The sequence below is a fragment of the Pongo abelii genome, chromosome 17 (genome assembly GCF_028885655.2).
Source record: "Pongo abelii isolate AG06213 chromosome 17, NHGRI_mPonAbe1-v2.0_pri, whole genome shotgun sequence".
Classification (NCBI taxonomy): Eukaryota; Metazoa; Chordata; class Mammalia; order Primates; family Hominidae; genus Pongo; species Pongo abelii.
In genome coordinates this window covers 40,395,979-40,449,559 of record NC_072002.2, presented here as the reverse complement: position 1 = coordinate 40,449,559, position 53,581 = coordinate 40,395,979, and the positions used below count along the sequence as shown (strand labels likewise).

The window sequence follows — 53,581 nt, the reverse complement described above, 5'->3', positions numbered from 1 at the left end:
GCATGAGCCACCACGCCTGGCCTTCCCCTACTATTTTCATTCCTCTGCAAAAACTTAACCTCTCCCCTCGTTTTCAAAAAAGAACATTAAGACCAGGTGCAGTGGCTCAGCCTGTAATCCCAGCACTTCGGGTGGTGGAGGTGGGAGGCTTGCTTGAAGTCAGGAGTTTGAGACCAGCCTGGGCAACATAGTGAGACCTCATCTCTGAAATAAATAATTAATTAAAACAACAGAAAGAATATTTACTAGCTTTTATTTTCAAAAATATAAACTCACTGTAGGAATTAAGCACATTCCTCTTGTGGACCATTTGGATTAAATCCTTTCCATGGACAGAGATTACTTTTTATATTTTTCTTGTTCCCCCAATAAGCCTTCCATAATATCAATCATAAAATACACACTCAGATATTTCATGGAATATGTAACAAACCGAACACACTGGACATACTTGAGATAAAATAAAAATCTAAACTAAAAGTTATATGTATTAATTTCTTTCCTTATTTTCATGTAGCATCCTGTTAAGATGCCTTAGAAGCTCTTCCCATGCTTTAATTGCATGTTTGAATTCGGCCTATACTTGTTCCATGAACAAAACAATATATTGCAACTTGTAAAATGAAAAAGGTAAAATAAAAATAATGAAATATTGTAAAATGAAGAAGGCTCTGACAAAATTTTAAGAACTCATCAGTATAAGGATGCTTTTGTCATTCTTTGAGAAATGCAGCTCAATATTATATTTAGTTTATTTGGAATAACTATGTCCTTAACTGACAGTCAATACTCAAACATCACCAAATTATTAAATTTTTTTAATTAAAAATTTTTTTTAATTATATTTGCATATATGAAGATAAGTAAGACACTGGACAAATTATAGAGTCTCAGGCTTATGTGGAATTATGACTGCTCTCAACAATTATTAAAATCCCCTTTCAAAGAAAATCTTCACATAAACCTATGTTTGACTATGTAATAGAATGAAGACAGCCACAGATGTGGCATTCTCAAAACATCACACAAGTACTACATGTAATGCTGCAAAATAACTGTTTTCCTCTAAAATTTCACTAAACAACCTCAGGCAGTACAATAAAACAAAACATTAAGACCTCCCAGTGGTCATCCTAAGAATTAGACAGATTTCTTTGATTTTTTCTTCTCTGCTTCTTCCTTTTCCTTTTCTATTTCAGTTACATATAATTCAACTTCTTTTGCACTAAACATCTGAAAAGAGAAAAAAATTTAAAGATCAAATGTCAGTTATACAAATAATATCTAAATATTTACAATATGAAGAATTCCAATATTTAATAAATTTATACTTTCTATGTGTAACTTTATATTTTGTAACTTCAAATATACAATGAAGCATTTCAAGAGGTCTAAGAGCAATAACAATTATGGGCAAAACCAGATCTCTGACATTTCTACTATCACTGCGCTAAAAAAGAAAGCAGGGCAAAAGGTGATATTGCATTATATATCCTATATATGCATATAACTCCAAAAACATTTTAATGCGAGGCTTAATTTTATTCATGAACAAAGACTCATTATTTAACTCTCCCAACTGCACCCTACTGTGTGGTTCTCTGATAGGGTTTAATAATTTGATCAGTTTATAGAATAGCAAAATGAGATGGGAAAAGATAATTAGGCTACTTGATGTCTAAGTAGAAAGCAAAAAAGGTTTTATTTTTCTAAGAATTTGCAGTGTAGTTTGATTTTCTGTTGTACTGTTCACAAGTAGATCCAAGGTTACATGCTTGCGGCTATAAGACAGCAATTATTGGCCAAACCTGGTGACTCATGCCTGTAATCCCAGCACTTTGGGAGGCCAAGGTGGGTGGATCAGTTGAGGTCAGGGGTTCGAGACCAGGCTGCCATTTTCTTTTTCTTTTTTTTTCAGACAGGGTCTCACCCTGTCGCCCAGGCTGGACTGCAGTGATGCGATTGCAACCTCTGCCTGCCAGGTTCAAGCGATTCTCCCACCTCAGTCTCCTGAGTAGCTGGGACTACAGGCGTGTGCTACCATGCCTGACTGATTTTTGTATTTTTAGTAGAGAGATTTGCATTTTCAGTACAGACAGGGTTTTGCCATGTTGGCCAGGCTGGTCTTGAACTCCTGACCTCAAGTGATCTGCCCGCCTCAGCCTCCCAAAGTGCTGGGATTACAGGCCTGAGCCACCACGCCTGGCTAAGACAGCAATTATTAACTTCAGTGATGTTAATAAATTTATATACAAAAATCTAAATGTAATGATCTTAATACTGAAAAGAGGTATCTATTAAATTGATAAAAGAATGATCAACTTTATGGAAAGGCAAATTTTCAAAGATGTTAGAGATGTAAAGGATTTTAGCTATTAGTCCATCACTAGAATTTACATATAAGAAAACGTAGATTCACAAAGCTAAATTATATTTGGCCAAAGATTAAAGAAGGATTAAAGATTAGGTCTCTGATTCTTATTTCAACTCCAGAACTCTTTCCATTTCACCTATAAAGACGTGTGTCAGAAAATCTGTATTTGTCAATAATCTACATAAAATATATTATTTGAATGTTTTATGAAATGAATTTACCCATCAAGCAATTACTGGGAGTTCCATGGGCTCTGAAAGTAGAAGAATATAATTCTTACCTGCTATTAAGGAGTCCACAGTTTAGTGGAAAAAAACTGGCATATAAATAGATCATTACAATATAAACCTGAATAAAGTGATGTGGTTATTACTTGGGGAAGAAATAATTTCCTCCTTTGAAAAAGTGTCTTTCATTTTATTTTTCCTTTTTGAGACAGGGTCTTGCTCTGCTGCCTAGAGCTGAAATGATCACAGCTCACTGCAACCTCTGCCTCCTGGGCTCAAGCCATCCTACCACCTCAGCAACTGGAGTAGCTGGGGCTACAGGTGTGAACCACCATGCCCAGCTAACTTCTGTATTTTTTGTAGAGACAGGGTTTCGCCATGTTGCCCAGGCTGGTCTCAAACTCCTGGGCTCAATCGATCTGCCTGTCTCGGCCTCCCAAAGTGCTGGGATTACAGGCATGAGCCACTGCGCCCAGCCTCAAGAAGCCTTTTCAAAAAATTATTTTTAATTTTTGTGAGTACATAGTAGGCATATATATTATGGGGTACATGAGATATTTTGATACAGGCATGTGATGCATAATAACCACATCATGGAGAACGGGGTATCCATTCTCTCAAGCATTTATCCTTTGTGTTACAAACAATCCAATTATACTTTTAGTTATCTTAAAATGTACAATTAAATTGTTACCCTGTTGTGCTATCAAATACTAGGTCTTATAAATTCTAATTTTTTGTACCTATTAACCATCCCCACCTGCCCCTGCCCCCCTACCCTTCCCAGCCTCTAGTAACCATCCTTCTACTCTGTATCTCCATGAGTTCAATTGTTTTGATTTTTAGATTCCACAAATGAGTAAAAACATGCAATGTCTGTCTTTCCGTGCCTGCCTTATTTAACAATCTCCAGTTCCATCCATGTTATTGCAAATGACAGTATCTCATTATTTTTTTTTGTGGCAGAACAGTACTTCATTGTGTGTAAGTATCACATTGTCTTCATACATTCATCTGTTGATGGACCCTAAGGTTGCTTCCAAATCTTGGCTATTGTGAACAGTTCTGCAATTAACATGGGAGTGCAGCTATTTCTTCAATATACTGATTTCCTTTCTTTTGGGTATACACCCAGTAGTGGGATTGCTGGACCATATGTACTTTTATTTTATGTTTTTTGAGGAATCTCCAAACTATTCTTCATAGTGGTTGTACTAATTTACATTCCCACCAACAGTGTATGAGGGTTCCCTTTTCTCCATATCCTCGCCAGCATTTGCTGTAGCTTGTCTATTAGATATAAGCCATTTTAACTGGGGTGAGATGATGTTTTATTGTAGTTTTGATTTGCATTTCTCTGATGATCAATGATGTTGATCACCTTTTTTTTTTGGAGATGGGGTCTTGCTCTGTTGCCCAGGATGGAGTACAGTGGCACAATCATGGCTCACTGCTGCCTTGACCTCCCAGGTTCAAGGGATCCTCCTACCTCAGCTTCCCAAGTAGCTGGGACCACAGGAGCACACCACCACACCAGGCTAATTTTTAAATTATTATATTTGTAGAGACAAGGTCTCACTGTGTTGTCCAGGCTGGTCTGAAACTCCTAGGCTCAAGTGATCCTCCCGCCTTGGCCTCCCAAAGTGCTGGGATTACAAGCAAGAGCTCAGCCCAAGCACCTTTTTATATGCCTGTTTGCCATTTGTATGTCTTCCTTTGAGAAAAGTCTATTCAAATCCTTCACCCATTTTTTGATCAGATTATTGTTTTTTCTCTTATAGAGTTGTTTGAGCTCCTTATACATTCTGGTTATTAAACCCTTGTCAGAAGGGTAAATTTACAAATATTTTCTCCCATTCTGTGGGCTGTCACCTCACTTTGTTGATTGTTTCCTTTGCCGTGCAGAAGTTCTTTAACTTGATGTGATCCTATTCGTCTATTTTTGCTTTGGTTGCCTGTGTTTGTAGGGTACTACTCAAGAATTTTTTGTGCAGACCAATGTCCTGGGGATTTTCTCCCATGTTTTCTTGTAGTAGTTTTATAGATTGAGGTCACAGGCTTCAGTCTTTAATCCATTCTTTTTTGATGTTTTGTATATGGTGAGAGATAGGGGTCTAGTTTCATTCTTCTGCATATGGATATTCAGTTTTCCCAGCACCCTTTATTGAAGAAACTTTTTCCCAGTGTATCTTCTTAGCACCTCTGTCAAAAATGAGTTCACTATAGATATGTGGATTTGTTTCTGGGATCTCTATTTTGTTTAATTAATCTATGTGTCTGTCCTTATGCCAGAACCATGCTGCTTTGGTTACCATAGCTCTGTAGCATAATTTGAAGTCAGGCAATATGATTCCTTCAGTTTTGTCCTTTTTGCTTAGGGCAGCTTTGGCTCTTCTGGGTCTTTTGAGGTTTTATATAGATTTTATGATTTTTTTTTATATTTCTGTGAAGAATATCATTGGTATTTTGGCAGGGATTGCATTGAATCTGTAGATTACTTTGGGTAGTATGGACATTTTAAAAACATTGATTCTTCCAATCCATGAACATGGAACACCTTTCTATTTTTTATTTTTATTTTTGGTGTCCTTTCTTTTTTGATGTGGGCACTTACAGCTATAAACCTCCTTCTTAGTAATGCTTTCACTGTATTCCATATGTTTTGATATGTTACGTTTTCATTATCACTTGTTTCAAGAAAACTTTTAATTTTCTTCTTAATTTCTTCATTGACTCACTGGTCATTCAGGAGCATATTGTTTAATTTCCATGAATTCATATAGTTTCCAAAATTCCTCTAGTTACTGATTTCTAGTATTTTTTTCCACTGTGGTCAGAGAAGATGCTTGATATTATTTCAATTTTTTGAATATTTTAAGGCTTATTTTGTGACCTAAATACGGTCTATCCTTGAAAATGATCCATGTGCTGAGGAGAATAATGCATATTCTGCAGCTGTTGGATGAAATGTTCTGTAAATATCTATTAGATACATTTGGTCTACAGTGCAGTTTAAGTCTGATGTTTCTTTGCTGATTTTCTGTCTGGAAGATTTGTCCAATGCTGAAAATGGTGTGTTGAAGTTTCTAGCTATTATTGTATTGGAATCTATCTGTCTTTTTAGCTCTAATAATGTTTACTTTATATAGCTAGGTTCTACAGTGTTGGGTGCATATATATTTAAGACTGTTATATCTTCTTGCTGAACTGACCCCTTTATCATTATATAGTGACCTTTTTTGTCTCTTCTTATAGTTTTTGCCTTGAAATCTATTTTGTCTGATATAAGTATAGTGACTCTGGCTCTTTTTCGGTTTCCATTGGCATGAAATATCTTTTTCCATCTCTTTTTTTCAGTCTATGTTTGTCTTTATAGGTGAAGTATGTTTTTCGTAGTCAACAGATCATTGGGTCTTTTTTTTTTTAAATCCATTCAGTCATTCTATATCTTTTGATTGGAGAGTTTAGTCCACTTACATTCAATGATATTATTGATAAGTAAGGACTTATCCTCCTGCCTCAGTCTCCCCAAATGCTGGTATTACAGGTGTGCACCACTGCTCAGACCTCACTTTTTTTGAAGCAGACTCTTGCTCTGTCACCCAGGCTGGAGGGCTGTGGCATGATCTCAGCTCACTACGACCTCTGCCACCCTAGGCTCAAGCGATTCTCCTGCCTCAGCCCCCTGAGTAGCTGGGACTACAGGCGCACACCACCACATCCGGCTAATTTTTTGTATTTTTAGTAGAGATGGGTTTTCACCACATTGGCCAGGCTAATCTCAAACTGCTGACCTCAGGTGATCTGGCCGCCTTGGCCTCCCAAAGTGCTGGGATTACAGGCATGAACCACGGTGCCCAGCCTGGTCCATCCTTTCATGGAAGAATCCTGGCATTAAATGAGAAAATGTTTAAGTTCTACCTTTCTACTGATTCCTGGCCCCAAGTAGGTGTTTATATCTAACTTCCTAGGCTAGGGAGACAAGTATCCTTCTCCAGGGCAGTTTAATTCAAATGTTTACCTCTGGCTTTCAGGGTACTTTTCATTTTGGTCCCTGGGGATTTTCTTTTAGTTCTTGCAGAAGCTCAGCTATGTCTTTAAAAAACTAGTTATATTTCATCTAGAATTGTCCTCATGTTTTACAGCAGAAGAGTTTATATTATCTAATCCAGCATAATGCCAGAAACTGAAGTTGTAGAAGTCTACTTATATACCTTAAGTCAAGCTATTTCCTGTCAAAGTGTTAAAATTTCAGCGCATAGTCAGTGATTTAAGAAGTACATTTGTAAAATTGAGAGATTTTATGTTTTTCATATTTAGTAAATACTATTTACTTCTTAGTAACTTAGATACAACTGGAATTGCCAAGGACAGGTCAGAGAATAACTAGAAAACCAGTCCACCTCTAAAATCAGCTTAAGAATATGGGGTAGAGGCATCAAATAATAAAGGTTTACACTACTCAGTAAATTTCTTATGTCTTATGTGTTTTTCTAATTTAATAATATAGTACTCATCATAACCATGTGTGGAAAGGGGATTTCTTTTAGTTCTTGCAGAAGCTCAGCTATGTCTTTAAAAAACTAGTTATATTTCATCTAGAATTGTCCTCATGTTTTACAGCAGAAGAGTTTATATTATCTAATCCAGCATAATGCCAGAAACTGAAGTTGTAGAAGTCTACTTATATACCTTAAGTCAAGCTATTTCCTGTCAAAGTGTTAAAATTTCAGCGCATAGTCAGTGATTTAAGAAGTACATTTGTAAAATTGAGAGATTTTATGTTTTTCATATTTAGTAAATACTATTTACTTCTTAGTAACTTAGATACAACTGGAATTGCCAAGGACAGGTCAGAGAATAACTAGAAAACCAGTCCACCTCTAAAATCAGCTTAAGAATACGGGGTAGAGGCATCAAATAATAAAGGTTTACACTACTCAGTAAATTTCTTATGTCTTATGTGTTTTTCTAATTTAATAATATAGTACTCATCATAACCATGTGTGGAAAGGCTATTAATCCACAGATAAGAAAACAGAAACAGAGAAGTTATTTGTTTACACTGGGAAATGGTAGAGCTAGAATTTGAACTAGGGTAGCTCTAGAGCCTCACTTTGCTTTTTTTTGTTTGTTTGTTTGTTTGAGACAGAGTCTCGCTGTGTTGCCCAGGCTAGAGTGCAGTGGCATGATCTCAGCTCACTGCAACCTCTGCCTCCCAGGTTCAAGCAATTCTCCTGCCTCAGCCTCCCAAGTAGCTGGGACTACAGGTGCCCTCCAACACACCCAGCTAATTTTGTGTGTGTGTGTGTATTTTTAGTAGAGACGGGGTTTCACTATGTTGGCCAGGCTGATCTCGAACTCCTGACCTCGTGATCCACCCACCTCAGTCTCCCAAAGTGCTGGGATTACAAGCGTGAGCCACCACGCCCGGGCTTTTTGTTTGCTTTTTTTGAGACAGAGTCTCGCTCTGTTGCCCCGGCTAGAGTGCGGCGGCATGATCTTGGCTCACTGCAACCTCCACCTCCTGGGTTCAAGCGATTCTCCTGCCTTAGCCTCCTGAGTAGCTGGGATTACAGATTCCCCCCACCACACCCAGCTAATTTTTGTATTTGTGGTAGAGACGGGGTTTCACCATGTTGGCCAGGCTGGTGTTGAACTCCTGATCTCAAGTGATCCGCCCGCCTCCGGCCTCCCAAAGTGCTGGGATTACAGGCATGAGCTACCGTGCCCAGCCAATGTTGGTAGAGACACAGTCTAACTATGTTGCCCAGGCTGATCTCAAACCTCTAGCCTCTAGCAATTCTTCTGCCTTGGCCTCCCAAAGTGTTGAGATTATAGGTGTGAGCCACTATGTCTGGCCATATTTCTTGAATAATAAGACTTGAAAGTCAAAATTACTCCTTGATGCACATGCTGCAGAAAGGATGTGTTAGCAGGCACGAAAACATTAATTTCCTCATACATGTCCATCAGAGCTACTGGGTGACTAGGTGGACTGTGAATAAGCAGTAACATTTTGAAAGGAATCTTCTTTTTTTGAGTGTTAGGTCTCAGTAGTGGGCTTAAAATATTCAGTATACTATGCTATAAATAGATGTGCTGTCATCCATTGATTGTAAATGAGCACTGGCTTCTACTTAAAGTTACCAGCTGCATTATCCCCTAACAAGACAGTCTGTCCCTTGAAGCCAGGCAGTGAGGTGATTTCTCCTATCTCTAGCTATGAAAATTTTAGACGGTGTCTTCTTCCAGCAGAAAGCTGTTTCATCTACATTGAAAATCTGTTGTTTAGTATAACCACCTTCACTGAAGATAAATGTCTTAGCTAGGTCTTCTGGATAACTTGCTGCAGCTTCTCCATCAGTACTTGCTGCTTCACCTTGCACCTTTATGTTATGAAGGTGGCTTCTTTCCTTAAACCTCATGAACCAACCTCTGTTAGCTCCAACCTTTTCTTCTGCAGCTTCCTCACCCCTCTCAGCCTTCACAGAATTGAAGAAAGTTAGGACTTTGCTCTGGATTAGGCTTTGGCTTAGAGGAACGTTGTGGCTGGTTTGATCTTCCAGCCAGGCCACTAAAACCTCCATATCAGTAACAAGAATGGTTTTTTTTTTTTAGATGGCATCTCACTCTGTTGCCCAGGCTGGAGTGCAGTGGCGCCATCTCAGCTCACTGCAACCTCCACCTCTCAGGTTCAAGCAACTCTCCTGCCTCAGCCTGCCGAGTAGCTGGGATTACAGGTGCGTGCCACCACACGTGGCTAAATTTTGTATTTTTAGTAGAGACAGGTTTTGCCATGTTGGCCAGGTGCGTGCCACCACACCTGGCCTGGCTGTTTCAGTTTCTTATCATTCATGTGTTCACTTGCAATAGCACTTTAAATTTCTTTCAGTACTTTTAATTTTCTTGAGTACTTTCCCTTTGCATTCACAATTTGAATAACTTGCACAAGAGGCCTAGCTTTCCACCTGTCTTGGCTTTCGACTGCCTTCCTCACTAAGCTTAACAATTCTAGTTTTTTTTTATTTAAAACTCATGTGACAGACATGAGACTCTTCCTTTCACTTGAACACTTAGAGGCCCTTATCAGGTTATTAACTGGCCTATTTTCAATATTGTTATGCCTCAGGCAATAGGAAGCCTGAGGAGAGGGAGAGACACAGGTAAATGGCTGGTCAGTGGAGCAGTCAGAACACACGCAACATTTATTGATTAAGTTCACTCAGTGTTTTATATGGATGCAGTTCATGGCACTCCAAAACAATTAGCACAGTAATATCAAAGATCATTGATCACAGATCACCATTATATAATAATTACCTTGTTACTACATTACATATATAATAATAATAATGAAAAAGTCTGAAATATTCTGAGAGTTATCAAAAATGTGACAGAGACACAAAGTAAGCACATGCTGTTGGACAAATGGAATTGACAGACTTGCTCAACACAGGGTTGCCACAAACCTGCAATCTGTAAAACACCATTTAATGAACACTTACTATAAAAGGATACTACCATCTCACACCATTTCATTTACTTATCACAACAGCCCTTTGATGAAGTTATCGTTAGACTCATTTTATAGGGAAGAAAACTGGAAGCTGAAGATGAGAGCAATTTGCTCAAGGTCATGTTGTTAAACAAATGTATCTGCTGGAACTTAATCCTAGTCTACCAACTCCAAAGCATGTGTTCTGTTCCCTACATAGCCTATCCTAAAGTATCATGTGGAAGACAGTATAACACTGCTGTCAGTAAGCATACCATTCTATCACTCAAAAGCAAAAATATGCATATAACTCTGTGTGTGTGTGTGTGTGTGTGTGTGTGTGTATGTCTTTGTGTATATGCATAGGTATGTCATGGAGCAGAAGAGGCAAACTCTGGCCTCAGTGGTTTCTGCGCCCCTATGGTGTTGCTGCATCTGTCCCTGGGCTCTTAGCAGCAGGGGTGACAAAAACCTGGATAATATCCATTTCCACACCCTGTGCTCAGCACTCTGTGATTTATGTGGGGCTCTGCAGGGGCATGCTCCACCGTCTTGTCTCCATTTCTCTTATTTATTGAAACTTTGCTGCTGTCTTATCCTCATATCCCATCTGTTAGTTGAATAATAAAGGGTAGGAAATTGATGTCAAAGCAACCATGATGACAAAAACAAAAACAGAAACAAACAAACAAAAAACCCCACTGCTCCAGATGGCACTAATTTTAACACTACTTGAAATATTTTCCTTAAAACCAAAGAAAAGATATACGTAAAACAATCTTCAAAATAATTTTTTTGAGATGGAGTCTCGATCTATTGCCCAGATCACTGGCATAATCTCAGCTCACTGCAACTTCCGCCTCCCGGTTTGAAGTGATTCTCCTGCCTCAGCCTCCCAAGCAGCTGGGATCACAGGTGTCTGCCACCATGCCCAACTTTTTTTTTTGTATTTTTAGTAGAGACGGGGTTTCACTATGTTGGCCAGGCTAGTCTTGAACTCCTGACCTCAAGTGATTCATCTGCCTCAGCCTCCCAAAGTGCTGGGATTACAGGTGTTAGCCACCGCGTCTGGCAACAATCCTTTTTTTTTTTAATTTAATTTTTAATTTTTTTTTTTTCATAGAGATGGGGGTCTTGTTACCTTGCCAAGGCTGGTCTTGAACTCCTGACCTCAAGTGATCCTCCCACCTCAGTCTCTCGAGTAGCTGGTATTACAGGCGTACACTGCCATATTTGAGTATAAAACAATCCTTTAAGTATATTTCTAATATAGTTTCCCAAATTTGAGTGCTTTTTTACAATCAGCTAAAGAGAGCTAGTTGGCAAACTATGCTGTACAGTTGGTTCTACCTAATGAACAATAGTGAACTACATTTCAAATGCTCTTTAGCCAGTGGGTCCTCTGTCACAATATCCTGAACATTTTATTTTGTAGTCCAGCAGTTTTAACCCATAATGGCTGACAGACGTTATACATATAATAACATGAGACTTGGCACAAAGAAATATGGAAAGGTTATCGTGCTAGGTATTAAAGTTTAAGTCTCACAGGACGCTCAAGGCACTTTCAAATGTAAAGTAATGGAAATACATAAAAATCAGTAGACAGGACGAGTGCGGTGGCTCACACTTGTAATCCCAGGGGGCCAAGGCAGGCTGATCGCTTGATTCTAGAAGTTAGAGACCAGCCTGGGCAACTTGGTGAAATCCTGTCTCTATTTAAAAAGAAAAAAAAAACACAAAAAACAAACAAAAAAACGGTAGACGGTCAGAAATGAGTGGAGGTTATTTGACATTAATGAAGGATAACGTTATATCGGAAGCCTAGAGGCCAACAACCTTTTAACTTTTGTCAAAATACTTTATACTACAGATACTTTTTCCTCTTTGGTTAATGACTTACCTTCAAAGGTTGATTTCTTCTTATTATAGCAAGTTCAATGTTTTTTCCACCAGACTGGACAACCTAATGTAGAACAAGTACACTATTAGAATTATTTCAGCAAATTTTGTGTTTAATAAACAAAAATGGATGAGGAAAAAAAACTCATGATTTCCTGAATATGCTTTATTAGATCACTTACTTCTAGCAAAGCTTTTATTGCTAACTTGATAGCTTCACTGTCACTTGCTATGGCATCTTCTGTGTAATTCTTTTCTAGAAATTCTCGAACAGTTTTAGCACTTCGGCCTATTGCATTTGCCTTGAAAAATAAAAGTTAATTTATTAATATCATTGCAGTAGGAATGAATTTATGGTTACTAAGTAAAGTTTAGAGGTTTGGAGTTTACTCCAGTATACCTTAATAAAATTACCAAATGAAAATTACAGATTTGAAAACATAGCAAACATTTCAGTAGCTCATTTGGTTACTATCAGAATAGTCTGTAATGGTGGCATGGTTTTTATTTTCCTTTTTTTGTTTGTTTTAGAGATGGGATCTCACTCTGTTGCCCAGGCTAGAGTGCAGTAGTGGCACAATTATAGCTCACTGCAACTTTGATCTTCTGGGCTTAAGTGATTTTCCCACCTGAACCTCCTGTGTAGCTGGGACTACAGGTATGCATCATCACACTCAGCTGATTATTTTTTTGGTAGTCTTGCTATTTTGCCCAGGTGCTCACTTGCCCTGGCCTCAAGTGCCTCCTATCTCAGCCTCTCAAAGTGTTGGGATTACAGGCGTGAGCCACAACATCTGGCCAACTTTTTCTTTTAAATATACCAATGCTTTGTCCTGGCTAACACTTTTTATTAATATAATGTTTCCCAAATCCTTGATAACCAGAAATTATTTTATTTATATATATTTTTGAAACAGGGTCTCACTTTGTGGCCCAGGCTGGAGTACAGTGGTATGATCACTGCTCACTGTAGCCTTGGCCTTCTGGGCTCAAGTTATCTTCCTACCTCAGACTCCCAAGTAGCCGGGACTATTGGTATGTGGCACCACACTTGGCTAATTTAAAAAAGAATTTTTTTTAGAGACAGGGTCTTGCTATGTTGCCCAGGCGGGTCTTGAACTCCTGGACTCATGTGATCCTCCCAGCTTGGCCTCCCAAAGTGCTGAGATTACAGGCATGAGCCACTGTAACTGGCTCAGAAAAGATTTTAAAAAGCTGAAACTTGAAAAGATGCGGAGAGGCAAGGAGCTATAACTTTACAATATGGCACAAAAAGAAGAAAGCAAAGAGAGGGGAAAAAATGACATCAACATGAAGAAAGCTATTTACCTAAGTTGGGCTGAGCACCATTTTTGTAGATTTTATAATAAGTATAGTGGTAACCTAATTGATTCGTTATCTTCTTTGACTCTTAAGCAAGAAGGGCTTCTATTCCTTTCCTCTTTTGTTTGTTCTTTACACATTTTCATCAGATGAAGGAAAAATGCAAATGGATTTTCCTGGCTGCATGGCTATAGGTAGAAGGCCACTTATTCTTTTAATTCAGCCTAAATATCCAGATTAGTACTCGTGATGATAATAAGACTTTAAATTTTATATTAACAGAACACTTATGTGTCAGGCACTAGGTTAGGCATTTTACATGGATTATCTCATTTAACCACCACAAAAATGATTAAATAGGTACTGTTACTAACCCCAATACTTGGATGTAGAAATGGAGGTTTGGAAAGGTTAAAATAGGGTTTCTCAATATCAGCACTGTTCACATTTTGGGCCAGCTAATTCTCTGTTGTGAGGGCTGTCCTGCGTATTGTGGGATTTTTAGCTGCCTCCACAAACTAAATTCCAGCAGCAACTCCCACCCCAGCTATGACAACCAAACATATCTCTTGTCAAAGACATTGTCAAATGTCTTTTAGGCGGGACAAAATCAGCTGTTTGTGAATTACTAACTCAAGTAATCTTGGCCAAGATCATACAGAGAGTAAGCAGAAGAGCTAAGCTTTGAAACCGTGGTCTGAATCACAAGCCAAGCTTTTACCTTGATACACTATGCTGCCACATGCCCCTTTCCTAGGATGATTACAGAGTAAAAAGAACAAACAGAAAGGCCTATCCTTTCACTACCATTAAATGGGGGAATGTCTCAGTTATAACTGTTTAGTATTATTATTATTATTTTCTTTTTTGAGACAGAGTCTCGCTCTGTCGCCCAGGCTGGAGTGCAATGGCGTGATCTCGGTTCACTGCAACCTCTGCCTCCTGGGCTCAGGCAATTCTCCTGCCTCAGCTTCCCGAGTAGCTGGGATTATAGGTGTCTGCCACCATGCCCGGCTAATTTTTTTATTTTTAGTAGAGATGGGGTTTCACCATGTTGGCCAGACTGGTCTCAAACTCCCGACTTCAGGTGATCTGCCTGCCTCGGCCTCCCAAAGTGCTGAGATTACAGGTGTGAGCCACTGTGCCTGGCCAACTGTTTAGTATTATGATTATGGGAAAGAGATCTCAAAGGAGATTTTAGGACATAAACATGAAAACACACCATTTATATTACATTATATAACAATATACTATTCTGGTTAGTAAAAGATTCTTTTTACTTCATATAACTTTTTCTATGCCATTATATTTCAGAGGATTAATATAAGTAGCTGTTGAAACTTCTAAATTAAATTTCGTGGCCTTGAAATTTCACCAAGATCAAAGGTAAAGCCTTCAGCCTGGCGTGACTTTGAAATCTATTTGCTACTAGGTTTGTTTGTTTTTTGGTAACTAGTTGCTACCCAGAGAGGAAGTACATAGTTAGTGGCTTCAGGTAGTGGTTTATCCAAAAACTTCATGGGCCTTTAAAGTCACCCTGCACATTTCTGGTGACTTTCCTATCCACTTCTTCCAATTCTTAATGTCAAAATCTTTAACTCTTACCCACCTGACTTGTTTTCTAAAATCTATCCTGTTCTTGCCACACTCAGATCCCCACCCTCCCTTGCCCCATCACCCACCCCAGTCCACTTCAATAATGACTGGTAGTTTTGCAATGCTTTTCCTACCTGCCTCCTCAGATTAATGATGATTTTCTATGGCAAAGACTATTAGCTGACAACCCTAATATCCATTCTTCCTTTGTGACAGAACTCTAGGCAATGTGACTGCTGAAAAATGTCACTTCCTAGCTTCTCTTATAAATAGGTATACACAAGTGGAAGTCACTGGGTGAAGCTCCTAGGAACCTTTGCTGCTTGGAATGCAGACATATTGACTAGAGGTCTAGCAGCTATCTTGAGAGCATGGAAAAAGACTAAGACTAAGAGACAAATACCAGCATCTGCCTACTTTCAGACTTTTCATTATGTGAGAAAAATTGATCTTATGTGTTAAGCATCATCAGGTCTTTGTTAGGAGACAAAAACAATCTCACTGACAGACTTCAGAAGTGCATCCTGTGACACACTGCCCCATACACCTCCAGAAACAAAAACCTTATTCCTGTGGCTACTGGAAGTGGTAATGGCAGACAGCCCTCAGCTCTTAACTCTCTTGGGAAGGTTCCCTGGTTAACAAGAGCTCCCTCAGGTAAGGTCATGTGCTTTTCCAGGTCCAGCCTACACTGACTGAGTGATGAAGACTACCTTCACCCCAACTTAGAACAGCTCTGATGAGCCACTACAGATCCAGAGCACTCCATGGTGTCAACTGAAGCCTTTATTGCGACTACAATGCAGCCCAATGTCTCCCTCTGCCCAATCCTGATCCCTTCCCTTCAACAAATGCTGATACCAATGGCACTTCCTAATATATATCTTATAAAATAATAATCTTCCCATGAAGCTATGTGGCCCTAAGGAAGGACAAGGTCTCTGCTGACAAGTGCAAAGCAGCTTTTCTCATCTGAAGGCTTGTTAACTTCCACAGTAAATCTTCGATGTGCTCTCCCACACTAAGAAAAAGAGATGTGGAAATGAGCAAAAAACTCTACTCACAATAAATAAATCACAATTTCCATTATTTTTGAAGTATAAACAACAGAAGGCAAAACTGGTCAAGTGTTGTCAGAAACAATAAATTGGAGGATTATATTAAACAGTCTTTAAAGTCTTTTCAGCCCTGAGGTTCTAAGTTTTTATGGCAGCATTTTCCAAAGTGAATCCCACAAAACATCAGAGCAGAGAAATGATCTATGATCAAAGGGCTCTACGTTCAAGTAATCTTGGGGACTACTATTTTACCTGCTTCTAGAAGATTTAAATGCTTTTTAGCAGATCCAGATGTACTTTGGTAACAAAACTTACTAAATTTCTTTAAATAGCTAAAAAAATTACTTAGCTAGAGAGCTTGTTTACCTAATACCTGTTAACATGAAAAGAAATGCACTTTGAGAAACATTGCTCAGAAGTATATGACATAGTTAATGTTCTCACCATTTTGAAACATTATGGCCCATACTGACAAGAGCAAAACATGCCCCTTAATCATTAACATCATTAATCAGGGTGGGACTTAAGTCTATGCAGGTAGATCTCCTTAAAATGGTATAGAATAGCTTTTAAATTAAGTAACCACTTCAATGCACAGCATATTAGATGCCAGTTTTCATCAATGTTCTTTATGAGCTAATTTTATTTAAAAGCTTAAAAAATGCAAGCTTTTCAAGAAATACATAGTAAACTGAAACAAAGTTTTAAATATAAAATTTGAGTGCTAATGGCCAGACTGGCATTCCTACAAATGTACAAGCTATATTGTAAGTGAAAGGAATAATATTTTTAAAAATGTGTACAACTTCTTAGATACACACTTAAATACCAATAGTTTAGAACTAATAAGCAAGAACATATTCAATTCCTGCCACTAAATGTCTATAAAATGTTATTTTGAAAAATCAGTAAAATAGGAATATAGTCAAAGTAGGCATTTAGAAGCATCATTTCATGATCTGAATGCTATAAATATTATGTTTTCACTCTAAAATATAGGATTAGTGTTTGCTGTAAAATGAAACTTGAATGCTTAAAACACAAACTTTCCTTACTAAATTGTCAACAGAAGAAATGAAACAATTTTAAAAAGCTGTAAGAATTACTAATGCTTCAAAAGTTCAAAGGGAGAGAACATTTCTAGCTGAGAATCAAGTAGACAGCATTATGTTATTATCTAGTATTCATTTATTTGTTAAATACGTATGACCACCTTGTATATAAGGTTCAATTCTAAGCACTAGTGTGTCAACAGTATAAAAAGTACACAAAAGGCTGGGCGTGGTGGCTCACACTTGTAATCCCAGCACTTTGGGAGGCTGAGGCGGCAGGATCACCTGAGGTCAGGAGTTTGAGACCAGCCTGACCAACATGAAGAAACCCCATCGCTACTAAAAATACAAAATTAGCCAGGTGTGGTGGCACATGCCTGTAATCCCAGCTATTCGGGAGGCTGAGGCAGGAGAATCGCTTGAACCCGGGGGGTGGAGGTTGCAGTCAGCCCAGATTGTGCCATTGCACTCCAGCCCGGGCAACAAGAGCGAAACTCTATCTCAAAAAAAAAAAAAAGTAGACAAAAATCCCTGCACTCATAGACCTTAAAGCTTAGTGGGGGAGAGACAGATAATAAACAAGGTAAACAAGGAAATATGTAAAATAAACAGTACAGTAGTTGTTATGAGAGAAGTAAAGCCAGGATTGGAAATAAAGAGCATTGAGAATGGGCTACAGTGCTAGAAAGGCCAGTTAGGAGGGGCTTCACTCAGAGGGTGAGGATGGTAGCCATGCAGATATCATGCAAGCTCTGGGCAGAGGAAACAATAAGGAAGAACAAAAGATAAAAGCCCTGAGGAAGGTACACATCTGGCCTCTGAATAACAGTAAAGAGGCCAGTATGGCTGAGTAGGAAAGCAATGGAGGAGTTAATAAGCTTCGGGTTGGAGAGTTAAAGTGGGGGCCAGATAAGGTTAGACCACCGTAAGGGCTTTGGTTTTTACTCTGACTTACTTGGGAGGTAAGAGGGGATTTTGAACAGAGGGGTGACCTGATCTGACTTAAATTTTAACAGAATCACACTGTTGACAATTAGAGTGCACATTCTTTCTGGGTGTGCCAAGAACGCATGGCCTTGACCACTCTTGACGGGGCTATTCCTCAGGACTGTATTAGTGGCCAACAACCCTGAGGAATAAGGTCACATCTTTCTGCAGAAAAAGAGGAGGCTTGTTCACTGCCTATTACAAAAGTGGTAGATTCCCCAAGTTCTGGGTTTCTTAGCTATTATTAAGAAGACCCATCGTATCTACCTGCTTCCTCTGTGCCACCAATGGCACTTGGCAGACATGAGGAACTGGCACCATCACGAAATGCATGCTGTTTGCTGCAAAATGAGGTGGTAGTTGGAAGCAACGTGTGACCAACAGAGGCTTTTCTTTTTTTTTTTTTAAGAGAATGTAACAGTACTTTTTAAATTGATTTATTATTAAATAATAATGGATTGGATATCCCAAGTGGCATATGGCTTCTCAACTGGTCTCTAAGACCAATTATTTCCATACACAGCTTAACCCTGTGCTCAGGAAACCTCCTCTATAAGGTTTGTATCACATTGCTACATGCATATAAACCAATGCTATATATAGTCTAGGGGTCAGAAAATTATAGCCTGCAAGTCAGTTCCCTGTTTTTGTAAACAAAGCATTATTGGTACATCACTATGCCCATTTATTTATGTAAATCTATTTCCAGTCTATTTGTAGTTTGTGCTACTATGGTAAAGTTTAGTAGTTGCAACAGAGATTGCAATGCCTACATGGCTAAAATATTTACCATCTGGCCCTATAAGAAGTTTTCTGATCCCTGCTACAGATCGGCAATTTATACTCTTAAAAATTATTGGGAACTCCAAAGTGCTTTTGTTTGTGTCATACTTTTTGGTATTTACTGTATTATTGTTGAGAGATATCATGTGCCTTGGGCTCTCAGACAAGGCTCTGTTTTTCAGGGTTGTCTATGCAGCTAGTAATCTTGAGACAAAGATGTAATTCCTTAGATAAAGGGCAGGCTACCTTATTGCTTGCTATAAAACAAGGAGACTCTCCATGCTTGGTGTTCCTTAGCTGTGAAGCAAACCAACTTTGTTCACAGCATTCAACCAGGTCATATTACATCAACTCTGTGGGTCTTGAGGATAAAGGGAATCTATGCAAATATGCTGATACTCATGCTGTTTGATGTGCCGTGAGTAATAGTCTTTTGTTTCTGACCCAGAGGGTCTTGTGTCTTCTGCCAGTATCCATGAAACAGCAGCAGGCTAATTTTACTAGTGTGTAAGTAGTGTAAAATCAAATTCCAGACCCAATAATTAGAAACTGAAACTAAGAAATTTTTTTTTTTTTTGAGACGGAGTCTCACTCTGTTGCCCAGGCTGGAGTGCGGTGGCACGATCTCAGCTCACTGCAACCACCACTTTCCAGGTTCCAGCAATTCTCCTGCCTCAGCCTCCCAAGTAGCTGGGATTATAAGCGTTTGCCACCACGCCTGGCTAATTCTGGTATTTTTAGTAGAGACGGGGTTTCGCTGTGTTGGCCAGGCTGGTCTCAAACTCCTGACTTCAAGTGATCCACCCGCTTCGGCCTCCCAAAGTGCTGGGATTATAGGCGTGAGCCACCGCACACGGCCGAAACTCAGAAAATTTTTTAAAAATTTAATTCATTTAAAAATAAGCCCATTACACGTTATATTAGTCTCCTTGGTATGTCATAACAAAATACCACAGACCAGGTGGCATAAACCACAGAAATTTATTTTCTCAAAGTTCTAGAGGCTAGAAGTCCAAGCTCAAGGTGCTAGCAATTTTGGTTTGTGGTGAGGGCTCTCTTCCTGGCTTGCAGATGGCTGCTTTCTCATTGTGTCCTCACAAGGCCTTTCTTCTTGTGTGCACACATACATGTTCATGCAAAAGAGAGAGCTCTCTGGTGTCTCTGTCTCTTTTTATAAGGACATCGATCCTATGGGATTAGGGTCCTATCCTTATGACCTCATTTAACTTTAATTATCTCCCTACAGGCCCTATTTTTGGGGGTTAGGGGTTCAATGTATGCATTTTGGGGGACCCAATTCCATCTATAACACATGTTAATATAAACATGTTTTTATGAAATAATTATATTTTCTAAAAGAAAACCTATTTTTTTGAGAAGAGTGGTACAAATATACTTCCTGTCTACAATATATTTGTCTTGCAAATATATTTACTCTCTGGCTTCACAAGAGAAAGCTGAATTCTTTTATCTGTTTTGCATTCAACATACTGCAATATGTTATTATGGCTGAAGTATAACCTTACACAAATATATAGTTAGAAAAGGAAGGAATATTTTAATGCCCTTCTCAGAAAAGTGTGGATATTCCACTCAACAGGTGGTAGTTAATTGCAAATTAAAATCTTCAACCACATAAACTTTTTTACTGTTATATTAAAGTCTCTTGGCTTTTTATAAATTAATATTTTAAAATTTCTCAGTTTTAATTTATAATAGTCAATAGGGATTGGTAAAACCTACATAATGTTTGCTTTGAATAGGTATTTTATTTTGCAAGATTTTGTAATGTCATGCTTGCTCATTTGGAAAACTGGTTTACTGAATTATGCAGATCTTCTAAATGTTGACCCATGTGATTTCTAAAACATTAAATAATCATGCTTATTAATTTTTCACAAAGAAACTGTCAGGCTCATTGTGGCAAATACATGTTTTCCAAAATTATAATTTTTGCTTGAAAACTTGAATTTTATCACTGGCAACAAATCATTGGAAACAACTGTCAGTTGTTTCCTTAAACAGGCTCAGTTTGCTCATCCTTGAGAATATGTCATGCCAAATCTCCAAGTCCTAATAACCATGGTTATTTATTGTTTTGTCAAGTAAAAATGAAGTTCCATAAAAGATGGGCTGTTTTAGCTTGTAATTCAAACAATCACAAAACTGCTTTTCCTCAAGACATTCACTGTACCTGCAGCAAACATGTTTATGAGTACTTCCATTTCATCACACAGAATGTTAAAAAGATGTATACCTGAGTCAAGATTTAATAAAACTAGCAATCTTTATGGTTTCATCAAAGAGAACTCATGTTAAAGTCAAATTTATTGAGTTTTTAATTGCAAATATATGGTAGTAAAGAAAAAAATGAGAGCTTATCCATGATCACTTCTATGCCATCAGTGTATGTGTCCATGCAGTGAAAATGGGAAATATTGTCTCAGTACTATTAGGAAAATAGTTTTTACCTAATAGGTCAGGGATTTGCAGATCACATTTTGAAATCTGCCACTTTTTACTGTATATCATATTTGGCCAAATCCTTTAAGCGTATAAAGCCAAGCAACCCATACACAATAAGGATTCCACACAGACCTACTTGAAAGTTCGTAATGTTGCAGTTTTTCTTTTCTTTTCTTTTTTTCTTTTTCTTTTTGAGACAGAGTCTCACTCTGTTGCCCAGGCTGGAATGCAATGGCAGGACCTTGGCTCACTGCAACCTCTGCCATCTGGGTTCAAGCAATTCTCCCGCCTCAGCCTCCCAAGTAGCTGGGATTACATGCATACACCACCAGGCCCAGCTAATTTTTTTGTATTTTTTTTTAGTAGAGATGGGGTTTCACCATGTTGGCCAGGCTGGTCTCGAACTCCTGACCTCAGATAATTCACCTGCCTCAGCCTCCCAAAGTGCTGGGATTATAGGTGTGAGCCACCACGCCTGGCCATAGTTTTTCAAATTTAAACAATGAGTACCAAATCTGGCAGATCAAATGAATCATCTGGGTAGATTCTAATTCCATCTAAAAACCATACGTTTTGCTTATCTTTCTCTAATCTCTAAAATGTAGAGTTTTTTTTTTTTATCACTGCTATCCCCAGTGTCCAGAAGAGTACCTAGTACATAGTAAGAGCTTAATACTGTTGTTGAATGATGGAATCCTATAGTGTTGCCAATCTTGGGGGGAAAAAACTTCCCTTGAACCTATATTCTCCTCTAGCTACTGTTCATTTGTCTGCTCCCGTTTATAGCCAAACTTCTTAAAAGCACTATCTTTACTTCCTATTTCCTTTTCTTCAATTTTTTATTTTGGAAAAATTTAAACTTATGAAAAGTGTAAAGTACAACGAACAACTAACACCACATTCTTTGCTTGGATTCATGAACTATTAACATTTTGAGGTATTTGTTTTAATTCTCTCAATTTAGATACTGGCATGGGTGCATGCATGCACACGCATACACACACATTTTAATGCTGAAGTTGCAGATGTCATTATATTTCATCCTTAAATATTTCAGCATCTATCTCATTAAAACAGAGTTGTTCTTGGCCAGGTGTGGTGGCTCACCCTTGTAATCCCAGCACTTTCGGAAGCTGAGGTGGGTGGATTGCTTGAGGTCTGGAGTTCCAGAGCAGCCTGGCCAACAGCATGAAACCCTGTCTCTCCTAAAAATTAACTTGGCATGGTGGCAGGCACCTGTAATCCCAGCTACTTGGGAGGCTGAGGCAGAAGAATTGCTTGAACCTGGGAGGTGGAGGCTGCAGTGAGCCGAGATGGTACCATTGCACTCCAGCCTGGGTGACAGAGAGAGATTCTGTCTCAAAAAACAAAACAAAACAAAACAAAACAAAAAAACCAAAAACCCCAACAACCCTCCCCCCTCAACAAAAACCCACAAAGTTGTTCTCTTATATAATTATATTATAATCATCACATCCCAAAAATTTAAAACAGACACAACATTATCTAACATACAATCCATATTTAAGTGTCTCTGGTTATCCTAAAAATGTCCTTTGCATCTGTTTTTCCCACATCCAGTATACAGTCAAAAATCTTGGATTGCATTAATTCTTTACTGTCCTTTAAACTAGAAAAGTTTCCATGCCTTTATTTTGTTTTTCATTAACACTAACATTTTTGAAATATCTTGTAGAATGCTTTACAACTGAGATTTAGCTGATTGTTCCCTCAATCAGATTTAGGTTAAATCCAATGGCAATAATACTGCTAAGGTCATGTTATTTCTTTTCCATTGCATCACAGCGGGAGGCATATCATGCCAGTTTATCCTATTATAGGAGATGCTAAGTTTGATGGTGATGGTGGTGTCCGCCACAACTTTGTGATTAACAAGTAATATGTGGCACCACATGAATATCCTTTTCCCAGCCATCTTTCACTTGATGGTTTTAGCACCCCTTAATGATTCTTGATCTTCCCTCTCCCCTTTTCTTTTATTATTTATCTATTTTTAATTTTGTAGAGACAAGGCCTCACTATGTTGCCCAGGCTGGTCTTGAGCTCCTGGCCTCAAGTGATCCTCCCACCTTGGCCTCCCAAAGTGCTGAGATTACAGGTATGAGCCTTTTTCTTATAAATCCACTCCAGTCATGCTTTCATCACCATCACTCCATCCAAGCTGTTCTTGTCAAGGTCACCAATGACCTGCAGATCACTAAATCCATTCATTTCACAGTCCTCTTTTTACTTGATGGAACTGAGTAAATTGATAACTCTTTCTTCAAACAGTTTTCACTTGGGATCCAGAACACTCGTCTCTGAGTTCTCCTCCTTTGTAGACTATGCTGGGTCCTTCCCAACCTTTCCCCAGCCCAATGCCTCTAATCTAAATCAGGTCTTGCCTGGATTATTGAACATAGCCTGTAACTTATCTCCCTGCTTCTACCCTAAGTTCTTTACCATCTATTCTCAATATAGCAGCTAGAGAGACACATTAAAAGTATAAATCAGATTGTGTTATTCCAATATGTAAAAACTTCAAATGGCTTTCTACATCACTTTATTTAATATAATAATTTAAGTCCTATCCAAGGCTTTCTAGCCCTGCAAGATCTAGCCCCACAAGATCTAGCCCCCTACCTCTGAATACTTCATTTCTTACCACTGTATTTCTTGTTGACTTGCTGTAGCGTAGTCACGTTGGTGCTCAAAGAGTTTGAGATTTTGAAGCATTTCAGATTTCTAATTTTTGGATTATAGATGCTCAGCCTGTATGCTCTAGCATAGAAATCTAGCTATAATAGCCAGTTGCTATTTTTTATAAATATGGAACATGCTACTGCCTTGGGATTTTGCCCTTTTGTTTCTGTGTTTGGAACACCAAAGCAAATAACTGGCTGGCTTGCTCCTTCACTTTCTTCAGGTCTCTGTTCAAATGTCTCCTTTTCAAAGGGACCTTCCCTGACCACCTTGTATATATCAGTCATTCTCTATCCTCCTAACCTTGTTGTCTCATTTTACTCACAGCATATATATATATATACATACACACACACACACCACCTTTTATATTGTCATATTTAGATTTTTATATTGTCTGTCCTCCCTTTTTCATATGGGCAGGAATTTTCATCTGTTGAGTTCACCTCTATATTCCCATAACCTAGAACAGTATTTAATATGTAATAAAAATTCAGTATTTATAGACTGAATACTTGTTAAATGATGGGCTGTTTATATATTTTATACTTTTGATGGTGAATAATCTTTAGGAATCCTGCACTATAACATCCCTAAGTACACAGTTATCAACTCACATGCTTATTACTCTGGTATTCAATTCCTTATTTCTGGACCTTTAGGATTTTATTTTATTTTATTTCATTTTTGAGACGGAGTCTCGCTCTGTTGCCCAAGCTGGAGTGCAGTGGCGTGATCTCGGCTCACTGCAAGCTCCGCCTCCCGGGTTCACGCCATTCTCCTGCCTCAGCCTCCCGAGTAGCTGGGACTACAGGTGCCTGCCTCTGTGCCCGGCTAATTTTTTTGTATTTTTAGTAGAGATGGAGTCTCACCATGTTAGCCAGGATGGTCTCAATCTCCTGACCTTGTGATCCGCCCACCTCGGCCTCCCAAAGTGCTGGGATTACAGGCATGAGCCACTTCGCCCAGCCAGGATTTTATTTTTGTATTTAGCTATGCATTAAAAATGTTAATAATCATTCTAGCCCTGCAGATGTTTATAGTAGGAGAGTTTTTAGTTAATTTAATGTAACTGGCCAAGTGCCAGAACCTGTTACTCCACTAAAAAATTTTCTTTTAAGCCAAGTACAGAAAGACAAATACTTTATGATCTCACTTATATGTGGAAACTAAAAAAAAAAAATTAACTCATAGAAGCAGAGAATAGAATGGTGGTTAACAGGAAAGGGCGGAGGAGGGAAAGGGGATGGGAAGTTGTTAGTTCAAGGGTACAAAGTTTCAGTTAGGAGAAATAAATTCTGGAGATCTACTGTACAGCATGGTGACTACAGTTATTAATAACGTACTGTATATTGAAAATTGCTTAAAGAGAGTAGATTTTAAATGTTTTCATCACAAAAATAAGTATGTGAGATGATGGGTATATTAATTAGCTTGATTTAAATCATGCCACAATGTACACACACATTGAAGAATCACATTTATGAACATAAATATATATAATTTTTTCATCTGTCAAAAATTTTCTAAATATCTTCTTCAGTACAAAAATGTACAAAGAAAAAATCTAAAAATGAGTGTTTCCTTACTGTACCCCTGTTTTTTTAATCTGGATACTGGCAGAGCTTCATGGCAACCTGCCAACATGGCTGACTGAGTTTGTTGGACTTTTCTGCCATGGAAAGGGCAGCAGCTTGCCCTCAATGGAAGAGAAACTTACTCAGGATATAAGGTACCCCTACCTGTGCCAACTGCTTCTGTCAGCTCTCCCACCTGTGGACTTAGCTGAATACCTCCTTGCATTTTTTTTAGAAACAGTTTATGTTGTCCAGGCTGCAGTGCAGTGGCTATTTGCAGGCATGATTATAGTGCGCTACAGCCTGGAACTCCTGGGCTCAAGCCATTCTCCTGCCTCAGCTTCTCAAGTAGCTAGGACTACTGCCATGCACCACTTTAGCTGACCCGAATAGCTTTCTTCACCATCACAGTGTCCTAGAAAACATAGCCTCTGAGCAAGGAACTGATTGTGAGAAAGTAGGGGAATTGGCTTATGTTCATGAGATTCATTGGTTTTACTTTGTTCTCTCATCACCTTGAATTAGCCAGCCTGATAGAATTCTAGAACAGACTATGAAGACTCAGTAATAGCAGTAGCTGTGTGACATCTTACAGGGCTAGGGTTCTGTTCTATAAGATCCTGTATGTACCCTGAGCCATAAACTAGTAATTCATTTTTTACATGCCTACAAATTTAGGAACTAAGGAAGAGATGTGTCTCATGAATATCCTTAATGGCCCACTTGTAAATCTTTCTCTCTTGTCCCCACTTGGTTCTGCTAGTTTAAAGGTTCTAGTTCCCAAGAAAAAGAAGAGGAGATAAGTGGGGAGGATGTTTCTATCAGGGGACATAATAATTTCACTGAACTACAAGCTGAGATTGCCACTTGGCCATTTTGGATTCCCCATGTTATTGAACCAACAGGCAAATAAGGGGTTACTGTAATGACAGTATGATTTATTTTCATCATCAATGGGAATAAAGTTACCATTATATAATAAGACCAGAGAGGAGGTATCTAAAATTCAGAGGATTTTCTGGAGGCTTCTCTTAGCATTCCCCTGTAAAGTGAAATAAGTTAATGGAAGGCACTATTACCCATTAGGGCAGGATCATTAAAGGCCCAGTCCTAATAAATAAAATCTGTGTTACATGCCAGGTAGAGAACCTCAAAAAACCAAAGTGCTGGTATTAGCTATTTCTGTTCTCATTTCTGCAACAGGCCATGTGGCGACAGTTTGTTCATAACTTCCTATTTCTCCTACCCATTCTATCTTTTCCTCTACCTATACCTCATAAGCCTACAAAATAGCATTGCAAAATACGGTCAGTACCATAGCTGTGTTCTCAATAGTCCATTGCAACATTTTATCAGGTTACTTGGTATAGTATGTCAGAGTAAAAAACAGACAGACATAAAAAATAAAACACAGATCCAAACAAAACAAAAAAAGAAAAACTTGATCTCATAGCTAAAATGTTATAGTTCCCAGAAGTAGAAATCAAGTCAGAAGATTTTATTCTACCTTCCAAGAATGGATTTTAGAATTTATATAACATACACAGAAAATAATTTGGCCTAAAGGAAGTAGCATGATGTAATGCAAACAACACAGAATGAAATAAATAGAACATCTTGAGTTCTAAATAAGTATTGCTATTAACTAGGAATGTGAACTTTTTTGTTTTGAGACAGGATCTCACTCTGTCACTCAGGTTGGAGTGCAGTGGTATGATCCTAGCTCACTGTAGCTTCAAACTCTTGGGCTGAAGTGATCCTTCCACGTTAGCTTCCAAAGTAGCTGGGACTACAAGTGTGCACCACCAATGCCTGGCTAATATTTAAATTGTTTTTGTAGAAGTGGGGTCTTATTACATTGCCCAGGGTGGTCTCAAACTCCTGCATTCAAGTAATCCTTTTGCCTTGGCTGCCCAAAGTGCTGGGATTACAGAAGTGAGCTACCACACCAGGTTGGGAAGGTAAACTTAAAAACAGCAACAAAAATCACTTAACCTCTAAATCTCAGCTGCCAAATACATAAAATAAAAAAGGTTTTCAAATGTTTTTTGTTAGAGATGATTTTTTTAAAAGCTGCGTAATATTTCCCTCAACCAAAATCCCACAAGAAAGTGCACTACATAAAATGTAATCAGTAGGGTATCCACGTGTATGCAAGTGAGTGCGCCGTGCTTATATCCTCCTGTCCCACCATAAGAACCGAAGACACCAGAGCACAGCAGAGTTTCAGACCAAGATGATCAACAAAATTCTCAACAACCAAAAAATTCCATAATTTTCCTGACTGAGATAAAATAAAATACTTCTCTGTACGTCCCCAAGAAGCAATCAAATTAAAACAGAAAAATTATGTAAACCTGGAAAATGTTGTGTTACGATATAGAAACAAAGGGTAATGATGTAATGATAAATGCAAACAGAAGACGGCAGCCTTCAAAATATTTAAAGATTGAGTGTGGTAACTTGGTTTGTTTAGGGCACAGATTTAGGAGGCAAGAAATCTAGTACAGGTAAGAGATCTCTAGTTGACAGGAAAAAATGGTCTGATATTTGCAGCATGTAAATCTATACCTTCTGATTACTAATTAGATTACTCAGGCAGATTAAAAGGATATGTGCCACTGACATAAGTATTCTGGTATTTGTTGTAAGAATAATCCACTGCTTTACTGCCTGGTTAATGGTTTACAAAATAGTATCTTATGAGTATGGTCAGTGCAAATCAAATTCTCTATTTAACACAAGCATAAAGACCATGGCAATATTTCTCCATTAATTTATTTGGCTCTTAATAATAGTAAAATCAACTTTGTAGAAAACTATTTAAAATCTGGGTATTTAACTTTTAATAAAGTCAAAATCACTTATATTGGATTCTGTAGTGTAGTCTTATTCTTATACACAGGAATATACAAAAATTCACTCCTGGAAGCTAGGTTTCTCTGGGCTCTAGCAGTGTTTTTTGTTGGGGGCAGGGGGGCGTTGTTTGGTTGGTGTTTTTCAGACAGGGTCTTGCTCTGTCACCTGGGCTGGAGTGCAGAGACACGATTATAGCTCACTGTAACCTCAAAATTCTGGACTCAAGCAATCCCCCTGTCTCAGCCTCCCAGGTATCTGGAACCATGGGTGTGTACTACGGTGCCTGGCTGAGCCCTATACTTTTGTGTTGGATTTGAGTGCACCATTAAACAAAGTTATTACTGCGGTTGGGTGTCAAAACAAGAATAACAGCTTATCCAGAAAACAAACTATATGCTAGGAATTATACAGAGATCATTGCTACATACTAGCACATGAGTATAGATTCATAGTTTAGGGTGCTCTGACTCTCCTAAAATGGAGAAGGTGAATTAAATATTTCAGTACGAATTTAAATGTCTATCTAGTTCTTTGTTAAAAGAAGGACTATTTCTGCTTGAAGCAAGCATCTATATAGTACAATATTAATTTGGAATAATAAACAATAAATAGGAACTGGATATTTCTCTTACTTGGCCATTTATAAACACTTACTTTGGTCACATCTTTTCAAAAGACTTGTGCTTACAAAATTAAGGTGATTCTTTATCCAACCAAAATCGTTGTAGTTTCTGACGAGCTGGATAGTTACATTTTACCAACATCAATATTTAATGCAACATAATTTTGTCATGTCTCTCAAAGCAATAAAGCATTTACACTAAATATTTACTAAACTTCTAAAAAAAGTATTAATAAATTCATGACTCACCTTCCAAGCGTGATAAGTACCAGAAGGATCTGTCTGATACAATCTTGGGATACCATCATCATCAAAACCTACAATTAAGGCAGAAATACCAAAAGGTCTTCGTCCATTGCTTTGGGTGTATTTCTAGAAAAATAAAATGTATTTTTAGAATAAAACTATTACTTACAAAATAAAAATTCTAATAATAAAGCATTGCTGCCCAAATGATCCACTTCCCTAATTCTTATTCTACATATATTAATGATCTTTTTCCTAACCCTTTCTGGAGCAACCTCAATTCATGATGAAATTTTAAAAAATTATGCTATACAGTCTATACAATAAAATCATAAGTTTATTTACATATAGTCTTAAAATCACTTTCTTGTTGCTTTGTATACATTTGGTAACATCACTAGACTGTAATTTCTAATATAGCAGAGACCTGTGCCATGCATTTTGGTTCTTAGTAAAGTTGATTTCAATAAGCTGTGCTTTGGAAACATGTCCTCGGCTTACCGTGAGGGACGCTATAAATGTAACTATTATTATCAAGTATTCTTACTTGACACTATTTTTATCAAGGACATTCTGTTCACTATATACTAGGTTATCGCTAATTAAAAACCCAAGTAAAACATTTCTTTCATTCCCAAAACAAGAAAACCTTTGTTTATCCTGAAGAAGAGCATGCTGTTTCCTCACAGACAATGGGTCACTGGAAACCAATTGTATGTCTTTCTACTTTAGTGGCAGGGAACTTCCTGGAATTTGTGCTCTAAGGAGTAGAATTCACACTGAGACTCGTGCCCCAAAAGTCATGCAAAGAAGCATTCCTGACAGAAAGCTAAGGACTAATTTTTTTTTTTTTTTTAAGAGACAGGGTTTCACCATGTTGGTTGGCCAGGCTGGTCTCGAACTCCTGACTTCAGGGGATCTGCCTGCCCTGGCCTCCCAAAGGGCTGGGATTACAGGTATAAGCCACCGCGCCCCGTCTAAGGACTAAATTTTTAGGCAACTTCATATACTATAAATAATTCTGTGGCTGTATATAACTGTATGTAACTCTATGGCTTGAAATAGCTTTACATCAGCCTTCTTCCTGGTCTTGCCTATGTATCCTATCTATTTTCTTATTTTCCAATTTTATTATATGTATTTTAAAATATATATATTTATTTTTAGGTTGGATGCAGTAGCTCACACCTGTAATCCCAGCACTTTGGGAGGCCAAGGTAGGCAGATCGCTTGAGCCCAGCAGTTCGTGACCAGCCTGGGCAACATAGGGAAACCCTGTCTCTACAAAAATAAAAAATTAGCCAGGCATGGTGGTGCGCATCTGTGGTACCAGCTACTGGCGAGGCTGAGGTGGGAGAATCACTTGAGCCTGGGAGGTTGAGGCTTCAGTGAGATGAGATCATGCCACTGCACTCCAGCCTGGGTGACAGAGGGAGATCCTGTCTCAAAAAAACAAAAACAAAATCTATATAGAGTAGCATACTCTGTATGTGTATATATTATATACAATATATACACACACAATGTGTATATATTGTATATATATTTTATATATAATATATATAAAATATACACACACTATTATATATATAAAATATGTATACACACACAGAGTATGCTATTCTCTATTTCTACAAACACAACTTTTTTAGTGTCCACATATGAATAAGGACATGCAGTATTTGTCTTCCTCTGCATGACTTATTTTACATAACACAATGTCCTCCAGGCTCATTCACATTATAACAAATGACAGAATTTCATTTTTTTATGGCTAAGTAGTATTCAATTGTGTATCTATACCACATTTTCTTTATCCATTTATCTGTTGATGAATGCTTAGGCTGGTTGTATATCTTCCCTATTGTGAATGCTGCTGTGATAAACACAGGGGTGCATACATCTCTTGGATATACTGATTTCTTTACCTTTGGATGATGCATAACCAGTAGTGGGATTGTGGGATTATAGGATAGTTCTACTTCTATAATAGTTTTCTGAGGAACCTCCACACTATTTTCCATAATGTCTGTATTAATTTACATTTCCACCAACAGTGTATAGGAGTTCCCCTTTCTCTGTATCCTTGCCAGCATTTGTTATTTTTTGTCTTTTTGATAATAGCCATTCTGAGGTGAGATGACATCACTGTGGTTTTGATTAGCATTTATCTGATGATTAGTGATGCTGAACATTTTTTCATATACATGTTGGCCATTTGTATTTCTTCTTTCGCGAAATGTCTATTCAGTTCATTTGCCCATTTTTTAGGAAGATTATTTGGGTTTGTTTGGTTTTCAGTTGTTTGAGTTCCTTGTACATTCTAGATATTAATCCCTTGTCAAATGAAAATTTTGCAAATATTTTCTCTCATTTTGCAGATGGACTCTTCACTCTGTTGACTGTTTCCTTGGCTGTGCAGAAGCTTTTTAGTTTGATATAATCTCATTTGTCTAATTTTGCTTTTGGTGCCTGTGCTTTTAAAGTCTTATCCATAAAAATCTTTGCCTAGCCCCAAGGTCCTAAAGCATTTCCTCTATATTCTCTTCTAGTAGATTTATAGTTTTGGATCATACATTAAAGTCTTTAGTCCATTTTAAGTAGATTTTTGTATATGGTGAGAGAGAGACAGAGGTTTCATTTCATTTCTTCTGCATATCCAGTTTTCCCAGCTACATTTATTGAAGTGGCTGTCCATTCTCCAATGTACATTTCTGACATTTCTGCTGAAAATCAGTTGAATGTATGTAGATTTATTTCTGGGTTCTCTATTCTGTTCCATTGGCCTATGTGTCTGCTTTTTACAAAAGCACCATGCTATTTTGGTTACTATATCTCTGAATATATTTTGATTTCAGGTAGTGTGATGCCACCAGCTTTGTTCTTTTTGTTCAAAATTGGTTTGACTATTTCCTAATGTCCTAGTTCACACCTAGGTATAAAGTAGCTGTTGTAAATATACCTTAGAGGGAAGACTCTTTTATTTTATTTCCTTAATGAACCCTTTTCTTTTTTTTGACAGAGTCTCACTCTGTTGCCCAGGCTGGAGTATGGTGGTATGATCTTGGCCTACTGCAACCTCCGTCTCCTGGGTTCAAGCGATTCTCCTGCCTCAGCCTCCCAAGTAGCTGGGGTTACAGGTGCGCACCACCACATCCAGCTATTTTTTTTTTTTTTTTTTTTTGTAGAGATGAGGTTTCACCATGTTGCCCAGGCTGGTCTTGAACTCCTGGGCTCTGGGATCAAGTGATCTGCCCACCTCGGCCTCCCGAAGTGCTGGGATTACAGGCATAAGCCATCATGCCTAGCCTAATGAATCATTTTCTTAAGATAAAAAAGTAGGCTGGGCGCTGTGGCTCACGCCTGTAATCCCAGTACTTCGGGAGGCTGAGGCGGGTGGATCACGAGGTCAGGAAATCGAGACCATCCTGGCCAACATGGTGAAACTCCGTCTCTACTGAAAATACAAAAATTAGCTGGGCATAGTGGCACGTGCCTGTAATCCCAGCTACTCAGAAGTCTGAGGCAGGAGAATCACTTGAACCAGGAAGTTGGAGGTTGCAGTGAGCCGAGAAGATTGCACCACTGCACTCCAGCCTGGTGACAGAGTGAGACTCCATCTCAAAACAAACAAAAAACAAATAAACAAACAAAAAAAACAAAACTACAAAAGGTGCATATGAGATATCGATCTTCTGCCGGAGAGCCCCAGGCCTTCTCGGTGGTAATTCCATTCTTATGACTATGTTTCCGTAAATACACTCTGCATAGCCTTGATATTTCTGGAAGAAAACCTAAAAACTACAACTGGGACTTTTGTGTATACAATGTTCTGTTCCTTGTATTTGGTGAATGTGTTTTTAATGATTAGGAAAATCGAAGCAAATAAAATAAGTAGAATAATGTAATGTTGGACTTCCTTGCAACCTGCATTAACAAATTTCAAGAAATCAAAATAGGACAATTTTGTTAGAAGCTAATCAGTTAAAACTTACATATATAGGATACATAATGAGTTTATTAAAAATCTCTATAAAAACAAATGGTAAAATTTGACTGGGCGCAGTGGCTCATGCCTGTAATCCCAGCACTTTGGGAGGCTGAGGCGGGCAGATCACTTGAGCTCAGGAGTTCAAGACCAGCCTAGCCAACATGGTGAAACACCATCTGTACAAAAAATAAAAAAGTTAGCCAGGCGTGGTGGCATGTGCCGGTAATCCCAGCCACTCAGGAGGCTGGGGTATAAGCATTGCTTGAACCTGGGAGGCAGAGGTCGCAGGGAGCTGAGATCAGGCCACTGCACTCCAGCCTGGGCAACAGAGCAAGAAAAAAATAAAAAAATAAAAATAAAAATAAAACAAATGGTAAAACTCATGCCAAAAAGTGTTCTAAATACCTAAATTGCCTTAAATCATTTACTCTATAATGCAAGTCAACAAAGTTCATATTATTGTAATGCTCCTTTTACAAATTAAAAAAAATTAAAGGTAAAGTAGGAAAATAGTTTGCCCAAGGCATTAACTAAGAAGTAGCAAAGCCAGGATTTAAACTCCAAAATTCTGGCTCCTGAAAGCACACTCTTAACCACTTGAGTACATGTCAAAAGATAGTTTACAAAAGGAGAAATGAAATCAGCAAACCAACAGGTGGAAAAAAAGTTCAACCTCATCACTAATTATAAGACACAAATTAAAACAACTATTATAGTACTATGTGATACTTATTTGCAAAATAAAAGAACAATGAAAAACCTAATGTTGATGATTCTTCAAGGATACATTTATACATTGCTAGCTGTACAATAAAAATTGTTTCAATCTTTCTAAAGCAATTTAGCTACATATAAAAAGAATCTTAAAACCAATTACAATTTTTAATCTCGTAATCCCATACTAAAAAATAAATTTAACAATATAGTTCCAAAAATAAAAACAAAAGCTGTGGGAAAGAGTATTATCATTAGAGTAGCAGAGAGAGAATAAGAGAGAGAAGAAAAATGAAAGAAACCAGGAACAATGTAACTAAATTATGACATAGCAACTAGAAACAGTATTACATTGTTAGAATAATAACTAAAAAGACAATGTTGCATATATAAAATATACTTAAAATTAGTAAAAAAATAGTTGTAGACATCATGATTATACTTAACGTTAAGCTATGTATTTATGCATGGATTGAGGAGAAATCATATCTGATCAGTTATGTTTAGGTTTTGCTTTAGTCCATTTTGTGCTGCTATTCCAGAATACCTGAGAGTACGTAATTTATAAAGAACAGACATTTGCTTCTTACAGTTTTGGAAATTGAGTAGTCCAAGACTGACAAGGCGACATCTAGCCAGGGCTTTCATGCCATGCCATGTCATTCCATCACAGAAGGTGAAAGGGCAAGAGAGATGAGAGAGAGCAAGAGATTGAGCCCTTTTATAATTGGTATAATTATAAAAGATTAAGCCCTTTTATAATTGGTATTAATCCATTTATGATGGTGGAATCCTAAACTCCTCCCATTAGTCCCCACCTCTCAACACTGTGACATCAGGGATTAAGTTTCTAACCCAAACTTTTGGGGGACACATTCAAACCATAACAAAGTTGCAGGTAAAAGAATAATGCAGGCCAGGCACCATGGCTCATGCCTATAATCCCAGCACTTTGGGAGGTCAAGGTGGGCGGACTGCTTGAGCTCAGGAGTTCAAGACCAACCTGGGCAATATAGCAAAACCCCATCTGTACAAAAAATACAAAAATTTGCTGGACATGGTGGCATATGCCTATGGTCACAGCTACTCAGGAGGCTGAGGTGGGAGGATTGCTTGAGCCCAGAAGGTCGAGGCTGCAGTGGGCCAAGATCATACCACTACACTCTAGCCTGGGCAACAAAGTGAGACCCTGTCTCAAAAAAAACAAAAACAAAAACAAAAACAAAACAAAACAAAACAAAAAAGGTACTTCTCTGGAAAACTTTAAATAACACTTTGTATTAATTTCCAGAAGTGTAGAAATCTCCTTAAAAGATCAGACTTACTGTTTTTTTAAATTTGAATATAATTCCCAGAATTAATACTGATCCAGATTTCTAGTGATTAAATCAATCCATTTTACTGGAATAAAAATATGAATATTTTAATAGATTTAATAGACTACGTGGTTAGAGTAACTGTAGTACTTCTATGATAGGACTTATAATGATGAAAAAGGAGAAAGCTTGACAAAGTATGTTAGAATATTAGCTTACCTGCTTTAAAGTTGCTATGAAGCGAGTTATGTATTCTACAGTGACTGGATCCTCAACTGTAAGCTTATGGCTCTGGCACTCCACACGGGCTCTGTTTATTACTACTCTAGCATCAGCAGTAAGACCTACAAAAATTGTCAAAACTTCACAAAAACCATAAAAACGTATTTTTTACAATACATTTTTCCTTGTCAAATGAGTTTTATTCACAATGAAATCTTTCTTATCCCTTTTTTCTCGATACATGCTCATTTTAAAAGATTTGTAAGATAAAGTGTCATTTGTCCTACATTCTGATTTATTTCAAGATTTAAGTTGATCCATTCTTATTTGTTTTTTATAGAAGATGTTTTAAAGAATAATAGTTTAAACACTAATAGTAAACTTGATTTCTTCTTATGAAAACAAGACTATTACTTAATTATCAAATATATATTCACTGAATTCAAACTACATTAACACAGCTGTGACATGTCACTTCTCAGTTTTTTGTCTAAAACCAAGAGTTTGAAAATGAAGAATGCTAAAATAGAAAACACTTGACCTTGCTCTTGCAATACCAAACTATCATGTGATTAATTCTCAACACTTCTGTAAGGAGACAGAATGTGTTTTTATCAAAAGAGCAACAAACTGACCATGAACTTTAACTGATGCAATGGTTGCAAACATTTCTATTAAACTTTGGCATTTGACTTTTCCATGTCCACTTTGTTTCCTTCCCTCCTCTCTTAATACTAACTAAACTGCCAAGAAAGTGCATTCACAAAATCTTGGAAGCATAGTCATTTCTAACAAAATCACCGGTCTTTTGCTGTCACGAATTCTTGTTTCCCTTCCACACCATTTCTAATCCTGTTTCTACAAACCTGGAAGAATCTTCAGTCCCTGAAAATAGTTAATATGAATATGCTACTCTTAACCATTACTCATAGTTGGGTAGAAATTGTAATCAGATACTCAGTTAAATGAAGAGAAACTGATTCTTTTTCCCTTTGCAAATGTTATCTATGAGAAAGAAATGGCGAGAAACTGATTTAGTCTTTCCTATGGATAAAAACATCACTCAATTTGATATATGATCAAACAGAATATGTATTTATAGTCTTTCCTATGGATGAAAACGTCACTCAATCTGAAATAAGATCAAACAGAGTATGTATTTCCCCTTTACAATGTAAATATCATCCAAGCCTGAGGAAACAAAAGTAACATACTTAGGAAAGTAGCAATATAATTGATTCAAGGAAAAAATAGTGAGAAATTTGTCGAAGTATATGAGCAACATAGTTATGTGTATGTCTGTTTTCAATAAGTAGCAAGATTATTATTAATTGGCTAGCAGAGAACAAATTCTATTTTAACAAGTTACAATTAAAATTTACATTTAATGAGTCAGGAGACTTGCTTGAGGCCAGGTGTTTTAGACTAGCCTGAGCAAGGCAGAGAGACCCCGTTTCTACAAAAAAATCAAAAAGCTAGCAGGCCATGCTGGCACATGCGTTTAGTCCTAGCTAGTTGGGAGGCTGAGGCGGGGGGATTGCTTGAGCCCAGGAGTTTAAGGCTGCAGTGAGCTATGATCATGCCACGTACTCCCACTGGGGGTGACAAAGTGAAAACCTGTCTCTGAAAAAAAAAAAAAAAAAGGAATCAAATTAAAATTAAAATTTAAAATTACAATTTCACTTTGCTTAAAAATAAACAATCTACAGAAAAAATGAGTATTCAGTCTAGTGCTCTGAAATATGTACAGGTTGAGTATCCCTCATCCCTCATCTGAAAATGCTTGGGATCAGAAGTGTTTCAGATGTTTTTCCAGGTTTTGGAATATCCGCGTTATACTTACTGGTTGGGCATCCCTAATCTGAAAATCAAAAGTCCAAAAGGCTCCAATGAGCATTTCCTTTGAGCATCATGTTGGTGCTCAAAAATTTTCAGATTTTGGAACATTTTGGATTTTCCAATTGGGTATGTTCAACCTGTACCACAATTTTATATTGAGGATACAATCATAATGTAAAATTTCTGCTACTAAGTGGAATTCCACATGGTACATGAAATAATTTTTTTGTAGTCCAACTTATGTTTTCACCTGTACTTTTAGTGTCATATTCAAGAAATCATTTCCAAATCTAATCTCATGAAGCTTTCCCACTATGCTTTATATTTTCAGCTCTTATGTTTAGGTCTTCAATTCATTTTGAGTTAATTTTTGTATGTGATGTTAGGTAGAGTCCTACTTCATTCTTTTTATGTGAATATTCAGTTTCCCCTGCACCATTTGTTTAAAAGATTGTCTTTTCCCCCACTGAGTAGTCTTGGCATCCTTGATAAAAGTCATTTAACCATATCATATATGCAAGGATTTATTACTATGCTCTCTATTCAATTCCATTAGTTACATGTCTTTCATTAAGCCAGTCATGAAACTATTTTGCTTACTGTATCTTTGTAGTAGCTTTCAAAAACAAGACATGTGAGACCTCCAAGTTGGCTCTTCTCTTTCAAAATTGTTTTGTCATTCCATATGAATGTTATAATTCTTTTTTACTTAAAAAAATCATTGGAATTTTGTTAGGGATGACATTGAATCTAAACTGCTTTGGATAATATTGACATGTTAATAATCCTGAGTCTTCCAATCTATGAATGGGGGATGTCTTTCCATTTGTGTCTTTTTCAATTTCTTTCAGCAGTGTTTTGCATTTTTCAGAGTACAAATCTTTTACCTCCTTAAATTCATTCTGAATAAGTATTTTATTTTTTTTGATGCTATTGAAATGGAATTGCTTTTCTTAATTTCCTTTCCTGACAGTTCATTGTCAGTACATAGAAATGATTTGGGGCTTGGTGTGGTGACTCACCTTTATTGTAACACTTTGGGAGGCTGAGATAGGAGGTTCACTTGAGGCCAAGAGTTTGAGACCAGCCTGGGCAACATAGTGAGATCCTATCTCTACAAAAATAAAAATTTAAAAAAAATTGCCAGATGCAGTGGCACACACCTGCAGTTCCAACTATTCAGGAGGTTGAGGTGGGAGGGTTGCTTGAGCCCTGGAGTTCAAGGCTGCAGTGAGCTATGATGATGCCACTGTGCTTCAGGCTGAGTGATAGAGTGAGACCCTGTTTCAAATTAAAAAGAAAAAGAAAGAAATTACTCCAGGGTGTTGATTTTGTGTCCTACAACTTTGCTCAATTTCTTTATTATTTGTAACATTTTTGGTGGAATCTTTAGTATTCTATATAAGATCATGTCTTCTGTGAACAGAGATGATTTTTCTTCCCTCCCAATTCGGATACCTTTATTTATTTTTCTTTCCTAACTGCTCTGGCTAAGACTTTCATTACTATGTTGAATAGCAGTGGCAAAAGTGGGCATCCTTATCTTGTTCCTGGTTCTAGAGGGAAAGCTTTCAATCTTTCACCACTGAGTATGATGTCAGCTGTGAATTTTTTCATAGATAGCCTGAATTTTGTTGTGGTGATTTCCTTTTATTTCTAGTTTGTTGGGTGCCATTATCAAGAAACAGTGTTAAATTTTGTCAAATGCATTTTCTATATAATTTATATAATTACATAGTTTTTTTCTTTCCTTCTGTTAATGTGGTATATTACACTGATTGATCTTCATATGTTGAACCATTCTTGCACTCCAGGAATAGATCCAAATTGGTCATGATGTATTATTATTTTAATGTTCTGAATTTGGTTTGCTACTAGTTTGTTGAGGATTTTTGCTCACTGCTCATAAGGGATATTTGTCTATAGTTTTCTTTTCTTGTAATGTCTTTGGCTTTGGCATTATGTTAATATTGGTCTCATAGATTAAACTTGGAAGTGTTTACTCCTTAACTTTTTGGAAGAGTTTCAGAAGGACTGCTATTAATTCTTCATTAAAATGTTTGGTAGAATTCACTGGTGAAGTCGTTAGATCCTAGACTTTCCTTTGTTGGGAGGTTTTTGATAACTCATTCAATGTCTTATTGTGCCTGTTCAGATTTTCTATTAATATATCTTACTGAGCAAGGTGTGTTTCAAGGAATTCTGTCTATGTACAATTGTTCACAGTACTCTCTTAAAATTGTTTTTAAGAATTAAAACTATAAAACTGGCACTAATGCCTCCTTCTTCATTTCTCATTTTACTTGAGTCTTCTCTCTTTTTTTCTTAGTCAATCTAGCTAAAGAGTTGTCAGTTTTGTTTATCTTTTCAAAGAACCAACTCTTGGTTTTGTTATTTTTCTCTTTTGTTTTTCTATTCTGTTATTTATCTATGTTCTGATCTTTATACTTCTTTTTCTCAAATTTAGTACTACAATATTTTATAACAGTAGAAAGCTGAAAACACTACATGCTAACAGACAATATGATATACAATCTAGGGGAAAGAGTCATCAGGGATTTATTACTTCTTTCTACTAGCTTTAAACTTAGTTTATTCTTATTTTCCTAGTTTTAAGGTATAAAGGCTGGCTGTTGAATTGAAATCTTTCTTTTTTAATGTAAATGTTTATGGCTATAAATTTTCCTATTAGCACTACTTTCAATACATTCCCCAGGTTTTGATATGTTGTGCTTTTATTTGCCTTTCTCTTAAGATATCTGTTCATTTCCCTTGTGATTTTTTTCATTGCCCCATGGGTGATTTAGGAATACATTGCTTAACTTCCATGTGTTTGTGGATTTTCAAGTCTTCCTTCCGCTATTAATTTCTAGTTCCATTCCATTTTGATCAGAAAAAATACTCTGTATGGTTTCAATCTTTTTTTTTTTTTTTTTTTTTGAGACAGGGTGATATGGTTTGGATCTCTGTACCCACCCAAATCTCAAGTTTAACTGTAATCCCCAATGTTGGAGATGGGGCCTGGTATAAGGTGATTGGCTCATGGGGATGGTTTCTCATGACCAGCTCAGCACTATCCCCCAATGCTGTTCTTGTGATAGAGTGCTAAGGAGATCTGGTTGTTTAAAAGTATTTGGCACCTCTCCCTTCTCTCTCTCTTCTTCCTGCTCTGGCCATGTGAGATGTCTCACTCCCCCTTTACCTTCTACCATGATTAAAAGCTTCCTGAGGCCGCCCAAAAGCAGAAGCTGCTATGCTTCCTGTACAGCCTGTGGAACTGTGAACCAATTAAATATCTTTTCTTTATAAGTTACCCAGTCTCAGGTATTTCTGTTTTGTTGTTGTTTTTCAGGTGTTTCTTTATAGCAATGCAAGAATGGACTAATACACAGGGTCTCACTCTGTTGCCTGGACTGGAATGCAGTGGTGTGATCACAGCTCACTGCAGCCTCAATCTGCTGGGTTCAATGGATCTTCCCAGCCCAGCCTCCCAAGTAGCTGGGACTATAGGCACACACCACCATCCCCAGCTAATTTTTGTATTTTTTTGGAGATGAAGTTTCACCATGTTGCTCAGACTGGCTCGAACTTTTGGGCTCAAATGATCTGCCTGCCTCAGCTTTCCAAGATCTTGGGATTACATGTATGAGTCACCATGCCTGGATGCTTCAATGTTTTTATATTTATTAAGACTTGTTTTGTGAAAAGATAATTCCTTTTTAAAGGCAGTACAGTAAAGGCATTTTTGTTTTTCTGAATGAGGTTTTTACTTTTTTTATTTTTTAAGAGATAGTATCTTGCTCAGTTGCCCAGGCCGAACTCAAACTTCTAAGCTCAAGTAATTCTCCTGCCTCGACCTCCTGAGTAGGTGCAATTACAGATGTGCACCATCATGTGTGGCTTGAAAGAGGTTGTTAAACTTCAGTATAAAATTACAGTTAAAAAAAAAAAAAACCCAATCAGAAGATGAGAAAAAAAACAAAGACAAGAGGCATGTCTTATTTGATGTATAGAGGCAAATAAGCACATAACAATAAGTTCAAAATTATTAGCCATGAGGGAAATAAAAATTAAACTTACAATTAGATATCACTACACACGTATAAGAATATAAAAAAATGAAGAAAAGCAACAATATCAAATGCTGATAACACAGAACAAATGAATCACTCATATATTGCTAGTTGGAATTTAAAATAGTATAACCACTCTGGACTGTCAGTGTTTCATAAAACTAAGCATGGATTATCATATAATCCAGCAACTATACTCTTAGGAATTTGTCCCAGAGAAATGAAATCCTACTTGCACTCAAAAATCTGTACACAAATATTCATAGAGGCGTTATTTACAATAGTCAAAAATTGGAAATAACCCAAATGTCCCTCAATAGGAGAGTTAACAAACCCACTGGTGACTTTATTCCATGGAATACTACTCAGTAATAAAAAGGAATGGATATATGCAACAACTTACATGAACTGCAAGGGAATTATGCTGAGTAAAAAAGATTAATCTGAAAGGGTTATATATTATATAATTTTATCTATGTAACATTCTCAAAATGACAAAATTATAGAGACACAGAATAGATAGCGGTTTCCAGAAAGTAGAGATGGTGAGAAGAAATAGCATGACATAGCCTTGTGGTGATGGAAGAGTTATGTATCTTGACTGTGGTGATGACTACATGAATCTACATGTGTGGTTAGTGTAATAAAACTGCACACAGAGGCCGGGCGCGGTGGCTCACACCTGTAATCCCAGCACTTTGGGAGACTGGCGGGTGGATCACCCAAGGTCAGGAGTTCAAGACCAGCCTGACCAACATGGAGAAACCCCGTCTCCCCTAAAAATACAAAATTAGCCGGGTGTGGTGATGCATGCCTGTAATCCCAGCTACTCGGGAGGCTGAGGCAGGAGAATTGCTTGAACCCGGGAGGCGGAGGTTGCAGTGAGCCGAGATCGTGCCATTGCACTCCAGCCTGGGCAACAAGAGTGAAACTCTGTCTCAAAAATAAAAATAAAAACAAAAACAAAAAACTACATACATGTACATGAACATGCAAGTGAATGCATGTAAAACTGTTAAAATCTGAATACATTCTCACCAAATGTCAATTTACTGGTTTTGAAGATGTTACCATTTAGGGAAACTGTGTAAAGGGGACTTTCTATGTTTTTGGTAGCTTCTTCTAAATCTGTAATTATTTAAAAATAAAAAGTTTTGAAAAGAAAATAGCTACCTAAATTTTAAAGTAAAGTAATATATATCTTTTAACATTTGTACTTTATCAAAAATCCTGGTTTACAAAGTTAGTATTTGCTTTAAAATATAGGATATATTGTTTGTAGAACAACTCCACACGTTTTATAAATATACAACTGCAGCACTGAGGTTAACTGTGTTGTCCTACTACAGTAAGACACTATGCATCATTACTGTAGGTCCATAAGTACCTGCAAAAGCCATGCAGACATGGTCATCAAGGGCACAAATTTTCCTCACAGTTCTTTCATCTTGAAGCTTGGCAACAGATTTTTTTTCTACCCCAAGAACAACTATATTGGTACCTCGAATTCCGACCTGTCAAGTCATTAAAATATATGTATATTCAGATGTCAGTTTAAAATATAAAACCAAGTTATTCTAACATATGACTTAGGGGAAATGACTTCTCCTTAAGTATTCAATAAAAACAAGAAAAGTAACTTTCTAGAAAACAGCTTCATAGGTATAGGCTTACTGGAGATCCATTCCCCAGACTCAAAGCAAAGAAGACAAATAGGTAGAAATTGCAAAGAAAATACCACCAGTGCTGAAATTATGAGTGTCCTAATCTCATACAATACACCTGAAAAAAACGCTATCTAAATATGGTAAGTTCTCAATGTCATTGACAGGTTCTTGAAAATTGCAACTATAAGCAAACGATGTATAATGAAACCAATTTTATCACACCCCAATTAATATAAACAGGAGTTAGATTCATATGAAATATTTCTGGTCACAAAAACATCCCCAAACTTCTAAACAAATACCTAAAACACCTCTAATATTAAAAACTGAAATAAATGTGAGCTGTATATATAAGAAACACTAATAAAAACAAGTATGATAAGGCTGGGCGCGGTGGCTCACACCTATAATCCTAGCACTTTGGGAGGCTGAGGCAGGAGGACGACTTGAGGTCTGGAGTTCGAGACCAGCCTGGCCAAGATGGTGAAACCCTGTCTCTACTAAAAACATAAAAATTAGCCGGGCATGGTGGCAGGCACCTGTAGTCCCAGCAACTCAGGAGGCTGAGCCAGGAGAATCACTGGAACCCAGGAAGCAGAGCTTGCAGTAAGCAGAGATTGCGCCACTGCACTCCAGCCTGGGCAACAGAAACAGACTCAAGCTCAAAAAAAAAAAAAAAGAAAGTATGATAATTATTTATCCAATTTTTGGTGAATCCATGAGTGACAGCAGTCATAGTGGTGGTGGGTTAAATCAAAAATAAACGTTTGCAAAGCAAAAATTTTAAAGAGCATCTCCTACCACCATTCAGTTCAAAAACAAACAATAAGGTCTATGACAAGCTCACTAAGTGCTTTCATGCCTCATTGTTTACTGTTGTGCATCTGTATGATTATTATATACTTTATAAATTTTTATTTTACAATAATTTGTATTCATTCATTCATTTTCCAATCTGCTTATCCAAGTTGAGGATCACAGGTGGCTGCAGCCTATCGCAGCAGTTCAGGGTACAAGGCAAGAACCAACCATGGACAGGATGCCATTCCATCATAGGCTTTGCTCATATACACACACACTCACTCAGACTGGGACAATTTAGACACATCAATTAACCTAACACACACATCTTTGGGATGTTGGAGGAAATTGGAGTACATGGAGAAAATCCATGCAGACATGGGGAAACCTAACAAACTCCATATAGAGTGGCCTTCGGTGGGAATCAATTTTTTTTCTCATCAATGTTGTAACAAAAGAATGTTGAACAAAACAATGTTATTTGAGAATCTGCTATATAGTGCAAAATTAAGCAAAATGAAAGAAGATGCCGGGAATTCATGTGGATTCTTTATAAGGGCGGCAGTACCAGTGCTGGTAGTATTAATGGCAGTAAAGAAAGTTAAATAGATAAAATTCTGTAAAAGTTTTCCCGTGTATTTTACAATTTGGAGGGATAGGGATTGAGTTGCTATGGTTTGAATATTTGTATTCCCCCCAAATTCGTATGTTGAAATCCTAACCCCTAAGGTGATACTATCAGGAGGTAGGGCCTTTGACAGGTGATTAGGTCATGACGATGGACTGGGATTCGTGCCCTTATTAAAGAGGCCCAAGAGAGCTTGTTTGCCCTTTCCACCATGTGAGGACACAGCAAAAAAGTTCTAACTATGAACTAGGAAATGGGTACTCTCCAGACACTGAATCGGCCTTGATCTTGGATTTCCCAGTCTTTAGAACTGTGAGAAATAAATTTCTGTTGTTTATAAAGTACCCTGTCTATTGTCTTTTGTTTTAGCAGCCCAAATTATCTAAGACAGGGGCCACAAGCAGCCAAGAGAAAGACCAAATGTGCTTACCCTACATTACTGATAAAGAAAGCCTCTATTCAAACAAGAAGAAAGCAAGTAGGATGACTATTGCTCTTTTTTCTCTCTTCTTTTTTAGAGGAAAGTTTAGAATTTTGGTTCTGTATTACAAGGGTAATCTAAAAATTTTGACATAGGTATTGGTGTTTATAATTGCTTTCTAGTCAAGTATGATATTAATAGTGATTTATACAATATCACTATATAAAAATATGTGTTATAAAGTAGCATTATTGGGGAGGCCGAGGTGGGTGGATCACGAGGTCAGGAGATCGAGACCATCCTGGCTAACACGGTGAAACCCCATCTCTACTAAAAATACAAAAAATAAGCCGGTCATGGTGGCGGGCGCCTGTAGTCCCAGCTACTCAGGAGGCTGAGGTAGGAGAATGGCGTGAACCTGGGAGGAGGAGTTTGCAGTGAGCCAAGATTGTGCCACTGCACTCCAGCCCGGGTGACAGAGAGAGACTCTGTCTCAAAAAAAAAAAAAAAAAAAATTAGCATTATTGAAGTGAAAATACAGAATAGATGAAATGTAGAACTAGGCTTGGCTGAGCATGGTGGCTCATGCCTGTAATCCCAGCATTTTGGAAGGCTGAGGTGAGATGATCGCTTGATTCCAGGAGTTTCAGACTAGCCTGGGCAACATAGCGGGATTCCATCTCTACAAAATATAAAAAAATTAGCCGAGCATGGTGGTGTGCACCTGCAGTTCCAGCTACTCAGGAGGCTGAGGTGGGACAATTGCTTGAGCCTGGGAGTTCAAGGCAGTGAACCGTGATCATGCCACTGTCTCTTTCTCAAAAATCAAGTAAGAAAAAATATTAAAAATGAATTAAGAAATCAGTAAGTACAAAAAGGGATAAAAATATTGCAGCTAACGTTAAGAGGAAAAATAAGAAAAAAGCAAAAATTAATGGTTAGGGAGAAAACAATAAAAATGATAAATAATACCAAGAGTTGGTTATTTTAAACAAATAATTAAAATGTATCTCTCAGTTAATCTCATCAAGAAAGGGATGGAGTGAAAGAAATACATACAACTGTGGAAAAGTAACAATTTTAAAATTATAACCTTAAGTTAATAAATTTGAAAATCTGATTGAAAGATATTACAGAGTAGAAAAATTTAAAACTGACCGTATTGATTCAAGAAAAGACAAAAAACTCTGTTTCACTAACAAACATGGAATAATTTCAGAAAAGAACTAATCCTCAAAAACAAGTGTCAGACCTAGAGGGTTCATGGATGAATTCTTGCAAATTTTGTTATGAGTAATTCCTGTGCTATTTAAATTATTCTGTGATGCAGATGAAAGCAGATATGTCCCTAACTCTTTAGTAATAATAATTCCTCATTTATGAAAGCTGATGCCAAAATCTCAAAACAATATGACATCAGCAAGATGGCAGAATAGGAGTTTCCCATGCCCATGTCCCAGCAGAAATACCAATTTGTACTACTATGTGTGAAAATACTTCCTAAGAAAAGAATCCAGGTGAGAGACCAAAGCACAGAAATACGAAAAGACGCTTTGAAAAGAGTGGGAAAGACAATTTGACGTTATCCACATCACCTGTCCTTCAAGGCCCAGCAACACAGCACAGACAGAGATACCATCCAAGTGTGGTAAGGAGAGTAACGTGAGTATCTGACTTTACCATGGACCCCATGGATCCAAGCTCCAGGTCTGCTCCTGTGGACTCAGGTTCCAGGCCCACCCCAGTGAGCCCTGGTACAAGGCTGGCACCTGTGGTGCCAAGCCAGCCTGCCTGCTGACCTAGGCATCAGGCCAGCCTGCCAAAGGACTCTAGTGGCAGGCCCACCCCAAATCTCTGGATGGGCTAACTGGTGAAGAACTTTTCCTGCTGAAGCTAATCTGAAGAGGTACTTACTTTTTCAAATGTGCAGACTTCCATGCCAGGCCACAAGAATCATGAACAATCAGAGAAACATGATACTACCAAAGGAAGAAAATAAAGTATGGAGATCTATGAATTTCTTGACAAAGAATTAAAAAGTAACAATCTTTTAAAAGCTCAGTAAGCTACAAGAGTACAGAGATAAACAAGCGAGGTCAGGAAAACACTATGTGAACAAAGTGAGAAGTTCGACAAACAGACAGAAACCTATGTCAGTCTCTTTATCTTAAAATTTTAAGACCATTCCACTTTAATCCCACCTTTTTTCTTTCAAGCCCTTCAAGCCAAATATTGTCATCATCCCTCAGCCCACAACAACCTGGTTTCTATCCCTCTTCTCTCAGAGTTTAGTCAAGGTAATCACAAAGGTCATTAAGGTCCCTCAAGGTTCAGTTGTAGACTATCCTCTGCTTAGTCTATAGTCTATATTTAGTCTTATTGAACACAGAAGGGTACTCAAGAGTATGCATTTACTTGACCTTCAATATAGGTTTTTAACAGGGGAGAGAAAGAATGCACTTCAAAATTATTATTTCCAGCCAAGATCAATCTCTTAAATTTCAAACATGTACTTTTCAGCTGCCTCACAGTCTCTGTTCAGGAATCAGGACACAGTTTAGCTAAGTCCTCTGGCTCAGGGTCTCTCATAAGGCTGCAATCAAGTTGTCTACCAGCGCTGCACGCATCTCTAGGCTCAATTGGGGAAGGATCCATTTCCAAGCTCACTCACATGGTTGTTGGCACGATTCAGTTCCCCTGGGTTGTTGGACTAAGGACCTCAGTTCCCTACTAGATTTTGAACAAATGTTTCCCTCAGTTCCTTGCCTCATTGGGCCCTGCAGAGGGCAACTCAACATGGCAGCTGGGTTTCACCAGAGTAAGCAAGCAAAACAGCAAGTAAGGATGAATAAAATGAAGTCACCGTTTCTTAGCAACTTAATCCCTGATGTGACATTCGTCACTTTCACCTATTCCATTCCTTAAAAGCAAGTCACTAAGTTCAGCCCACATCCAAGGGAGGAAGGTTATACAAGGGCATGAGCACCAGAAGGTGGGGATCACTGGATGCCATTTTAAAGTCCGTCTGCTACAGTTTCCATAAGCATCTCAACCTCAGCAAGTCCAAAACAGTTATCTTCCCCCAAAACTTAGTGCTTTACATTCTCTAAGTAAATGGCAGTACCATTTACTTAGCAGTCACATCCAGAAACAGGGACACCAACTTTTATTCCTCCTTCTCCTATACCTCTGTCAACACCATCCATATAACCATCAAATTGTAACAAGTATACTGCTTAATGTTTTTCTGGAATCTGCCTTATTTTCACTTTCCCCCCAAGTCTAGTAAAAGCTAGTTATCATCTTTCATCTAGACTATTTCCACAGAATCCTAACTGGTCTCCCTGTTTCTAGTCTTGATTTCATCCAATTCACTGACCATAGGTAGCCTGAGAAATATTTGGAAAATAAAATGAAGACCAAAAAAGAAGAAGAAGAAGAAGAAGAAGAAAATAAAGTCTGAATGTGGCATTCCTTTACTTAAAGCTTATATACGGACCATCTGTCACTAAGCAAATCAACACAGCACAGAGCTAGACATGAGACAAAAGGATCTAGGGACTTTAATATGTACTCTTTGCATATTGGCTTTTTGCTTTCCTAATGTGGAAAGGCTTTCTCTGTACAGTAAAAACATGGCCACCAGGAACCTTGGACCCACATTCCAACAGTTCTCCCAAAGAATAAAAGCTACCACTGTCTCTAGTCAGAAGAGTTGTTAAGGGTGAACTTATCATTGGCTAGATTTGAGTGACATGCTCATCACTGTGGCCAGAAAGATAGAAATTATGAATGATTCTACTTAGGTCATGTGAGTATCTCTGTTGTTGGACAAATGTAGTCTGTTAATAGAATGACAGAAGAGCAATAATCTGGAGACTGACAGTAGCCACATCAAAACACTTCAAGGTCTCTCATTCAGTGTATCCTCACTTACATGGTTTAATGGCATTCCATGATCTGGCACCAGTTTCTAGCTTCATCTATTTCTATTTTTCCATTGCTTCAACAATTCTGAATGCCTTTCAGTTCACAGAACATAGCTATCTTTTTCTACTTGCCTTCCCACAAGCTAATTCCTTTGTCAAAAATACTCTTCACTCTTTCCCCTTCTACTTCTTCACTTGACAACCTCCCATCTTTCAGATGTCCACTTAAGTATTATTTCTTCAGAGGGACCTCCCCAACACCTGGGGTTCCTATAATGCCTCATACCCTAACACTCATTCAGGTTTTGTTAGGACTGTTTATGTAATTATCTAACTTTCCTGATAGATAGTAGAATCTCTAAGGACAGGGATTGAATCTATCTTGTATGTGATGCTATCTATCTTGTAAGTGACCTAGCATCACGTTTAGCATATGTAAGTATTCAACCAAAATGTCTTCAAATAATAAATGAATGTGTGAGAAGCACCACAGACAAAATTGAAAAAAAAGAGAAAACAAAGAATAGTAAATAATAATAACTATAATTTATTAAGTGCTTTCTGTGAACCAGATTCTGTTTAAGATGCTTCACATGCATTATTACCTCATTCAACTTTCGCATCAACTCTATGAAGCAAGTACAATTTTTTTTTTTTTTTTTTGAGACAGATTCTCACTCTGTCACTCAGGCTGGAGTGCACTGGTGCAAAATCTCGGCTCATGCAACCTCTGTTTCCTCAGTTCAAGCAATTCTCCTGCCTCAGTCTCCCAAGTAGCTGGGAATACAGGCACACACGACCATGCTCAGCTAATTTTTTGTATTTTTAGTAGAGATGGGGTATCACCATGTTGGCCAGGCTGGTCTCGAACTCCTGACCTCCAGTGATCCACTCACCTCAGCCTCCCAAAGTGCTAGGATTACAGGTGTCAGCCACCATGCCCAGCCACAAGTGCTATTTTGAAGCCTCTTTTACTATTACAGAAACTGAAGCTTAGTGAAGTTAATTGCCTTAAGTGATACATATCTGATTTCTACATTCATGATAATGGAAGCTAATTAATATACAAACATTTATTGAACAAATTTCATGCTACAATGCAAGGAGCAGGGGCTTTAGAACTAGAAAAAAATAATTATAAATATGGGTTCCATCACTCTCCAGCTGGGTACTTTCAGCAAGCTATAAATGCTTCTGAATCACAGTTTCACATATAATAAAAGGGGATTAAACACTGTCCCTAATGTTAGATAATGTACACAAAATGCCTGGTGAAAGTATTTCTTAAATGTTAGTTACTGCCTTCCTAGCCCCTCTACTGTATATTGTGTAGTAGAAATAGAAAAAGGAATTATACCATCTAGATTCTCAGAGATCTTACTATCCAGTTGGTGTGAGATTATTAAATATACCTGAAATTAAAGAAAATATCAGGCCAAATAGTAAATACTGTACAATATTCTGTGGTAGAGATTATAAACTCAGAAAAGACAAAGATCCAAGATGACTAGAGTGGATCAGAGAAGGCTTCCTTATAGAGGACAAGTGTGCAGAGATTGTTAAAGGATAAATAAGATGCAGAGCAGCAGAAAGAAAGGTGTTTTCCCCTTTCCTCTCTCCCCTTTCTGTCGGCAGAAACACATATTAGTGAAACCAAGAAGCTGCCTCCTAAATTAAGAGGGTGGATAGGATTAGGGAAGACTTTGATGGTTAGATTGTGGAGCTGAGATTTGATAAAGTAGGAAATACAGAGCTAATAACAGTTTGGGGTCACAGAAAGGACAAAATGAGGAATGATAATAAATCTTATCATTTTCATGGGAATATTGTGAAGGATTCATTTCTTTTCCCTAAGAAGAAAGGTATTACTTCTCCAAAATGTTATTCAAACAAATTTGCATTTACAGAAAAGGGAACTGAAGCAAAAAGAAAACAAGCCTCTTGTCTCCTTTCATGCTATAAGATAATCATCAACAAGGAAGTAGAACGCAAAGCCTTTAATTGTGGCCCATATAACTTTTATATTACTAAATAATATCACGTCTACATACTGGTCAAAACTGGTCAACGTTGGCTTATTTGTAACTCGTAATATCAATTTGCACTTCTAGACAGAATATTTTGTGACATATTTTAATAATCAAGTGCCATTAAAAAACTTTACCCTATGTAAAAGGTCATAGCACCCTCAAGGAAACACAATGAATAATTCCATGCAAACATGCAAATTATAATTTCATAATTCTGAGACAAAAGTGTCTCATTCTTCCAATGTATCTTTAAAAATGCCCACTATAGGTATTTTTATATCCTTACCCTTTTACCGCTCATTACAAAGGAACCATCAATCAGTTCTACAGCACTCTTAAAACATGTTAAATGAGCCAATGTGGTTTCTTATTACACCCTAGTCTTCTCCTATTACTCCCTTTATTTTAGGCTCTAAAACTTGGCCATTATTTTCTAACCATATGCTACATGCTATGCTGGGGATTATATAACTTTTCGTTTTTATCAAAATGGCACCCTTTTGGTTTAAGCTACATCAGGCTTTCCTTAAACTTATAATTCTAAAAAAATTACTTGCAAAACAGAAGCAAAACTAGTGGGCCCAATTAAATAGAAAAATACTTTTAAAACGATTCTTCTTCTAGTGTTATTTTTTTTTTTACCACTTACATCTGTTAGATTTATAATGAAAGTGAATTATTTCCTTCTTTAACAAAGAAAGTCAGAAAATATAGACATTGCTAGACTTAGAAACGTAACGTGTATTCTCATAGCTACTGTCTCAATTTCCAAAGTACACAACAAACATGCTCATGAAATTGAGAGAATAAAAATATCCGATCCTTTGAATTCATAGGCTAGGCCTTAGAAGATTTGGGGTAATAGATCTTGTGTCACTAGGGCACTTTTGTCCTCTTTAATTTTTATAAATCACTAAAATTATTGAACATAGTTAAAACTTGGCAGCAGTATTACTCCTACCCTGAGTATTTAGTAAGTTCTTCAGTAATGTGGATACATAAATCTAAGGTAGGGTATAATCTCTCAAGGAACTCCCAGCATTATTTTTTAAGTGGCCAAAAAAGTGGAAGTTCTTGGGCTTTTGAGCCTCTACAAGGCTTCGAAATATTGGGACAATTTTGGGATTTTTTTTTTTTCCGAGATGGAGTTTCGCTTTTGTTGCCCAGGCTGGAGTGCAATGGCACGATCTCGGCTCACCGCAACCTCTGCCTCCCGGGTTCAAGCAATTCTCCCGCCTCAGCCTCCCGAGTAGCTGGGATTACAGGCATGCGCCACCACGCCCGGCTTATTTTGTATTTTTAGTAGAGACGGGGTTTCTCCATGTTGGTCAGGCTGGTCTCAAACTCCCGACCTCAGGTGATCCGCCCTCCTGGGCCTTCCAAAGTGCTGGGATTACAGGCGTGAGCCACCGTGCCCAGCAATTTTGGGATATTTTTAACGCGTGTGTTTGAACTGTGTTTTTAATAATTTCTTCATCAACAAAAGTTTAATTTTATATTGATTTAGTCCGTATTTGGGGGGCAGGTGTGGCCAACTTTTATTTTTTATCGTAATTGTTATTAAAAAATAGTTCCCAACATGAAGCAACTGTTAACTTTTCCAGGGGTCTCTGAACCACCAAGGAACTGGACCACGAGCATTCAGGTAGGCTGTTACAGATTAGAAGCTTTCCCTATTGTCAATCACATCATTAACGTCCCTACACACACACACACACACACACACACACACACACACACACACACACACACACACACACACACACACACACACACACACACACACACACACACACACACACACCCCCTAGTTTTGCGTCTGTAGCTACCATTAAACAGGGGCAGTTGAACAGCAGAGATCAGGGAAATCTACAAACTTTTACTCTGCCCACTTCCGGCCCAAATCTCATAAGTCTGTCTCCCTAAATAAAAAGAACAAAGTAATTTTCACAAGTGTGGGAATCTCCTCTCTTGAGCTCCTAGGATGGAGGGGTGGGCTGGGGTAGTAGGGTAACGATGGCCTGACAGGTCAGAGCGGGGAACAGTCCGGGAATAGTTGCTTCCTCACCGCGGTGGATCCTTTCTTCACCGCTTCCTGGGCATATTCAACTTGAAAAAGGTGTCCGTCTGGGGAGAAGACAGTGATCGCCCTGTCGTATCGAGACGCCATCGCACAGGACTACAAGGGCTTGCCACCGAGCTTCCCGCTGCTGCAGCTGAGGCAAGCGGGGAGCCGCCGCCAACACAGCGTGCTACCGCCCGGAAGCGCTTCCACTCGTGCTTCCGCCCCGAAGCAGCTTCCGGCTGCTTCCCGGAAGTCCTTGCTCTTTTGGCTGCCTGCGGATGTCCTCGCGTTTGCCAGCCTTTGTCACCCAAGCAGTGCCTGTGAGTTGACAGCATTCTTCCCTTACCCTTCATGTCTGACGCATATCTCCATTTCCCCACTACCGTGTTGCCCCAGGGATGGTGTCACGGCACTCGAGTTATAAAAATAGTATCAAAGATTAGGGCTTAAAAATGAGGTCTTCAAAGATCAGATATTTTTGTTATCGCATACATGTTGGAGAAACTGTGGTAAGTTAAATATCAGTTCCTTCCCTTTGGTTTCAAATTCTAAATTTCCTACTCTTTCTTTCTCTCTCTCAGGTTAACTCTTGTTATTTGAACCGAAGGAAAG

The 53,581-nt window shown here is 37.9% G+C and overlaps 1 protein-coding gene across 1 annotated transcript; it reads right to left on the bottom strand.

Annotated features, from left to right (window-relative positions):
• Positions 1-236: 236 nt before the first annotated feature.
• PSMA8 (proteasome 20S subunit alpha 8) lies at positions 237-53,191 on the bottom strand. Its single transcript, XM_002828126.5, has 7 exons — positions 52,973-53,191; positions 42,816-42,942; positions 35,514-35,638; positions 29,277-29,399; positions 12,184-12,303; positions 12,003-12,065; positions 237-1,233 (listed from the first exon to the last, which is right to left on the bottom strand). Exons 1-7 carry the CDS (start codon positions 53,072-53,074, stop codon positions 1,141-1,143), a joined length of 753 nt encoding a protein of 250 aa, XP_002828172.1. The 5' UTR covers positions 53,075-53,191; the 3' UTR covers positions 237-1,140.
• Positions 53,192-53,581: the final 390 nt, after the last annotated feature.

What these genes read in the sequence shown, in the direction of transcription:
- PSMA8 (XM_002828126.5), bottom strand. Translation starts at nt 53,074, where the DNA reads ATGGCGTCTCGATACGACAGGGCGATCACTGTCTTCTCCCCAGACGGA. An exon ending in TGAAGAAAGGATCCACCGCG is followed by an intron (nt 42,943 to 52,972) that starts GTGAGGAAGCAA and finishes ATGACTTGACAG; the next exon opens with GTCGGAATTCGAGGTACCAA. An exon ending in TCATAGCAACTTTAAAGCAG is followed by an intron (nt 29,400 to 35,513) that starts GTAAGCTAATAT and finishes TTATTTTTCTAG; the next exon opens with AAATACACCCAAAGCAATGG.